Below are 71,710 nucleotides of genomic sequence, written 5' to 3'. Positions count from 1 at the left end.
ATACAATGGAAAAAAAATTATCTTTAAAATTCTGATTGTCTATCTATTTATAGAAAACGTGAGTTTACGATTCAAAAGGCACATATTCGTGTTGGGAACTCGGTTCCCTCAAGCTTGGCTAAGCAGCCTTTGTGCGGAAGTCAATCAAAAAGATCCTGATCTCGGATCGCGGCAATACCTCGGCCTAAACTTCACCAGGTCGGGCAGCGCAGCGGAAAAATCAAAACGAAAAATAGGAGAAAGAGGAGAAGAAGAGAGAGAGAACACAAGCAATTTTTAACGTGGGAAAACCTTCTCCAATGAAGAAGTAAAAACCCACGGGACCTAGTCCATATCAAAAATCCACTATGAAAATAATGGTTACAAAATAATCAGAATACACCAATGTGGTGGTTAACTCAACCTCTCCAATAATGGTGATAATCAAACTATCCTATAGATGTTTCACTCAAACTCTCTCTAGAGATCTCTCAAATGCAAAACATTAAGCTTTGCTCAAACAATCAAATAATTATCTCTCAAATTTTTCTCTCTAATCTCTTAACCTAGCCTCCACCCACAACTAATGAATATATAGAGGAGGTGAGATCTAGGGTTAGGGTTTTTAGGAAACCCCTCAATGGGCTTGGGCTTGGGCTTAGCATTGAAGGAGGAAGCCCAACAAATCTCCCCCTCTGACTTCAATGCGTCGGCTTTAGCATCAACCCGGCTCCTTCACAGCAGTCTTCAAATTTCCTTACTGGAACCGGCTTCGTCATCATGTCGGACCAATTTTGGTCAGTGTGCACTTTGACGAGTTCGAGCTCTCCACCTTCCACCACTTCTCGGATCCAGTGATACCTTACATCAATATGCTTAGTGCGGGAGTTATAGGTCCAATTCTTCGCAAGATGGATTGCGCTTTGATTGTCACAACCCAGCTCGTACTTGTCTTTATCATGGCCGAGTTCCATGAGGAACTTCTTCATCCACAACATCTTTTTACTTGCCTCAGTAGCGGTAATATACTCAGCCTCAGTTGTTGATAGTGCAACACATTTCTGAAGTCTTGATTGCCAAGAGACAGCTCCTCCGGCAAATCCCATCAAATATCCTGTAGTCGACTTCCTCGAGTCGACGTCTCCCCCTAAATCAGAATCCGAGTAGCCTTGCAACTCGGCTTTGCCTTCTCCAAATCGGAGACATAAGTCGGTCGTACCTCGGAGGTACTTGAAGATCCACTTCACTGCTTCTCAGTGCTCTTTGCCGGGGTTTGACAAATACCGGCTTACCATTCCAACAACATACACCAAGTCGAGTCTAGTGCAAACCATTGCATACATCAAGCTTCCGACAGCGGATTGGTAAGGGACCTTCATCATCTCATATTTGTCTTCATCAGATCTCGGACATTGCTTCTGGTTCAGCTTTATGTGTCCGGCAAGGGGGGTGCTCACTGTTTTGGCTTTGTCCATGTTGAATATCTTCAAAATCTTCTCAATATATTTCTATTGACTCAGCCACAGTAGCTTCTTTTGTCTATCTCAGATGATATTGATTCCGAGAATCTGCTTTGCAGGGCCGAGGTCCTTCATTGCAAAGGACGAGCTCAACGCCTTTTTCAGGGCGGCTATTCTCGATTTGTCTTTCCCTACAATAAGCATGTCGTCAACATATAACAACAAAATCAAAAAATCTCCGGCCTCATACCTCTTCACAAACACGCAGTAGTCATCTTTTGTCTTTTCACACTTATGATCAGTCATGAATGATTCAAACTTCTTGTACCACTGCCTTGCTTCAAGCAACAGAGACTCTTATTCAACCGACATACCAAGTCTTCTTGGTCTGGAGCTTAGAATCCTTCAGGTTGCTCCATATATATATTTCTTATTCTAAATCACCGTGAAGAAATGCTGTCTTCATATCCATTTGTTCTACCTCGAGGTCCATCGAAGCTGCCATGGCTAACACGGTTCAGATCGAGGTCATTTTCACCACAGGAGAAAAAATCTCCTCAAAGTCTACTCCTTTCTTCTGATTGCAGCCTTTCACTACAATCCGGGCTTTGTATCTCGGCTTCAGCCCGTTCTCTTCATTCTTAATCTTGTAAACCCATTTATTTTTCAAAGCTCGTCTTCCTTTAGGCAACTCGGTCAGCTCATAAGTCTGATTCTCGTGCAGAGACTTCATCTCGTCTTGCATTGCCTTTTTCCATTCTTCTTTCTCTGAGCTCGTCACAGCCTCATCATAACTCTGAGGCTCACCGTCTTCAGCAACAACGGTGTATTGATCAGATGGGTATCTCGTAGAGGGTCTTTTTTCTCGAGTTGGATATCTCGGCTGTTCTTCAGCTTGAGGAACCGGTTCATCATTCTCATCCCGGATCTCATCATCAACTCGGACCTCAGTGTCTTGGTCATCTTCAGCTTGTTGCCGATCATCATTTTCTTCATTTTCTTGATTTTCTCCCCCTGCTTCAGCTCGGACAGGAGGATTGGGTTCTTCACGTCTGACAGTAACCCGGACTTTGGGCTTCGAGATGTCATGAATGCTCTCATCTTCATGAAAGATCACATCTCGGCTTCTCACTATCTTCTTATTGATTGGATCCCATAGTCGGAACCTGAACTCACATCTCGGCGAACCAAGATAGATGCATTCTTTTGTCTTCGCATCAAGTTTTGCCCTTTCATCTTTAGGGATATGCATGGAAGCTCGGCATCCAAACACTTTCAATTGATTATAGGTCGCTTTCCGAACTGTCCAGACTTCTTCTGGAATTTCTCCTTCAAGTGGCTGTGATGGTGAGAGGTTGATCAAGTCATCAACTGTTTTGATGGCTTCTCCCCAAAATGATTTCGGAAATCCGACATTGGATAACATGCTTCAGACCTTCTCTTCAATAGTTCTGTTCATCCGCTCAGCTAGTCCATTCAGTTGAGGTGTCTTGTGGTGCGTCTTCTCAAGTCGAATCCCGGCCGCTCTGCAGTATGCATCAAATGGGCCGCAATACTCACCACCATTATCATATCGGACCACCTTCAATTTCTTTCCAGTCTCCCTTTCAACCATTGCATGGAATTCTTTAAAGGATTGGAGTACCTGGTCTTTAGACTTCAACAAATATACCCACACTTTGCGGGAGTGATCATCAATAAATGAAACAAAGTACTGAGCTTCTCCAAGGGATCTTTCCGACATAGAGAAGACATCATCAGTATGGACGAGGTCAAGAATATACCTGTGTTGTCTGGGTTGATCCGGTCTCAAAAAAGAAACCTGGTGCTGCTTTCTAGCTAGACAATGAGTGCAACTCTCCAACACTTGGCCTTTCAACCCGGACAATAATCCTTTCTTGTTCAGGATTTGGAGCCCTTTCTCGCACATGTGGCCGAGACGCTTGTGGTATAGCTCCAAGCTAGGTTCATCTCGGACAGAATTGGCTTCTCTGCCACTGATCTTTCCTTGCATCACGTACAAGGAGCCTTCCTTCTTACCTCAAGCCACAACCAAGTTTCCCTTGGCCAGCTTCCGTCTAACACTACCAAAGTAGTTCACTAACCCGACATCATCAAGTTTGCCTACCGAGATTAGGTTCAAACGCATGTCAGGAACATGCCTTACATCTTTCAACACAAGTTGGCATTCGACATCCGTGGTCAGAGTTACATCACCGACACCAACAATCTTGCTGGTCACTTGATTTCCCATCTTCACGACTCCAAAATCACCACCTCGGTAAGAGGAGAAAAAACCTTTGTGTGGAGTAGCGTGGAAGGAGGCACCAGAGTCAACAATCCAGGTGCAGTCATCATATGCAACATTCAAATAATTATCCTCACCAAGGAGGAATATCTCGGCATCCGGGTTGGCAGTTACCGCAGTGGTGCTCTTGTCTTCTCTTTTCTTGGGAATAATCTGATCTGACTTGACAGAGTCGTTCTTCTCATCATTCTGCAGGGTCCAGCAGTCTGGCTTCTTATGGCCTGTCTTTTCACAGTAAAAACACTTCAACTCATATTTCGGCTTTAACCGACCTCTGGACTTTTCTCGTCTGTCACGACCTCTACTCCTGCTTTTGCTTCTACCCCGGGAGTCGGATTTCCCTTTGTTCTCAGCAATGTTGGCCTCAGACGTGCTTGAAACACCTCGTTCTCTTCTCCTGACTTCTTCGCTCAGGAGGTTGTCTGTCACGACATCCATCTTCAACTTTCCTTCTGGAGCTGAATTACTCAAAGTCACCACCAGAGTATCCAGCTTTCTGGCAGCGAGCTCAACAGCAGCAAAACCTGCATCTCATCATCAATTTTCATCTCAGCTTTTGACAGCTGATTCACAATACCTTTATAGGTGTTGAGATGTTCAATCATACTCATGTCGTCGTTGTATTCAAGCTTCACAAGTCGGCGAACTAGGTATGCTTTATTCCTGGGAGTCTTCTTCTGAATCATGGTCTCCAGCTTCGTCCACAACTCATACGCATTCGTGAACTCGGACACGTGCTCAAAGAGGCTTTTATCAATATATTTCCTGATCGTGGCTACTGCCTTCCGACTCAGGATCTCCCACTCCTTATCAATTTTGCCTGCCGATCTCTCATCAAGGATAATGGGCTCATGTAAATCTTTGCAGTAGAGATGATCTTCCATCATCGGTCTCCAATAGGTGAAATTGTCAGCGGTCAACTTGAACATGTCTCCATTATTGGTTATGCCACTGGTCTCCATCTCGTCTCCCTCAGAACCTGTCGAACTTGGGCTCTGATACCACTGTTGGGAACTCGGTTCCCTCAAGCTCGGCTAAGCAACCTTTGTGCAGAAGTCAATCAACAAGATCCTGATTTCGGATCTCGGCAATACCTCGGCCTGAACTTCACCAGGTCGAGCAGCGCAGCGGAAAAATCAAAACGAAAAACAGGAGAGAGAGGAGGAGAAGAGAGAGAGAACACAAGCAATTTTTAACGTGGGAAAACCTTCTCCAATGAAGAACTAAAAACCCACGGGACCTAGTCCAGATCAAAAATCCACTATGAAAATAATGGTTACAAAATAATCAAAATACACCAATGTGGTGGTTAACTCAACCTCTCCAACAATAATGATAATCAAACTACCCTATAGATGTTTCACTCAAACTCTCTCTATAAATCTCTCAAATGCAAAGCATTAAGCTTTGCTCAAACAATCAAATAATTATCTCTCAAAATTTTTCTCTGATCTCTTAACCTAGCCTCTATCCATAACTAATGAATATATAGAGGAGGTGAGATTTAGGGTTAGGGGTTTTAGAAAACTCCTCAATGGGCTTGGACTTAGCATTGAAGGAGGAAGCCCAACAATTCGATGAAGAAACAACACGCTCGTTAGAATGAAACAACATATCTGTTTGGCACAAAAAGACACATTTGTTGGTTGAAAAAAAAGACACACCTTTCGAGTCAAACTTCGTATTCATGAAAATAAATAATTTCAAAATTAATTCCCACGTTAATAAGATTTATACAAAGTTGGCAAGTATACAATTAATAAGATTTGTACAAAGTTTAATTGGCTGTTCTGGCCGTATCAATCAAAGTAGGTGAAGTTGCAGCATGGGTTGTTGTAGTGCAGAAATACCTAAGCATGAGATTTGGTTTGGTCACGGATTTTTCAATACACAAAAAAACTGAACTTCATTGGCATGCTGTCACTATCCATAGTAATGTATAAATTCTAAAATATTCTATAATTTTATATTATTTTTCCAATTTTCCAATCCCATTTTTTACATGTATGCCTTATTCTTATAAAAATATTAAAAAAACCAAAATAATTTTGGATATAACTGTTGATGCAATATATGGAGCTATTCAATAAAAATATATAATTGTAAAATAATGTCATGTGTTTTCCTAAATAAATGTATTTAGATTTTACAATTAATTTGCTCTTTGTACATATAAATTTATCAATAAAGTCCTTAAATATTTCAAATATGGAGTGGGCAAGAGGGCAACATCTATGTTAATTGAATTATTGAGTCAAAACCAAAAGACAAATAAGAATGTGGCAAATAATGGTATGCAACCAAGTCAAAATCAAAATTAGCCAAGAGCACGCAACAACTTGTCTGTGTGGTAGGTGTGGCTTTGTATACTTTTTAACATTCATCTCAACTCACCCACTCCTTCCAAATCCAGTGGACGGTAAAGATTCATTTTAACTTCTCAATCTCAGCCGTCGATTAAAATGATATTTGCACATGCAAATGAATGAATCTAACCCAAAACATAGGCCATATTTGAATACAGTTTTTTGGTTCTAAGAAAAAAAAAATATTCGGTTAATCTAATTTTGTAAAAATGATTTTAAAAATTGTAACTGTTTTAATTTTTAACTTTTAAAAAATATATATAAAAAAGCACATGTTTTCATAATTATTTTATAAAATATTTTTAAGAATAATTTTTTTTTTATCATTTTAAAAGATATAATTATATATTATTTTAGATCTCAATTATTAATTTATGCTAATTAATGATTATAATTTATTATATATTATTAATTAATAAATAAATTTAATTCAATAAATTATAATAATTAACGGACAAAAATCACCCGTTAAAATTTAAAATGAAAAAAAATTATATCGAAACTTTTCTTTCAAAAAACAAAACACAATCGAAAGGATCCATAATCTTTCTACTCATGGGCTTTTTCGTCATTGACTCCACCTAACCAGACATTTTTTGTCTATAAATGGCGACTCAGCGTGACGGTTTGGACTCGCACCCACCGCTCGAGTCTTGAGAGCACTGAGCAGGCCTAATAAACCTCCATTCTTCATTCTCTGCTCTTCTACTTCTCAAGGTATACTATGCTTTTTCTATATTGCAGACTTCTCTTGCTTCTATTGTGTTCCATTGGGGGAAAAAAAAACATGTTAACTTTGATCAAGATTATTGTCATATCGTAGATATCATGATTAAATTTGGGATTTTGCACTTTTGGGGTTGTTTGCTTTGGTTTTTCTTCAACTGTTTCCCCAAATGGTTTTAAGCGAATGTGTTTGTGATGATTTTTCCCCCCTTGTCGGCAATCCTAAGTTTGTGCTATGTCTCATTAATTTGTGCGGTCACATGGGAATTCGTGTTAGGATTTTAGATCTAGTGGAATTCATATGCTAATGATTAACGACTTTTCTTTCAGATTGCTTATGAGAAATTTTATAATTTTGAGGGGAATTTTTTATTGTTATAGTCTGTTAAATCTGGCAGAGGGTTAAATTTTGACCATGAACTGAGAGGGGTTTGGTGATTAGAGGATTTTAGCAAATTTTGGAATTGTACTTTGCCGTGTGTACAGTTGGAAAATGAGACTTGTGTTTGATTTTTTTTTTTTTATTCTTTCTTTTTTGCTGAATTTTATGCATGATGGCGCCCTTGTTGTACTAGCTTTTGTGAATTCGTTTCTTGGTACTAATTCTTCATGCTTCATATTTGTTGGCCGTTGTTCTGCAGCAATTAAAGATGGCAGAGACTTTCCTATACACCTCCGAATCAGTGAACGAGGGACACCCTGACAAGCTCTGTGACCAAATCTCTGATGCCGTTCTCGATGCCTGCCTTGAACAGGATCAAGATAGCAAGGTTGCCTGTGAAACTTGCACCAAGACCAACTTGGTCATGGTCTTTGGAGAGATCACAACCAAGGCTAATGTTGACTATGAGAAAATTGTGCGTGACACTTGCAGGAAAATTGGGTTTGTTTCTAATGATGTTGGTCTTGATGCTGACAACTGCAAGGTCCTTGTCTACATTGAGCAGCAAAGCCCTGATATTGCTCAGGGTGTGCATGGCCATCTTACCAAAAGACCTGAGGAAATTGGTGCTGGTGACCAGGGTCACATGTTTGGCTATGCCACTGATGAGACCCCTGAATTCATGCCCTTGAGCCATGTTCTTGCAACCCAGCTCGGTGCTCGTCTCACTGAAGTCCGCAAGAATGGTACCTGCCCTTGGTTGAGGCCTGATGGCAAGACCCAAGTCACTGTTGAGTATTACAATGATAAGGGTGCCATGGTTCCAGTTCGTGTTCACACCGTACTAATCTCTACGCAACACGATGAGACTGTCACTAATGATGAAATTGCTGCTGATCTCAAAGAGCATGTTATCAAGCCTGTGGTTCCTGAGAAATACCTTGATGAGAAGACCATTTTTCATTTGAACCCCTCTGGTCGTTTTGTCATTGGTGGTCCGCATGGTGATGCTGGTCTCACTGGCCGTAAGATCATTATTGACACTTACGGTGGATGGGGTGCTCATGGTGGTGGTGCCTTTTCGGGAAAGGACCCGACTAAGGTTGACAGGAGTGGAGCTTACATTGTGAGGCAGGCTGCTAAGAGCATTGTTGCATGTGGACTTGCCAGGAGGTGCATTGTGCAAGTCTCCTATGCCATTGGTGTGCCTGAGCCTTTGTCTGTCTTTGTTGATTCATATGGTACTGGCAAAATCCCTGATAAGGAGATCCTTAATATTGTGAAGGAGAACTTTGATTTCAGGCCCGGTATGATCTCTATCAACCTCGATCTCAAGAGGGGTGGCAACAACAGGTTCTTGAAAACTGCTGCTTATGGACATTTTGGCAGAGATGACCCTGATTTCACATGGGAAGTGGTGAAGCCCCTCAAGTGGGAGAAGGCCTAAGTGATTCCACCGGGAGTTTTGAAAGTTGCCTTCATACTATCTAATTCTTAAAAGCTCTCTATCGCTCTGTGTGTCTCTCCTCCTTCTCTGTGCTTTTTTGTATTTTTTCACATTATCAACCAAAATATGTACTCTCAGTTTGCATGCCCGATATTTGGCTTAAGTGGTACCGGTCTTGTGAGATAAAGTATTTTTAACTTAGATAAATAATAGTTATGCCTCTTAAATATTGTCTCTATTAGTTAAAATAGTTAAAATAGTTAATCATATTATATGTTTCTTTTGGAAATAGGGCAGGCATCTCCTTAGGAGTATTATAAAATCCTCCACAATGTTTTGTACTATCTTATATTCACTTAAATGTCATTATTGTTTTTACCCTTTGCTACCTCGTCGCTATTGGTGTTTTTGAAAGTCGTGTGAATGTGCACATATCTTAATCTGTATATATTATTAATCTAAATGGATAGGGACAGCAAAATTGATATATGTATATGAGGAAGAATGACCAAAGTGCGATTGTTTTGCAAATTTTTTACCTAAATGACACGCATAATTTTTATCAGACTATTATGTCAAAGTTTGTTAACAATGGTAACGAATTTTGTAGCCAATGATTTCGTGACACGTGGTCATATTGCGTCCCAAATTTGTTTTCACTAGTAACGAACTTAGTCCAGTAAATTTTTTTCTGTGAAACTGTGCCACGTGTCACAAAATCATTGGCGAGTTTGCTACCAGTCGTCTATGAAGCACTGACACTTCAAAATCTCTAACGTATTGTGCCCGACACTTTTCGACACTTACCAATACTCCGACACTTCCTGACACTTCAATACTCATTGCAAAGACTCTAAAAATGTTCAAATGTTACATTGTGTTGCATTTTGAGTTCTAACTACTAGATTCGTTGGATTACGATTACTATTTTGTTGAGTTTAATATAAACATTTGGGATATCTTATGTTTCTTTGCAAAATTGATGGGTATTATAAGTTTAACTTTATTTTTTTGTTAAATTATTGAATATTAAATATAATATACACTACATAAATTAAAAATATTATATAATATCAAAACGTGTCGAAATTTAACATTTTTAAAATTAACATGTCGGAGTGTCGTGTCTTGTTGTATCCTGTGTCAGTGTCGGTGCAATATGCCAGTCGTAGCGAATTACGTCACGTGACAGTCTAATAAAAAGTATTATTCGCGTGGCATTTGAATAAAAAATTTGCCAAAAAATAGCATTTTGATCAATGTTCCTACATATGATATTGTGGCATTTGAGTAAAAAATTTGCCAAAAAATGACATTTTGGTCTATGCTCCTGCATATGATATCGTCCACGATTAATTTATATATATTTATAAGCTGAAAAGATTCTCATCCATAGTCAAAGAAAAGATGGTAAAAAAAAAGTGTTCAATTCATATTTCGAGTACATGAGGAAAGTAAGGCAACAAAAAAGTATATGACGAAAGTGAGCGACATGCGCAAATAACATAACTGGTGATTGCCATTTTTAATGTGAAGATGAAGAGAGGGACAACTTGATTAAAGACTGCCACATTGAGCAACAATTTTCATATCTTTCTGAAATTTACGAATCTACTCAAGCTCAAAAAAAAAAGGGTGTGGTAGTCAATCGTACTGCTATGGCCCCATAAAATGTACCTGCTGAAGTGGTATGACAGTTAGTCGTTCCTTATTCTACAAGACCAGGATCAGGCAGACGCAGATTCTACTCAACTCTTTGCCAAAAGTGAATCTTTAGTGCTCCATGTGAGTAATCCTCCTAATTAGTAGAATCTAGTTACATTACATTATTATATTTCCTGATCCGCGTTGGAAGCTACAAAAAGAAAGAACTGAAGTTTTTTTTATCCCTTTTATATTTAAGAAGCATGGATATTTGAAAATGGTTTTCATTAGATATTTTTGCTGAAAATTCATGTTAGCGGTTACGGGTAAAACTGGGCCGGGCCGGCCTTTAGGGACTTACGACTCGGCTTATGTCAAGTTAGATCTGACCGAGTATATTTTGTAAAATAGGCCGGACTTGGACCTTAAAAAAGTTTATTTAATAAATAGACCGTAGGCTCACTTTCACAAGGCCTGGCCTATAAATTTACAAGCCAGCTTATAATGTACTATTTATTTTAAATAAAATAAAATAAAATAAGTATGTCTTAAAAAAAAAACAAAAGATATAAATTTAATCAATTGCAATTATTTATAACTTAATTATATTCGATTATATTTTAATATAAATCTGACTTTATTTATTATGTAGAAGAAACAACATCTCAGCATACTAGATTGTATATATAAATATATTAAAATAAATTGAGTGAGATTATATTTATTACATTTATTTTTCAATAAATCCATCTCTTTATAACAGTCAAAATCGAGTTTTTTAATTACTGTATCAGGCACCATTATTGGCTTGGACCTCGCTCCACATGCCCATAGTTAATGTCAATATGTTTCTGACTTAGGCACATGCGGTTGCTCTTGATATTAACTTACCAATTTGTCCTCATGTTTAGGAAAAAAAAAAGAAAAACCCTTCGTGGCTTCTTCGTATCATTTTGGACCACAGGATCTGAGTCCGACAACCAACGTTCCCTTTCACCTTTTTCTATCGGCCCATGAGTGAGAAACATCATGGTGTGTTGTAAGAAGAACATAATCTGTGACCCGAATGAAAACAAAAAAGAGAAAACATCAAAAATTTATTTGACATAATGAGGGGAAGCCAACAACGTGTCACCTTAAATAAAAATAAAAAAAAATAAAAAAAAAGTGGAGCTATTGAAAACTGATGTTTAGATTTATGATTACAGAATACCATAATCTCCCGCAGATTGGACTACTATCAACTACATAAAAAAGATTAGCCAGAAGGTACTGTTTTATTTTTCTATGCTATGTGCTTGCGTTGATTTGCGGAACCCACTTTCTCCAAGTAAGGAAGTGGTATACTGGTATTGCATTATGAGGGGTCTCGAGGGAGGGAGAACTTCACTATCACGTGCCGACACAAACTTTCCACTATTTTCCATTCATGGTTTATACTATAGACTAACAAGCCTTAAATTATACAGTAAAGTATTTTTTTGTTCTCAACAAATATTATTGGACACAATTTAATTTCTTAGAGAAAAAATTGGCATGTGGTTCATCTTAAATTTAAAAAAGACCTCTATTAGTCCTTTTGAATGATTAACGTGAGTCTTCTTTAAATTTTAGAAAAATAACGATTTCGACTAATTGAATTTATTTTGAATTTTTGGAGGACCACAAATCGATTTTTTATTCTAAAGGATTAAAATAGGCCCATGATTTTTATTGAAGACCCAAAAAGTATTTTACTCTTAATTATATAATTTCAAGACTTTATATTAAAAATTCAACAATAATAATAATATATTATTTATATTTTAAAAAACCTTTTAGATCACTTAAAGCTTGACATTGGTTTTTTTTTTTAAAAAACTTGATTTATTTTAATTAATTGATGGGTTTTATTTGTATCAAGTGATAGCAAAATCATGTTATTTCCTGCTCTCACATCGGTAAGTGAGCTCTTCTTTATTTTTTTCATTTTTTTTTCATTTCACCTAGTGGGTCCCGTTTTGAATGAGTGAACAGGAACTAAATTTGGTTTTACAGTTACTTGCCACTAATAAACCCCTTAATTGATAGGCTTAATTATAATCAAACCAAGTTAGCTCAAAATATTTATAAAGTTATAAAGTAATATTATATATTTATTTATATTATTTAGATATTTTTACCGGTTATCTTAAATCCATTTTTTTTAATTTACTAAAGTATGCAAATAATATAAAGAGTAAATATCATTTTTGGTCTTTAACAAAAAACACGGTCTCCACTTTAGTCCCTTACAAAAATAAATTATTCAGTTAGTCCCTAACAAATTCAAAATGGACCCATTTAGTTGAAATCGTGGTACCTCACAAATTCCAAAAAGACCCATATTAGTCCCTCAAAAGGACTAAAATGGGTCTACTTTGAATTTGTTAGGACTAACTGACTAATTTATTTTTATAAGAAACTAAAGTGGGGACCGTGTTTTTTGTTAGGGATCCAAAAAGATATTTACTCTGATATGAATTTCAACTAAGTTCAAAATTAATGCCTTCTAGAAAAATTATATAGTTCTCTAATTTGAGGTTTTTAAATATATTTTTGAACAAAGAATTGATGCTATAACTTATTGATTTATCTACAAATTTTGAAGGCCATAATTAATTAATTTATTGTTTATAAATAGTAGTAATTATACATTTGAAAGTTGAAACAGTGGTATTCTGTTAGAGAGTGTTTGGTATAAGTTTTTTTTTTTTAAATTGATGGGGAAGTATGAGTGGGTATTGGAAATACAATGTTTGGTACAAGGTTTACAAAAATAATTTTAGTAAACTATGTTGCCCATCTATTCACATTTGTGTTGAAATTGTAAAGAAAATTACTCTTTCAAAATACCACTTTCAATGTGGTATTTTGGGATAAGTGAGCAAGTGAAAAAATGAGATGGACCAAAATGACCTCCCATCGTGTAAAGTCAGTTTGTACAGATCTCGTGTTGTTTTCGTAATTTAAACCTATTATTCCATTAATATTTTACTTTCAATTAAATATAGACTCAAAAAATTTAACTCAATTTTTTCGGTAATATTTTGATGTATCAAACAACTTTTTTTTAACTTTTCTACCAAAGTCATTTTCCTATCATATTTCTAGTAATTATATTTTTCTTGTTAAACAAAATTTATTATCTACCAAACACCCTTTATAAAAATGGTTTAAAATAGAGAGCCGATGGAAATTGCAAGCAATTGAATCGAGATCACGTGTGACACCATAAACGGGGTAAGGGTGGCGTGTCTTTGTTTGGTCAAACACGGTACTGACTCTGCCATGTTTAAGCTAACGTGATATCAAATATTGCGTGTCTTAATGCGGTAACAGTATTATACATTGGGTTAATAATAAATGGGTAGGAAATTACAATAATCAATTAGTGTTACTATTAATGTTATTATCAATTAATTTCACTGTTAAATTGATTATGTTGATCCAACAGTTATATTTATTGACATCTTTATATAGTCATGATTTCACATATTTAATATTAAAGCATTAAATATAAAAAATCATAACCATACAAAAATAAAAATAAATATAAAATATTAAATACAGAAAATCATAACCATATAAATATGAAAATAAATATAACTGTTAGATTAACATAATTGATCAACGGTAAAATTAATTAATAATAAATGGGGTGCTCATGGTGGTGGTGCCTTCTCAGGAAAGGACCTTAGTACACTTATGGTGGATGGGGTGCTCATGGTGGTGGTGCCTTCTCAGGAAAGGACCCAACTAAGGTTGACAGGAGTGGAGCTTACATTGTGAGGCAGGCTGCTAAGAGCATTGTTGCAAGTGGACTTGCCAGGAGGTGCATTGTGCAAGTCTCCTATGCCATTGGTGTGCCTGAGCCTTTGTCTGTCTTTGTTGATTCATATGGTACTGGCATAATCCCTGACAAGGAGATCCTTAATATTGTGAAGGAGAACTTTGATTTCAGGCCCGGTATGATCTCTATCAACCTCGATCTCAAGAGGGGTGGCAACAACAGGTTCTTGAAGACAGCTGCTTATGGACATTTTGGCAGAGATGACCCTGATTTCACATGGGAAGTGGGGAAGCCCCTCAAGTGGGAGAATTAAGGCCTGAGTGATTCCACCAGGAGTTTCGAAAGTTGTCTTCATACTATCTAATTCTTAAAATCTCTCTATTGCACTATGTGTCTCTCTCCTCCTTCTCTAAGCTTTTTTTGTATTTTTTGACGTTATCTATATTCTATAACATGTCTTGAAATTTTTTAATATTCAAATAATTAGATTTATAATTAAAACTTTGATTTGAATTTTACTAGTATAATCGTTGAAAAGTACTATCCCGATTCACAATAAAGTTGAATTAGGAATGCTTGTGGATTATACTTGTCAAAAATCTAATATACAAAGATGGGCAAGAGGGCAACATCTATGTTAATTGAATTATCGAGTCAAAACCAATAGACAAATAAGGTGGTGGCAAGTAATGGTATCCAACCAAGTCAAAATCAAAATTAGCAAAGAGCACGCAACAACTAGACTCTCTGGTAGGTGTGGCTTTGTATGCTTTTTAACATCCATCTCAACTCAGGGAAAATAATTAATATAATGTATTTTAATTAAAAAATTATGTATTTATTACAGTTTTTTAAAAAATTACGGATCTATTGCACAATGTCACGTCCCTTTTGGGTGTCACATATCACGTCCAAAGAGGGTGTCACGTCTTGGTGGGTCACGTCCAAACCAGGCGTGACATGTGACGCCCAAAAGGAGCATCACCCACCAACCCTATAAAACCCCCTCATTTTCTCATTTTTATCATTTTACTCTCACTCTAACCTCTCTCTAACCAAGTTGTGCTCTCAACCGCACGTGAAATTTTTCGTAGCGAAGCTCTGCCAACTTAGGTAAGTTCCTAATACCTGTTATGTATACGTTTAAATTACAGTGCTACGTTACGAATATATTAGGATTTATCGTATATTAGAGACTTAGAAAATTGGTTAGTGACTTAGGAATTTTGTACCATGCTATGAATACTGTAATGACTTAGTAATTTTTTTGTTTTGTAGCTATTATTATTATAATTTAACTATGCATTGGGGTTTAGCGTATATTAGTGATTTAGAAAATAGTGATAGTGACTTCGTAATTTTTGTAACATGTTATGAATGTTGTAGTATATTAAGAACTTTTTAGTGACTTAGGTGTTATTAATATTATATAATTATGAAATTATTAGTGACTTAGGGTTTAGTATTATGTCATTACGATTTAATTAGTGCATGAGGTTTTATTATTATTTCATTACAAATAAATTAGTGTACTACGTATTAATATTATGTCATTAATTACGATTGTAGTAAATACGTAGGGTTTATGCTTAATAATTTTGATAATAAATTAGGGAATTACGTAATTAATTTGTACATAAAATTTGTTGTTACATGTGATTAATTTCAATGTTGTTTTATATTATATAGTTTTTTTATCATGGGTGATTCACCATCATCTGCGGGTTCTGCATCCGATCCATGCCTACCGATCCTACTATGTACATCATACCTGGGCCGTATAGATGGAAGGTCCTTCGGAAGAGAACGCCGAGTGCCCATATTTCACAGCGAGTGTGGAATATGAAATACATGAATATACTACCCTTAATAGAAAAAAGAAAAACATCATTTCATCACAAACGCAGTTTTAGACGAACTCACTTAAGCAAGACATGAATATAAATCAACGATTGAATCCTCCCTCTACTCTCAAGGACACAGAAAACAACGAAATAGCACATTCGGCATGTTTGCTTGGTAATATCGTACGATTAAGGGAAAAGCAAGGCATATATGAAGCACAGAACGTAAAGCTTTTCAGTTGCTATGCAAGCAAAATAAAGTGCGGCTCTGAATAAATTTATAAAATCAGATTTGTTGCTCATATAATAGCAAAAAAGCTTATAACAGAAAATGGAAGATCTAAAGCTGCTGAGATGATGGCTCTTTAATCATTTTATTTGAACAACAGCACCAACAATTGTGAGTGTGGTGTTTAATAGCAATGAGATTTGCAAGAAATAATTTTAATAATTACTAATTCTAACAAGGCTACCTTAAAGAAAACATTCAGTGAGTTCGTCTAAAATTGCATTTGTGAGAAAATTATGTTTTTCTTTTTTCTATTAAGGGTAATTTCAGTATTTTAAAAAAAAAAATAACTCTGTTAACAAAATTTTGGATGAAAAATCAAATTATGGGGGTAAGTGATAAAGAAATTTTAAATAAGGGGATAAATAATTAAAAATTTTGGGGAGGAGATAAGTGATTTTGAGGAAATTTGTAGGGAGATTTTTGAAGTTTTCCCAAAATTTTAATATGTTAATTATATATAAATATGTTACTAAATAAAAGTTAAAAATCTTACGCTAATAAAGTATTAAATCTAAACTCATAAATAAATGGGAAAAATGTGTATCATTTTAAATGATGTAAAGTTGTGTCATTTTAAGTGAGAGAAAGAGATAGATAAAGGGGGAGAGAGAATGGACAAAAATAAATAAAGATGTGGGTCCCATCTTTTTGTGAGAGTGAAATGACATAAGTTATATCATTTAAAAGGACAAACATTTTTTTCTAAATAAATACATCGTCGTTCTTTTTAAAAGAGAGAGAGAGAGAGAGAAAGTTGTCCGATTTCAAAGCCCAACATCTTAAAGTGGTGTGTGGTTCAGGAGTTTGCCATTGTTTTCCATCAAAGTGATTCTTAAATAGTCGGTTGTCCAAATTTGGTTCACTGATTTCATGTTTGTTATCCATCAATGGCAGTTCCCTAGGCAAACCGGTTTGCATGTTAAAAAGCAACAAAATCACTGTTGAAGAAAGCAATTGAGAAGATGGTATTCACTCAAAAACCGGAGAAGTTATTAAAGTGATACAATACAATGACACAATTACCTATCACACAATGCACTATGTATACACAACGGTAACTCACTTTTAAAAACAGTAAAAAAAAGAGTATTTTAGTATTTTCAAACAATTTTTCCATCAATATTCTATCTTCAACCAAATATACACTTAAAAATTTTAACCCAATTTCTCCGGTAAACTTTTAGCGTACCAAACAACTTTTTTTACATTTTCCTACCAAAATTACTTTCCCACTATATTCCTACTAATTCTATTTCCCTAGTAAAAAAATATTTCTCCTGAACCAAACACCCCTAAAAGAAAAGTTTAAGACAGACCACACAAGAGAAAAGTTTATATAGTCCTATCGTCTTTGAAAGAATATGAAAAATAGAAAATTATTCTATTAATAAAATTCACAATTATAAGTGAAAATAAATTATGTAGCATCAATACTGACACGTAATACCATATGGCATGATATTTCGACACGTTAATTTTAAAAAAAATATTAGATTTTTGATGACATGTTTTGATATTAAATAATATTTTTAATTTATGATTTTATGTAATGTATATTATATTTAATATTCAATAATTTAACAAAAAATTAAACTAAACTTATAATATTCATCAATTTTGCAAAGAAACATAAAATATCCTAAATGTTTATATTAAACTCAATAAAATAGTAATCGCAATCTAACGAATCTAATAGTTGGAACTAAAAACTCAACGCAACGCAACCTTTGAACTTTTTTTGAATTTCTATAACGTGTATTGGAGTGTCAGAGAGTGTCAGACACAACACATTAGAATTTTTAAAGTGTCGGTGCTTCATAAAAAATAAATATAAAGATAAAAATATTATATTATATTATATTTAATAAAATGAGTATCGAATACTCCGATCCCTGACCACAACAAATTTTCTAACCACACAGCGTAATATCGATCAAGCAAGAATAGGTTTGTTCATGTCCGGAGGAAAAAAAGAAAGAAAGAAAAAGATAACTTTGTTGACGTGTTTTCTGCTGTTGAGCAAACAGCATAATTGACTCTAGCTATGCTACTATGGTTATTTGAGTCGTAGCGTATGGTGTTATGATTTTACTCAATATAAATAAATATTTGTATTAAAAATTTTGCCACAAATATGCTATATTTATTTTGTGGGTTAATATGTGTTAAGGGTAATGGACCCTAACAGAGAAAAGCTCAGTTATATATATTTTTATAAATCTTTTATTTTACTCTGTAAAAATATAAAGAGATAAATAAAGATAAAAAATAATTTAAGATCATTTTTATTTTCAAAATAACAAATGAATTAAAATGAAATGAAAATTTTCTTTAAAACAATTAAACTTTTTTAGTGATTAATGTTTCTTATTTTATAGGAGATAATTTTATTTCTTACATGTACATAGAACTATAGAAGTGTGTGAAATTCATGTGGGATCATATGAAGAAAAGAGAAAGAAAAAAATATAAATCCTATATATTTATATATATATATATATATATATATAGGGATCTATTAATCTCATGTTGCATGAGATAATTATCTCATGCAACATGAGATAATTATTTTCCATATATATTTATGGGTTCGCTTTTTTTGTAGTTACTGCGGATAACTTATCTGCAGTAAGCCCAATACGACATCGTTTTGTGCAGAAATCATTGTGTTTTTGTGATTTTAATTTATTTCAGGGTTATAATAGTCTTTATATTTATAATTTTTTAAGATTTCAATACCAAAACGACGTCATTTTGGGAATAAATGCAGATAAGTTATCTGCATTAACTGTAGAAAATATTTTTCCCATATATATATATATATATATATATATTTTATCTAATTAATCCCTTATTTTTAAAGCATTTTATCACAAGCAAACATAGAAACTGGATGGGAGAGTGATGGATTCATTATCCCGGTCCACTTAAAATTCTCTTGGGCTTGAAGAGCGCTTCGGTCTCAATTTGTTAATCAAAATTTCCATTCACATTGGAACATGTTTGGGAGGTCTTTTCAATGTCGGGCTTGTGAAAAGACGAATCAAAAGAAGAATAGGAGAAATTAAAATGAACTTCTTTAAAAGTCAATGAGTGTGAATGAGTTGACCCATTAGTGAGTTTTTGGCAGATCTTGCTTTCTTTTAGCTTTAATTATTATTATTACTGTTTTTTTTAATGATCCATTAACATTGTTCGTGCATACGTCATTTATAATAAAAAGAAAAAATCAAAAGGAAAAGGTAATTGTTATATATTATAAAGAGCTTTTAGGTGGTGTTTGGCTAGCGTCTTTATCCAATTTTTCTAGGCAAGTGACACAAGGAATCCAGTTTCGACGTATTTGGTTGAATGAGATTCAGACAAAAAGCCAGTCATCCAAAATGCATAGGTTTTTCAATTGGATAGGAAAAAGATAGATTTCGGCACTGTTAGAAAAGCTTTTTGTTATGTGGTTTTTTTGTAAAACACAGAGCTAAACCACTGTTTGCGAATTTTTGTGAAGTAATTTTGTCTCATTTTTGCGAATTTCCCCAGTCAAGTTTTTTTTCACCAAACAACTTTTTTTTACATTTTCCTATCTATCTCACTTTATCTCACTTTCTTACCATTTTCCTATCAATTCTATTTTCCTAGATTTCAAAAAATTTCTCCTCAACCAAACGCCACCTTAGGGTTGGTATCAGATTCAATCCATCTTTGTTACAAAAATATATAATTTTTTTATATATTGGTAAGAATTAAATATATAATCTAAATTCTTCATCATTAAAGCAATCTTAGTGGCTTTACAAAATGGAAAAAATATTTTCTGCAGTTAATGCAGATAAGTTATCTGCATCTATTCCCAAAACGACGTCGTTTTGGTATTGAAATCTTAAAAAATTATAAATATAAAGACTATCATAACCCTAAAATAAATTAAAATTACAAAAACACCATGATTTTCGTCCCAAAACGACGTCGTATTGGCTTACTGCAGATAAGTTATCTGCAGTAACTGCAGAAAAAATGAACCCTTACAAAATTATATAAATAATTTTGAAGAAGGAGGTATCTCACTCAACATCCTCTTGCCACAAAACCAACAAATAAAAATAAAATAAAGAGCTTTGAACTTGAAGCAAATAAAATTAATGTGAAATGTTGAAAGCCAATTTTATTTCATAATGTTATCCTATGACATGTATTTTGTGGTAATCTTCTAGTTTTTTTTTTTTTTTTTTGGGTAGAAAGTGGTAATCTTCTAGTTAGCTCAATTCATAAACGGATCTGAAGATGCATCAATTTCAGCATTTAATTTATATTTTTTTAATGGAGAACTGAATTACTGGTTACACAGTTTTTGTTAAGGTCACCAAATTTTATTTATGATAAGTTTCTTGTTATAAATGTAAATACAAACAAATTAAGGTAGTATTGTGAGAAGTGAATCAGTGAAAGAAAAAAAGAAATGCTAAAATATTAAGTTACAGTGTAAATCTACAAAAAATTGTTTGCTTCAAAGATATTGATAATTTATCATTTTTAATTATCCTATTTTCACCTTTCTATTTTCTGAATGTATGTTTTGCCTTTGTCTTCGGTGAAAAGGATAATCTAAGTATTATTGCATTTTTAGAAACGCTTAATTATAAAAAAAATATTATTTTCAAAAGCTCTCTGAAAAACCTTTTGAAAAGTTTTTTGACCTCAAAATAAATTAATTTAAGCATGCAAACATACTGCTTTATTTCTATTGTAAAACAAAGAAAATTAGATGGTCTTTATATGAATGCTTATTCCATGAGATTTCATAAAACGAGTCCATAAAACACAAGCATATTGGTCGTATGAACTGAAGTGGTTCGGCCAAAGCAATCTATGTTCAACTTTTTTTTTTTTTTTTTATAATTATTGACACTTTTTTACGAAGTGGGATCATTTCATCTTCTTTAATGATATATGACATGACATGATACTACCTAAAAGAGAAAGACATTATAATCACGCGCGGTGTGTTGTAAGAACATAATCTGTGACCCAAATGAAAACAAAAAAGATAAAACATCAGAATTTTCTTTGGCATAATGAGTGGTGTTAGAAAATATTCAAGTGTGTATACCAAAAAATATATATATTCAAATGTGAGTAGTAATGAAGTTCTACATCGATTAAACATAAATCAAGTGAGGATCATATAAGTACAAAAGACCCATAAACCTACAACTTTAAAGTTTTAGGTTGAGATGTGATGTCGAACCATTTTATGGTTTGTCGCTTGGTCCATTAGTGGAAGAATCTTTGTAAGGATTTTGGGCTCCCACGTACTATTCTTAACAGTGGTATCAAAGCTGAGTATATGGAGATGTTGATGGTGATGCACTTGAAGAGGCCTCTGCAGAAGGCTAATGTGATCCTAATATTTGAAGAGAAAAGACTTTCGCGTAAGTTGTCCTTAGGGAGGAGCATAATGTTAGGCCTCACACTTGAGGAGAGAATGTTAGAAAATATTTAAGTGTGAGTAGTAATGAAGACCCACATTGGTTAAACATGAACCAAGTGAGAACCATATAAGTGCAAAAGAACCATAGACCTACAACCTTAAGGTTTTATGTTGAGATGTGGTGTCGGACCAATTTGTGGTTTGTCACTTGGCCCATAAGTGGAAGAATCCTTGTAAGGATTTTGAGCTCCCTCGTACCATTCGTAACAAGTGGAAGCCAACAACGTGTCACCTCATAATAAAAATTAAAAGGCCTACTATCAATTACATCATGTAAGAAATCAAAAAATATGATTATATGAAATTAGAACTCCAAAAAGTTTAGGCTTATCTATTGAAGACATGATTCTTGATTTCTATCTTGCTTCTTTTTTGCTACGATATATAAGGTTTGAAAGATCAAGATCTTCCTTTGCAGTTCACATCACTCCCTGATCACAACTGTTGATGGGGCAAGTCGTGGAGCAATTGTTTCTCAACGTACCGTGAATGTAGATCGGACTTAGCCAAACTTATTAACCCTAGTCTCCTTCCCATCATGAGCCTATGAGTTAGGTCTACTATTACCCACACTAATCAGTTTATAAATTCCAAGGCAAAACAAAATGATCACTCAATTAAACATGTTTTATACTACACCATCATATGGATCACGACTTAGCCTATTTTTATAAAAATAAGAAAATAAATACAATTGATAACAACCCACAATAATTATAAAAAAAATCTAACATTCTCCCACTTGGGCAAAATCAATTGTATAATTTTAGTTTTAGAAAGAAAACAAGTTATTTGAAAACGATTCTCGGATTAAGGACTAATTTTATAATGTGGCCACATTTTAAGAAAACTCATGATCCAATGTGTGATTCCTGAATATGACTCCATCCAACTAAAGTCAAATAATAGTGAATCATGCATTGATTATATCCTCTATCGATATAAGACTTTTCATGGTCACAAATGTTATTCGACTCCATTGACTAGTCATTAGTGTGGAGTGTAGCAAGAAAGTAGCATGCCAATGTAATCTAAAAACAGCCAAACTGCTATTTTTTCTATCTGTCCTCAAATTTCTCTCAAATGCCTTAAGGCTAGAGAAATTCTATGGTTTATCAAAAAACCATCATGCAATCAAATATGATGTCGACCACAAGCCCAGTGGTTCTAACAACACCCAATTTTATAGTACCATTATGTCTCGAACTCCCATATAGTGTCAACCATAGACATGATCGTCCCAATGACACTAAGTTCTAAAATATTATTTTCATGCCTTAAACTTCAATACAGTGTCAACCACAGGCATGATGATCCCAACGACATTGAGTTCCAAAATCTTATTATCATGCCTCAAACTAGGATATAGTGTCAACCACAGGCATAATGGTCCCAATGACACTGAGTTCCAAAATCTTGCAATTGATATGTAAAAACACATATAATCAAACATATACTAGTAAAAACCAACACATTACCAGTTCCTCATAGTGAAAAGTACATGTGATCAATCAAACAGTAATAGTATCCTAATGAAAAAATTGAGAATTCAAACTCTTAGTAATCAAGTATATCAAAGGAACTCACAATACCTATGTTCTTCACATGCATTTTAAATACCATGGGCCTAAGTCCTTGATTAGAGGGTCAATCAATATACTTAAGAATTAAGTCATCCACAAAATAAATAATGAAATAAAATTCATAGCCAATAACTTAAGGCCATAATGAAGAATTTTTTTGGCAAGTGCATTGAATTCTAGTTTTCTCCAATCTTCATAAGAGTATTCAGCAGTGGGCTTGGGTATAATGTTTCTGTTTTCATCTCTTTTTATGATATGGAAATCTCCATTTTCAATCACGTTCCAAACCTAGTAGTTGTCAGCCTTGATAAAAATCTTCATCCTGTTCTTCTAGTAATTGTAGAACTTTCCTTCGAATAGATGAGATTTTTGTGTGGAGAATCTTTCCTTTATGTTTTCTCATTGAATTCATCTTAGGATCTACTATTTAGGAGTTACTTGCACAGATAAGAGAACACAACTCTGGTACTAGTTGTTGGTCCCAGATGAACTCAAGAGAGGGGGTGAATTTAGTTTAATGATATTTGCAATTTAAAAACACACACAACTGTGAAAAAATAAAGAGTAAATGGAAGAAGTGACAGTTATTTTAATGTGGGAAAAACTTCAATTGGAGGAAAAAATCCACAACCCCAATCTGGATAACTCTATCCAATTGGGAGATAAATTCACTATGTGAGCCATGATCAATTCAAAGTATAAGAGTAGAACCTATTCTACCTTTATACAAGAATTAACCCGAAATATAACCCTAGGTTTCTGGAACACTAACCCTAGGATTCTAACGGAGTCTAATCAAAGACTCTCCGAAGTCAGATAACTCTCATCTCTATTCGCAATGAATAAAGATCGACTCATTTCTAAGCCATGATCTTTTCCAAGGTCAAGAAGAAAATACACAGACTCCTAACCCTAGTATTCTCACGGAGTCTAATCAAAGACCCATCAAATGACTCTCGTCTCTATTCACAATGAATAAAGACCGACTTGTTTCTAAGCCACGACCTTTTCCAAGATCAAGAAGAAAATTTAATTAAAATTGACTACCTTATACGCTTCTAAATAAGCAAATAGGTACAAATCAAACCTAAGTGTGGACTCAATGAGTCTATTCACGCCTTAGTTACCAAATAATTTTAAATGTGCTTTAAGAGGAAATACTCAAAATATGTGCTATGTGCTATTTCTCTTAAATGTTTACCTACACATTGAAGAGAGACTCAAAATATGATTTTTATATACTTTTTCTCAAAATCAATTACTAAGGAAAAATCTCTATATTTTTTTTCACTAAATTGGTTTCCAATATTATCATCATTTTTTTAAAAAAAATTCAAAATACTTTTTGAAAATAAAATCAAAATATTCAAATTAACTTTCCAAAATTAGATAAAAGGAAATTAATCTCAAATTATTTTTTTCTTTTTCAAATAAAAAACCAAATCTTAAAAATCTATTTGGATTAAAAATAAATTTTTAAATATTCTTTCTTTAGTTTCTAAAACTTAACCCAAGTATGATTTAGATTCACCTCATTCAACCATTACATGAAATCTAAGATTTTATTTTGGAACTTTAATCTTCATGATTTCATGATAATTGTGTTGCATTCTTATAATTTATCACAAATTATGTCCTAACTTTTCAAAAACTAAATAAACTATCAGATAATTTTACTTTACTTGTTTATTATCATCAAAACTAAACAAGATGTGAATCCCATCATATAATAAATGTCCCTCTCTACGTAGAACTCCACTTTGTTAAGTGGAAAACGATAACAGAAAGTTATGTGATCAGTCTCTATCTTTAGCTCAGCTTTCCATTTTTAAATCAAAATTTCCGTTCACATTGGAACATATTTAATTTGGAGGTCTTTCAATGTCGGGCTTGTGAATAGACGAATCAAAAGAAGAAGCGGAGAAATTAAAATAAACTTCTTTTAAGGTCAATGAGTGTGAATGGGTTCATCCATCAGTGAGTTTCTGGCAGATCATGCTTTCTTTTAGCTTTAAGTATTATTATTACTATGTTTTTTAGATTGTTTGCATACGTTATTTATCATAAAAAGCAAAATTCAAATGGAAAAGGTAATAGATATATTCGTTTATACTTTAAGAGTTGAGATCTCAAAATAAAAACAAATATTAAATGTTATCCAAAAAAAAAAAAAACAAATATTAAATTGTTATAAAGAGCTTTCAGGGTGGTATCAGATTGAATCCCTCTCTGTTCATAATAAAAAAAATAAAATTTGAAGGAGGTATCTGATTCAATCTCTTCCTGTCACAAAGTCAACAAATAAAAATTAAAATAAAGAGCTTTGAACTTGAAGCAAATAAAATTAATGTGAAATGTTAAAAGATAATTTTTTTTCATTATATTTTCCTAACACATGTATTTTGTGGTAATCTTGTAGTTAGCTCAACTAACAAACGGCTCTAAAGATGCATCTATTTCAGCATTTAATTTGTATTTTTTTATATTTTTAATGGGTAAATACTTACTGGTCCCCCAAATTTTATTTATTATAATTAAGTTTCTTTTTATAAATGTAAATATAAACAAATTAGAGGTGTATTAATGTGAGAAGTAAAAATGTGTGAAAAAGGAATGCTGAAATATTAAGTTACAGTATAAATCTAGAAAAATATGTTTGCTGAAAAGATATTGATAATGTATCATTTTTAATTATCCTATTTTACCTTTCTATTTTTTCAATGTATGTTTTGTCTTTGTCTTCGGTGAAAAGGATAATCTAAGTTTTATTGCATTTTTAGAAATGTTTACTATAAAGAATATTATTTTCAAACGCTCTCTAAAAAACCTTTTTTTCGACCTCAAAATAAATTAATTTAAACACGCACTTAACATGCTGCTTTACTTCTAGAGTAAATACCATTTTCAGTCCTCAGCAAATTTCACGATATCCGCTTTAGTTCCTAGCAAATAAAAAGATTATTCGTGATTCCTAAAAAATTTAAAATGGAACCATTTTAATCCTTTTGAAGGACTAATGTGGGTAATTTTTAAATTTGGGAGGAATCACGATTTCAATTAAATGGGTTCATTTTAAATTTTTTAAGGACCACGAATAGCCTTTTTATTTACTAGGGATTAAAGCGGATATTGTAAAATTTGCTGAGGATCAAAAAAGATATTTACTCTTACTTCTATTATAAAACAAAGAAAATTAATAAATGGTATATTCATATGGATGAATATTGCATGACATTCATAAAGCGAGTGTATAAAACACATGCATAGTTGTCGTATGCACTGAAGTGGTTCGGCCTAAGCAATCTATGTTCACCTTTGTCTTTTTTCTAATTATTGATAATTTTTTTAGAAAGTGGGAAATGATATGATATGATACTGTTGAAAAGCGAAAGACATAATTTTTTTTTGGGGAATATAAATATCATGTTGTAAGAGACTTATTATCTTATATATGTTATATAGACATAAAATATATGAGACTCATTCTTTAAAAATAAATAAATAAATATTAACATAATTTTTTATGTATGAATATAAGAGATATGTTATTTCATGTTATATGAGAAAAATATAATTATTTTTCATACTAAGACCTATCATCATCAATTGTAAGGTTCGTTAGTTACATTAAAAATATAGGTATATTTTTCCCCTTTTTTAACTTGATTAGATCCAATAAAAATATCGCCTTTTATTATTTTAAATTTTAAATGAAATTAAAGTATACAAAAAAAAAAAAAATTGAACCAAAGAAGATCTACCCACTTTTAATTAAGAAGCTTACTTTTTACTTTCATCATTATTATTGTCTTTTACTCACTTTTGCATAAAGATTAAGAAAAAAATCTCAATAATTGTTTTAAAATAAATAAGTAAAATCATATATCATGATCTTATAAACTAAAATTTTAAAATCATATTTATTTTTAAATTTTAGTTTATAAGATCATGATATATGAAATTTTTTATTTACTTTAATTTTTATGTACTAAAAAAATTAATTTTTTTTCTTTTGTGTTTATTATTGGTATTTTTTATTTCTTTTAAATTTTCAATAAAAAAATAAAAAAAATGAATGAAAGAAACCTTAACTGCTTTTATTAAAGAATTTTACTTTTTGCTTTTAACATGTCTTTTAATACTTTTTGCATAAGTAACAAACTTTTCTTTAATGATAAATATATTTGTCCTTTTAAAAGATATATAGTTATGTATTTTAGTTAAAACTACACTGTTTTATGATGAAGTATAGTGAGAGAAATAATTACACAATACAAATTATAGTGGGAGAAAGTAGAAGTTTTTCTTTTAATTTAAATATTAAATAAAAAATAGTAATTTTAACTAAAATGATTATCTTTTAAAAGAATAAATATTTTTCCCGTAATAAATTCTTTGAGAGTTAACTTAGATATATTTATTTGTATATTTTTTTAATTAAAAATTAATATCTTTTTAATAATCAAAAAACTTTCTCGGCCCGAAAGAAGAAGGGACACATTAAGAATGTGAAATGGAGAGAAAGAGAGAAATGGGGTCATTGCAACTTTACTTTGCAAGTATAAAAATAGACGGAGAACAACTTCCATTGTAAGTGAGTGTCACATGCAATTTCAAAATATAAACCCACTCAACTCAACTGAACAACTCCTCCAGATGAAGCTCTCCCCCATTTGAGATTTAATGGCTGAGATGCTCAGCAAAGCTAGCACGTGTCCAACCTGTTGTACAAACCATCTCCGGTGTGTATCGTCTCTCTTATGCCACTTTGCGTTCATTTCTGTCTCTGTTTTTGTTTCAATGACTCTCTTACTTTGTTTTTACGGGACGTTTGGTTCAGAATTTTTTTTTTTTTGAATAGTAGGAAAATAAGATAGATAGAAAAATGATTGAAAAGATAGATAAAGTGAGATAGGTAGAAAAATGTATAAAAAAAGTTGTTTGGTAGGAAAAAACTTTACTGGGAAAATTAGGTAACTTTTATGAAATCAACCGTGCATTAAAAGCCAGATAAGCGGTTTTCTGAAAAATCTCACCTTCAAATTGAGTTTCTAAACAGTGCAGATATCTATGTTTGTTATAAATTCAGACAAATTGGATATATGAGTTTTTGGTGAAAAACGTTGAAACAAACATGATATTTCTAAAAGCCATACTTGAGAAAGATAGATATCTGCTGAAAAACTCCCAACCAAACACCACCTTAGTGTTTTTTTTGGATTGCTATCTCTTATTATATTTAGATAAGTCACTAAGATTGATCTAGTAACGAAGAATTTAAATAATTTGTATTAGATCATGGATTCAATTCCTATCATTGTATTAAAAAAAAAAAAAAAACAACAACGAAGGTTATACTTGCATGTGCAAATGTCCTGAGTACTATGAGCTAGCATAAATAACCCGACCAAAAATTGTGGGCTGGGCTGTGAAAAGGCCTGAATTATTTTCAATTTCTTGCATTCTAATTGATTTTGCAATTGGAAGGAAAAAAAAAACAAAATTGATGACAAGAGAGACTTCTTAAATATACTACTATATGTTTAAAAAGTCCATTAATTAGATATAAAAATAACTAATTTTTTTTGATATCTTATATTTTGATTAAAAATATTCGACGTCTAATTAAATTATGTGCCTGTTTATGTTTCTTTGTTATTTTTAAAGTTCTTTTAACTTAATGAGATGTAACTTTTGTCTTTAATATTATATTATTTTAGTATTATAGAAGTATTATTCATTCAAAATATTTTTGTCTATAAAAAATGGATGTTTTCACATAACATAAGGTCGGGATCTCAATCATTTAAATAGAAATCAATAATTATTATTTTTATCATTTAATTTCATACATTTTTTTCTCATTTTTATGATTGATTTATATTTCAATGGTTGAAATTCTTTTAAATAATGTCATATTATATCAGAAAATCTACTCTCATTTACCATGATATTACAGGTAGTTAAAATTATCAACCATTTTAAATATTGAATTCTGCTGTCTCTTTACGACTTCAAAATAGCAAAACATAAGCTTGAATTTTGATCTATATATACTCACGAATGGTTTAACTCTAATCCTCTTTTAACAACAACCCAAAATGAATTAAACGGAGGTTCTAAAAAATTCTTTACCAACGTCGTCATGTCGTTTCATTGTGAGTTGTAACATGACCATGAATCACTAAGATATCATCTTCATATGTTTTTTAAGTTTTGGATTAAGAAATTGTTTTGTTTCTGTTTATTATAAAAATAAAAAATTCGGAAAGAAAATACAATAGATATACTTTTTTATTCTAAAATTTTAAAATGGAGATATGAAACTTAAAATACGAAATACTCAATTGTTACACTTTAAATGTTGTAAAGAGTTTTGAAGTTATATTTTCCTAACTCATATATTGCGCGTAGGGGTGTTAATGGGAAACTTTGATTTTGTTTAACCATGTCTTTAAATATCTCAGTATGACCTAGTATGTTTACTGTTATGAATATAATTATCGGCTCGTAACCTGACTTATTACAAAAAATAAAAGTCTGGTTTAACCAGTTAAAAAAAAATAAGTCAACAAAAAATTATCCAAACAAAATATACGATCAACAGTGTTAATAATTTCACAAAGATTCATAAATTTAATGCATATCAAAATAGCATAATATAGAATAAAATCATTTAAAAAGTCTGTTTAACCAATAAAATTAAGGGTGTTCGTGTTCTGGATTGGATCGGTTTTGGAAGCAAAAATCATCTGATTGATCATATAATCATCCATTCGGTTTGATTTTTCTTTAAATCCAATCCAGTCCAATCCAATTTTTTTCGATTTGGATTGGCTTGGTTTTCGATTTTTTGAAAAGCCTAAAATTTGTTTGATAATTATTTTGCAGATAACATATCTTTAGTATGTATTGGCTTTGTAATTTTTTTAAATACAGAAGTATCAATAAATGGTAATCTAATTATTTTTGGACAATGAGATATAAAGCTCTACACAAATGAAATTTTGCTGATGGAGTGTGACTAGATTTTTTCTTGGATTTAGCCGAGGGTTAATGGGTCTTTGGTTTAAATTTTTTTGGGATATTATTATGGAAAGAGAATTAATATATTGGATGAGTTTGGATTGGATCGGTTTTCACCAATCAAACCGAAAACCGATCCAATCCAATTAATTTTTTTTTTTTTCGGTTTTCGATTTTTTGATTTTCGGTTAATTCAGTTATCAATTTTTCGGTTCAGTTATCGCGTTTTGAATTGATTGATGAACACTCCTAAATAAATTGGGGTGAAATAGGATGAAGAGAGAGGGCTATTTGAGTATTATAAAAAATATAAAATAAAAATAAAAGTTAGTATACTAGGTCAGCCTTAAAGGCTCTAAGATCATGTTTTTGAATTAAAACCTGAGACTTTTTTATTAAACGAATTTTTATATAAGTCTAAATCTAATTTTAACAATCAATTTTAAACATATAAACTCAGCTCTTCACGAGTCAGGCCAAATGTTCCTAGTTTGTTTATCAGCCCTAATTGCGTGTTTTTTTTTTTTTTTGAGTGAACCCAAGGGTATACCCACTCCACATAGGATGAGACTAATCCCTTTCGCGAATTGAGAGGACAAAATTTTCTTCACTATCCACAAAATGTGTTTACCAAGATTCAAAGTCAAGTTCTCTATACTTACAGCCCGAACCCGTGGGACACAGCACCAAGCCAATTGCGCGTTAATGTTACTATTTCAACTTTTGTTTTGGTTGACGTGAAATTTCCATGACTTCAATTGAAAACTGTGTAACAAGTAGTAATTAAAAAATAAGAAAGAGACAAGAAAGACAGCAAAGCACATGCACTCAGTGCTGGAGGCTGAAAGAAAAAGACACCCAGAGAAATTGTTTTAAATATATTATTGTAGTAATTACATCCCATTAATACAAACATAATATATATATATTTTTAATGAAAAAGATGTGTTTACAATTTTTTTTTATAAATATATTACATTCTCTCAGAAAATATAATGTAACCTAGTATTCTTCCGAAAAAACATAGTGTAGTTTGTAAAAATTTATAAACAATTTTTTTATAAACATAATATTTTCTTATTTTTAATATTATAATTATATTTTTTTAAATATATAATTTATAATTTATAATTTTATTTTAAACCAGAGTCGTAATACATACACAATACTAGATCACGTACAGGAGAATAAATGTTGGAAAAGTCAATAATTAGTTACGGTGGTGGAACCCATATGATAATCCTCTAGGACACGGAATTGAAGTATAATAAATTTTTTAAGGGAGAAATAGTTGAATTAACTAATTATAGACTTTATGGGAGTTTACATAATACCTATAAAAGAATCATATTTTAAGAGGGTTGTTGATTTTTTAATTATTCATATCAATAATTAAAAAATTCAGCTTTGCTACTAATACCTTTTAAAAAATGAATATTAAAGTAATATGTAAACTAAAAAAACTGCCCATTTTATAGAGAAAAATAATGCTTGGCGACACATATAATAAGTATCTAACATTTAGACCGTCTAAAAGATTTATAAATAATTAATTTTTTAAAGTGATTTTTTTGAGTTTAACTAGATTTTCTATACTATTTTAATATGAGATTAATTATCGCGCAAATTATTAAAGTTATCATTTTTTACAAGTTATCTTACCACTTGAGCACCAAGACTTAAGCACACCCATCAGGTAACTTACCACCTGTGTAGTTGAGACCTGAAGCATGGGTAATAATCAAAGTAAATAAATCATATTCTTCTTAATCATCTGAAATTTTAAACTATTGAACGCTTTGGATGACACATTGTAATTGTATATTAATATCTCACATGTGCATAATAATCATATATGAGAAAATAATATAAACCATATCAATTAAAAATACTTTTATTCTTAAATAATCAAATCCTCCTCCAATTTAATTTGTATTTTTACAATCTTAGAATTTTGTACAGGTCATACTGATGGAGCAGAATTTAAAGATTGAATACAACATGTGCTTTGCACATTTCACCTAGTATAAAAAAAAGCAAATTCTTCAATCCCATTTTCTAGATATGTCATAGCATTGAAAAAAATATATATATGAAATCACAGGCTATTTCAGCAGATTTTTATTCAGCTAGCCGCCATTGGACTTTGAAGTCCACATGCATATAAGCATAGTTAGCCATTCAACAAATGTATGCTAGAATTTACAATGAATTTCCATGAAATTCAGGCATGCCGATAAAAAAGAGAGAAAAGAAGGGTAGACAAAGTGATAATGCAAAGCTAAGTATCAGATAATTTTTAATCACATTTTGATCTTCTGTTGAACAAAAACTCTTAACAGTTTTAAAAAATGAAATAAATAACATCACATTATTTTAGTACATAACATCACGTTATTTGTTAATAGAAAAAAGTATAAGATGATTTCCTTCCTCTTTTCTAGTTTGCTTTATGAAAAATCCATGGTTCGATTCTATGAAGTACCGACACTTTAAAAATCCTGACGTATCGTGTTCGACACTTTCTAACACTTTCTGACACTCCAACACGCGTTGTAGAAACTCAAATAATGATTCAGAGGTTGAGTTGCGTTGCATTTTTAGCTTCAACTATTAGATTAATTAGATTACGATTATCATTTTATTGAGCTTAATATAAATATTTGAGATATCTTATGCTTCTTTGCAAAATTGATGGATATTATGAGTTTAACTTCATTTTTTGTTAAATTATTGAATATTAAATATAATATATATTACATAAATAAAAAATATAGTACTACGTAGCCCTCCGTTACAGTAAAAAAGCCAAGATTGCGTTTTATTGATACGAATCCTTGGCGTCTTCCCCGAAAAAATACTTACATTATAGCCACATGATTCATAATCAATCCTTTGGCGTGCAAAAGCTAGGACAACATTACAACAAACGTGGATTAAAGAACTTTTTAGCTAATAGAAAAGTAAAAGATACTAACTATGATTCAAAGACAATGACTTGTCATTATAATATGAATTAAAAAGAAAAAGCTTTTATGCAGAAAAACAATTTCCCACGAGGACTTTCGATGAGTGAAAAAAATAATTAAAGGAAAGGGAGAAGCACCAAAATAAACAAGCTCCAACAACCCTTGTAGTGTTGTAGATGTAACAAAACAACTCTCTTTATGGTTAACGAATGAACCTTTGACTATCATATGACCAGATTGGATTGTTTCCCTATCAAGGGGCCATTCAAGTAGTGGCTGCTTTAGGTGTTTCATAAGTGCTTTCGTTGTTTTTAAGGAGAAAGACACTCCAGTTTTCTGCGTGAAGGCTTTGTTTTTTTTAGCTTTTTTTTTGCTTCCATGTTTCACCCCACAATCTGTAACAATCATTGGCAACTTTTGACATCATATTTGTGAGGAGCTTGGTGTTTAACATCTCAAGTAGGTGCTTCAAGCAAAGCCAAGTTCATCAATTCCAATGGAGTTAACTCCAAGAGGAAGAAATCAAGGCCATGTCTTGAACTTTGATAGAGATGCAGATTCTTTTGTGGAGGAAGATAAGGAGCTTCTGTCAAAGTGGGCTGCTATAGAAAAATTACCCACTTTCAAACGAATTAAAACTTCTTTTGTTGATGTCAGTCAGGAAGAGACTGAAAGCAGTAGCAGCAAGGATGTGAGGTTGATGTTACAAAGCAGTAGCAGAAGGGTGGTTGATGTTACCAAGCTTGGAGCAGTTGAAAAGCGTTTGTTAATTGACAAGCTCATAAAGCACATTGAGAATGATAACCTCCAACTGCTGCAGAAACTAAGAGAAAGGATGGAAAGGTATTTTTACTTGACTCAATCATGCTGCAAAAGAAGTTTTTTGTGTTAGTACAAACACCAAAAAGGGTAACAATTTGTTAGAGGAATTGGTATTGTGGTGTATTGACAGCCCTTCAGGTATTTGTCTTCTTGATGACAGATATTTTTGATATCCAATTCTGAAATAGGATAGCTTTTGACTTGTTTTCTCTAGTTCCTATGTTGGTCACTTTATATTTGTCTTTCAACATTGAAAAAACTTCCTTTTTGTTTTGCCCCCATTCTATTTTTTCGATGGTTTTCCTTTTATTTAGTTTCCCACTCTAATCGTGTAGAGAGACATACACTCCTTGTTGCTAGAGAGTCACTCTATGTCACTCAGTTTCAAGAATTGACAAATTGGTTGTTTTCAGAGTTAATGTGAAGTTACCTAATGTGGAGGTCAAGTACAAGAACCTGAATGTAGAAGCAGAATGTGATGTTGTTCAAGGGAAGCCACTACCTACTCTATGGAACTCTCTTTTTAGCTTATTTTCAGTAAGTATGCTTTCTCCCAAATAGGCCAATATCAAGCAAAACTAAGTAATAGAAAGCAACATATGAGATACTGAATTTTTTTTTTTTTAAAGCAAAGAGATATTTGCTTCTGTTTATGCAAATATGGGCTAAATTTATCACTTGAACAGGGTCTTATGAAGACTATATCCTGTAATTCTCAAGGAGCCAATATAAGCATTCTGAATGATGTCAGTGGCATCATAAAACCATCAAGGTAAGTGAAAATGCTAAATGTGTATGTCACTTTAGAACATTAGGAAGTGTTCATGTTCACATGAATGTGTGCTCAATCACATGCATTTGCAGAGCCTTTCAGAATTCAATCCCTTAAAATTCACAAGTAGTAAAAGCTCCTTTAAGACACGGATATGGTAGTGTGATAAAAAATAAAAATAAAAATGATAAAGCTTACAATAGAAGGGACCGAATTTCTAAGTCATCAAATATGGTTCTGAGTGCAGGCTCACTCTTCTTCTTGGTCCACCAGGCTGTGGGAAAACGACCTTGTTAATGGCACTGGCCGGAAAACTAGACCAATCTCTCAAGGTCAGTATTTTAAACACACAGTAATATAGAGTGAAATTATTGGACAAAGTCATTGAGTTCAAGTTACCTTTTCTATCTGAGTTGTCATAATCATATAGAAATTATGTTTGAGCATAACTTAAACCAATCAAGAATATTCTTAGCAGCACAATTGTTGCTTATTCATTCTTAAAAGTCTTTCAAAAACTAATGTAGGGCATTGAGCCAACTGTATTGCCCTACACTACAATCCCTGTGATATCCTACCGCTTTTACTTATCTTTAGGTCACTGGAGAAATCTCTTACAATGGTTGCAAGCTAGACGAATTTGTTCCTCAAAAAACATCAGCTTACATAAGCCAGTATGACCTGCACATTCCTGAGATGACAGTCAGAGAAACAATTGACTTTTCGGCACGCTGTCAGGGGGTTGGAAGCAGAGCTGGTAATGTTTCTTACTTATTCAAACCTAGATTATCCACTAAATGGTAACTAGTAAAATACTAGTAGGCATTCACATATATCCTTTGTATTGCAGATATAATGGCTGAAATCACTAGGAGAGAAATAGAAGAAGGAATCATCCCTGACCCAGATATTGACACCTATATGAAGGTAATTGTCCTAAGGACAACTTATATGTCATAACGAGAAAGCAACAAGTTGACAAAGAAAATAACAAGACTTTTGCAGGCAATTTCAGTTGAAGGACAAAGTGAAAATCTTCAAACAGAATATGTTTTAAAGGTACATCTGCTTCAAGCATGACTGAGTTATAGAGTACATGGTTATTAAGTGGCTCACTTACGATGTTTCTGTTCTTTATTGACATGTTAATACAAACTTATGATATAATAGATTCTCGGACTGGATATCTGTGCTGACACACTGGTTGGTGATGCACTAGATAGAGGCATTTCAGGTGGACAGAAGAAAAGGCTAACTACAGGTATCTGGAAAGATAAATAATGTTTTCTTTGTCATTTTGTTAAAAGGGAAAAAAAAAAAAGGCAAAGAGGCTGTTTGCTAGACTCGAATCCATTACCTTCCGGTCATAAGGATCAACCTTACCGTTTCTCTATAGCTCACCCACTAAAATCACTCTCCATTAAACCTCAACTAACTAGAGTAGGGGTGAGGGCAATCCTTGTATGAAACCTTACCCTTGCATATTTACAAAGAGACTGTTTTCCGGATTTGAACCCGTGACTTTTTCAGTCACAAAGGAACAACTTTACTACTCCTCTAGGCTCGCCCTCTTTTCTTTTTCATTTGGTTGCAATTAAAAAAACTCAGAACTCAATATTCTCCTTGTAAGAACTTCTCTTGATTGAAAATATATGAGAAGCCTCACCTTTTTACTAGCCCAGCATCCAGTGATAAATCAAAGGCTAGTGAGATTTCTGCCTAGGCTGCAAATAAAACTATTTATTCTTCATAAATATTTTTTCCTTAATGTATCCATTTAATTTTTTTTTCCAAATCATATGGCAGGAGAGATGATTGTGGGTCCAATAAAAGCTCTTTTTATGGATGAAATATCAACTGGTTTGGACAGCTCCACAACCTTTCAAATAGTTACATGTCTCCAGCAATTGGTGCACATCACAGATGCAACTGCAGTGCTTTCACTTCTTCAACCAGCACCAGAAACCTTTGAGTTATTTGATGATCTTATATTGATGGCAGAGGGGAAGATAGTATACCATGGCCCCTGCAGTCAAGCACTCCAATTTTTCAAGGATTGTGGTTTCTGGTGTCCAGAAAGAAAAGGAGTGGCAGACTTTCTTCAAGAGGTGAGATAACAAACGATTCCCCCTCCTTTGTTGGGAACTTAGGCCACCATTCAGTTTGAGTCTGTTGAGATATATAGTCTCACATTGGTTGTATGAGCAACTAATGTGGAGTTTATAAGGTCTTGGACACTCCCACCCTTTGAGCTAGCTATTGGGGTGGTGTATCCCAGCCTCGCCGCCCCCCACTTTCTCTTGTGGAGTTTCTTAGCATAGGTAGGCTGGGCCTGTTGCATCATCCACTCTTCAAGCCCAATGGGCTCTTGTGTGAGGGGGCGTGTTGAGATATATAGTCCCACATTGGTTGTATGAGCAACTAATGTGGAGTTTATAAGGCCTTTATCAGGCCTTGGACACTCCCACTCTTTGAGCTAGCTTTTGGGGTGGTGTATCCCAAGGTTCTTTACAGTCAAAGCTCAAGTTAATTTCTGCACTTGTTTAATCCAGTCTCATAGCCTCACAAGTTACAAATTGCAACTATGTATTGTACAGGTAATCTCTAAGAAGGATCAAAGGCAATACTGGTACCGCACAGATGTTCCTTACAATTATGTTTCAGTAGATGAGTTCTGTCAAATCTTCAAAACAAGTTATTGGGGACGGATGTTAGATGATGAGCTCTCACAGCCATATGATAAATCACAATCCCATATAAATCCTTTATCATTTAGCAAGTACTCCTTGGGAAAATGGGAATTGTTTAAAGCTTGTATGAGGAGAGAACTTCTCCTCATGAGACGAAACTCATTTATCTATATATTTAAAACTGTACAGGTTAGTATCAAGTTCAATTCAACTAAGTTGCACCTCAACACGTTAATCAATTACTTCAATCTTACTTGTTTCTTTTTCTTATTTTGCAGCTTACAATCACTGCAATCATAACAATGACAGTGTTCTTACGTACTCAGTCGGCTGTGGACTTGATAGGTGCAAACTATTTATTGGGATCATTGTACTACACACTTGTTCGCCTCATGACTAATGGAGTTGCTGAGTTAATCATGACTATTACTAGACTCCCTGTTGTTTATAAGCAGAAGGCATTTTATCTTTATCCAGCTTGGGCTTACTGTCTTCCAGCTTCCATTCTAAAGATTCCATTTTCAGTTCTTGATTCTATTGTTTGGACATCAGTGACATATTATGTTATAGGCTACAGCCCTGAAATAACAAGGCAAGGGCTTTGTTTAACTCCATACACAAAATATCCCACTTGTCTTTTTATTTTCCAGTGTTTTTTTAAAGTGTTTCTTATGTTTTTCATTGGATTAGGTTCTTGCGCCAGTTTCTTTTGCTTGTCACTTTGCATATGTCATCAACCTCCATGTGTCGTTGCCTTGCCTCAGTTTTCAAAACTGATGTTGCAGCTACAACTGTTGGTTCCTTGGTATTAGTACTGATGTTCTTGTTTGGAGGCTTTATTCTTCCTCGACGTAAGCTGCTCTATAGTCTTTTTGTTATTATTGAGATATATAGTCCCACATTGGTTGTATGAGCCAACTAATTTGGAGTTTATAAGGTCTTGGACACTCCCACCCTTTGAGTTAGCTTTTGGAGTGGTGTATCCAAAGTTCTTTACAGTTATAATATGTAGTACTAATTACAAAGTTACTCATGGAGTTTACTCACTGCAGCATCATTGCCATGGTGGTTGAGGTGGGGTTTTTGGCTTTCTCCCATGACATATGGGGAAATAGGAATAACACTGAATGAATTTCTTGCTCCTCGCTGGCAGAAGGTATCTTTTAAGATAATTTATTTGGCTTCATGATAGGACACAGTTAAATGTGTATATTCTAAATTTTTTTTCCCCTCATTGGCAGATCCAAGAGGGAAACATCACCATAGGAAGGGAGGTTCTTAGTAGTCGTGGTTTAGACTTTGATAGCAACTTCTACTGGCTATCAGTTGGAGTCTTACTTGGTTTCACAGTTCTATTTGATTTTGGATTTATCTTGGCATTAACATACTTAAAAGGTAAGTCTTATCTAAGTTATTACAAGGAAAAAAAAATCAAAGAATTTTTTTATTTTGCTCAATCCATTGATTTGATGGGAAATGTATTTCAGAGCCCAAGACATCTAGAGCTTTAGTTTCAAAAAAGAGGCTCTCTCAACTAAAGGGAGGAGAAAGAAGCGAAAGCGTGGAACTAAAAAATAAGTCAATCACAGTTGATATTAGCCGCACATCAAAGGAAACTCAAAGCACAGGTTAATAAAGTTACTTCATGATAAATTATCTCAAAGATGAGTTCTTAGTTTCAAACAAATAGTAAGAAAAATTGGTATCTTTTGCATGGTTGTTCATACAGGGAAAATGGTCCTGCCCTTTGAGCCACTGACAATAACATTTAAGGATGTCCAGTATTTTGTTGACACCCCTCCGGTAATAAGCACAACTATATTGTTCTCATGACTCTTGATTGTGTATATTGTTTACAAGGTTGTCAATTGAGTTTTAACTTCTGAACAGGAGATGAAAAAACATGGTTCCAATGAGAAAAAACTACAATTGCTCCGTGATATCACAGGAGCCTTCAGGCCAGGAATACTTAGTGCACTGATGGGAGTCAGTGGAGCAGGGAAAACAACTCTCATGGATGTCCTTTCAGGAAGAAAAACTGGAGGTATCATTGAAGGAGATATAAGAATTGGTGGATACCCCAAAGTGCAGAAGACATTTGCAAGAGTTTCAGGTTACTGTGAACAGAACGACATACATTCTCCATATATAACAGTTGAAGAATCTGTCACGTACTCAGCTTGGTTGCGGTTGCCTACAGAGATTGATTCAGTCACAAAAGGGGTATGACATGCTTAACACTTGCACACTGGTTTGTCTTTGTCAGATAACAGATGTATATTGTAACTTTCTGTGTATATATTTTGAGCAGAAATTTGTTGAAGAAGTCCTTGAAACAATTGAACTTGATGATATAAAGGATTGTTTAGTTGGCATCCCAGGCCAAAGTGGCTTATCTACCGAACAACGTAAAAGACTAACCATTGCCGTGGAGCTTGTTTCCAATCCATCAATAATCTTTATGGATGAACCTACATCAGGTTTGGATGCCCGAGCAGCTGCAGTTGTTATGCGTGCAGTGAAGAATGTTGTTGCCACTGGTAGGACCACGGTTTGCACTATACATCAACCAAGCATTGACATATTTGAGACTTTTGATGAGGTATTCCAAAGTGCCTTTTGTTGATAATATTTGAGAAATTACATCTTTTAATATATAAATAATAAATCTCTATCTTAATGTACAGAATAACATTACTTCACTCCTGATAAGGCTCTTTTAAAGTGAGCAAGCAAGGGTGTATCTATCTTTGATTTAAGTTAAACTGCATTGTGATTTTAACCCACTAAAATTAAAGAGTGGATATACTTCTTCACTTTACATGCAAGCTCACTTTATTATAGGAGCTTTTTCCACTCCTACTATAATATTATAAAGAGTAAACACCCTTTCTGGTCCCTGACAATATCTACGAAATTCTTTTTAGTCCCTGGCAATAAAAAAGGACCAAATTGGTCCCTAACAGTATGCAAAAAGGGCCACGTTAGTGACGGAGGAGTTGACATAAAGACTAATGTGGCCCTTTTTTCATAATTTTAGGGACCATTTTGGTCCTTTTTTATTGCCAGGGACTAAAAAGGATTTCGTAGATATTGTCAGGGACCAAAAATAGTGTTTACTCTATTATAAATGACCTCAGGGATATTATATCTATTCAACATTTCATTTCATTTATATATTTCCCTTCTTTGCAAATCTTCAAATAAACTGCATCATATTATCTTCTCAGTCATATTGATTGGGATAACATACAGGTCAGCAACTAAAAATGAGATATTTTTCATGCAGTTGATTCTCATGAAATCTGGAGGACAGATTATTTACAGTGGAATGCTAGGTCATCATTCAAGTAGACTAATTGAATATTTTCAGGTATGCTCAAACCAGCTCGAAAGTACATAGTAGCAATTTGGATTCTGGAAAGATCAATGATCATCTTATTTTCTAATGTCCTTTTCTTGCAATAGTCTTAAGGAGGTGAGTGACTGATAACAAACTGGTTAAGACTTAGATAATTAAAACTGCTCATTGTCCATCAGAATATACCTGGAGTGCCAAAGATCAAGGACAATTATAATCCTGCAACTTGGATGTTGGAAGCTACCTCTGCATCTGTAGAACAAGAACTTAAAATAGATTTTGCAGAAATCTATAAAGAGTCACACCTTCACCGGTGAGTGTCCAGTTGGCTGTCATTTCTTTTCACAAAAATATAGAAACTTTTGTTTTTTGGTTTTATGTGCCCTAACTGGTTTCAGTTGTAATGATATTCATCATACATTTGAAAGAGCATTGATCCTAAGTTTTGAATTGCTATTTCTGTTTCTAGGGATACCCTTGAATTGGTGAGAGAGCTAAGTGAACCACAGCCAGATTCAAGAGACTTACACTTCTCAACTCGCTTCCCTCAAAGTACCTTGGGGCAGTTTATGGCATGCCTATGGAAGCAACACTTGTCCTATTGGAGAAGTCCTGAGTACAACTTAATACGTTTCGTGTTCATGGTTGTTGCAGCAATAATATTTGGGGCAGTATTTTGGCAGAAAGGGAAAGAAATGTACGTTTGCTTTCACTACTAACATGTAATATGCATAGAAATCAAACTCATGCATTCAATCTGGAAAATAAATATGTATGTTAATAGAATCTGCACAATCTCAAATCCCAGACAGTTTAGCTGTAGTGTTTTAACCAAATGCTTCTACAGTTTCACTGGCTGTCTTCTTCAACAAATGGACTCAGGTGGGAAAAAATAACATATAGGTTCTTCTATTTTTGAGAAATTTATTCAACAGAAAGAAGCTGAAATCCTAACATAGTACTTTTAACACCTTTATTGTGATAACCACCAAGTTTAACATGCCTTATTAGTACATTTTCAGAGCAGAAGACGACTGATATTTTATATAAAGAACATATATAATCAGGATAAAACATTCTTAATTATAACTGCCATGTCTCTTGCATTTTATGATCAGACAACATTTCTTAGTGTTGGCATGGTTCTAGTATAGTGTTAAATTCGAAGTTGTACCGATAAAGGTCTCACTTATACTTTTTCTATCGTTAAAGAAACAATCAGCAGGATTTGTTCAACGTACTTGGATCAATGTATATTGCTGTAATATTCTTGGGCATAAATTACTGTTCAACAATTCTACCATACGTGGCAACTGAGCGCAGTGTTTTGTATCGAGAAAAGTTTGCGGGAATGTATTCTTCCATGGCTTATTCATTTGCACAGGTTTGAATTTACTTCAAACAAATTCAAGTGGTATTTATTTGATAGGAAAACCAGTAATGTTTTTTAATAGACATTCTTTTTTGATGTAGGTGGCCATTGAAATACCATATATCTTAGTGCAAGCAATTTTATATGTGGCTATCACATATCCAATGATAGGTTTCCATTGGTCAGTTCAGAAAGTCTTTTGGTATTTCTACACCACATTCTGTACATTTTTATACTTCACATATCTGGGAATGCTGATAATGTCATTGAGCTCAAATCTGGACATAGCTTCGGTATTGTCAACTGCAGTCTACACCATATTCAATCTCTTTTCTGGATTCCTCATGCCAGGACCGGTAAGTCTTCTGGATCTCCCCTAAATTTCTTTCAGATAGTGTAGTCTTTATAGCACCATAAGGGCCTGAATTTGTAGCTGAGTTATATTTGGATCTAAATATAACATGTGGAAAAAAGCATGACTTGATGCAAAGACAAATGAGTTGATATAGCCATTTTGTTACTACTGAAGTGATTTCCCACAACATTCCTCATTGTGTGAAAAGGAAGCAGGACACAAACAAAAAGCTTTTAGAGTAATCCAGTCTCTTTCAAATGTTTCCTTTCAAAATAAATTACAGCCTTCCCCAAAATGTTATTGTCATTCTTTTAGGTTCCATTCTATCTTTAAAGGATCATACTAACTATCAACATTAGCTCCATCCTGAGTAATATCAGTAACTTAATTCATATATTTGATGGGGGGGTGTGATTGGTGAATGTCTATAGTCCATACCAAATTGGACTAGATGTTTTAAGCCTGAGATAGTAACTAAGTTTTTTTATATGCAGAAAATTCCTAAATGGTGGGTTTGGTGCTACTGGATTTGCCCTACAGCTTGGTCCCTGAATGGCCTCCTAACTTCACAATATGGAGACATGGACAAGGAGATACTCATATTTGGGGAGCAAAAACCAGTTGGTTCCTTTCTAAAAGATTACTACGGATTTCGGCATGACAGATTAAGCATTGTGGCCGTGGTGCTCATTGCTTTTCCAATCATTTATGCCTCTCTCTTTGCCTATTGCATTGGGAAAATGAATTTCCAAAAGAGATAAGACACACATACAGATTGCTTCTTCTGCAGTATGGTGGCTACAATTTTCACGTATACAAGTATACAAGTATAGAAGTACAAGGCTACAGCAGTTAGCATTTAGCATTTAGCAAGACATATCTTGCAAGATGTTTATACATATACATATATACTTACATGTATTCAAGAATTTATAGCACTGATGAGTGGACAATAAAATAAGTTTTTGTCCATATCCATGTGTATATTTTTATCCTGTTTATTTTTTAAGAACAAGCTAATGATTAAGATCCAAGTTGTACAAGTTTAAAGAACACTTATTCCCTCTGAGAAGGGGTATATTAAGATCCATGTGTATGACTACTATTCTACGAAGAAAAGTTAATAGCATCCGTGATCCGTAGAGAAACCATAAGCTATGATATGAATTTATTTCACTGAAGGGGTACATAACAGGATAAGTTTGTCTATGTCCATGTGTATCTCATGGTTACGTGCATGTCCTTATTATCAATGGTGCGAGAACTACACAAAAAAAAGAAGCCCAGTAAGGTTGGGCCTAGAATGACCCATTTTTAAGCTAATAAGTACTCTCGGGCCATACGTGACCCATTTTACTTTTATTTGTAGGATGAAGATCCACTTAAATAATAAAATTTACGAGAAATTGTTTATTATCATCAAATGATAGGAAAAGCAAAGCTCATGTTACATGAAATGTTTTTTCCCTCCAACTCTCTCAGATCGTTTTTCAGTACTATGCTTTTTTCTTTATTTCTTTTTCTAATATTTGGCGGACCCCACCAAAGCATGTCTCTGTAACATGATACACCAATTTTCCTGTTATAGGACATTTACAAAATCCTAATTTTAGTGATACATAAATGAATAGATACTCTTGCATGATTTTACCTCCTCTGGAAGTTGAGGTTTCCAATGCAGTATGCAAATAGAACGGCAAATACAATGGGGAAGACAATGAGAACAAGACCAGTTACACCCAGAAAATCATGGTGAAACCCATAATAATCTTTTAAAAATACAGCAACTGGTTTGGTTTCTTCAAAGGTGGATATATTTCTGGTTATATCTCCATATTGTGAAGTAAGCATCCCGTTCAGTACCCAAGACACGGGGCATAAATAATACATCCAAATCCACCACTTAGGAATTTGCTGCAATGAGGAAACAAGCATATTTTAGTGTTACATTTCAAGAATAGCCATAATATACATTATTGTGAACTTATCATATATGATGCATTATTACACCAGCTATTTATGCGTTAGAAAGAAGATGAAAATGCAATGCTTATTATATAAAAAGAAAGAAAAGAATGCAAACCCTCATAGTTAGTACAAGTTTTGAAAAAATTCCCTGTACATCAAATATACCGAGCACTTGGTACATCTTTTATCAAATATCTAAAAAAAGTAACACATTTATACTACTCCTACCTTTATAATTATTTCCTTCCATATTCTTTTTTTTTTTCCATTTCGGAAAAGGGAGTACCTACTCACTGAGTACCGAAAATATGCTCTAGTTTTTGAGGTTTTACCATATAGTCACATCAACATATAGTAGTGATACTTATGTAAAAAATTATATATATATATATATATATATATAGAGAGAGGCAGGATCCTTTGACACCGGTGTCAAAGAAAAAGTTTGACACCTCATCTGAGAACCGTTAGATTAAAAAAAATCAACGATTCTGATTTGTAAACATGTGACACCATTGATTTTTTTTAATCTAATGGTTCTCAAATGAGGTGTCAAACTTTTTCTTTGACACCGGTGTCAAAGGATCCTGCCTCATATATATATATATATATATGGGAAAACATTTTCTCCTTTTAAAGGAGAAAATTTTTCTCATGTTAATGACCCATAGCATAAGTGGGTCCCACAAAATAGTGGAAAGAGAAAAAAATTCAAAGTAGGACTCACTTATGCTTTGAGTCACTAACATGAGAAACATTTTCTCCTTTAAAAGGAGAAAATGTTTTCCCTATATATATATATATATATATATATATATATATATATATATATATATATATATATATATATAACATTTCTGCAGCCGCCGTAGACAATGTTATCTGCAGCGGACACAAAAAAGTGGGCCCTACAGCTTTTAAAAAAAAAAAGGATCCGGACGCGGATCATGCCTTGCTGTAGGTGCAGCGGCTGCAGAAATCATTTTGCCTACAGCAAGGCAGGATTCGCGTCCGGATCCTGTTTTTTTTTTTTTTTTTTTAAAAAAAGCTGTGGGCTCACTTTTCTGTGTCAGCTGCAGATAACACTGTCTACGGCGGCTTCAGAAATGTTAAGCCCATATATATATATATATATTGCATGAAGAAATTATTTGCAAATATAGCCATTGTTGTTAAAATCTCGATTTATCACTACGATTTTACGTTTTTACGATTTTTTTTCCATCAAAACTATTTTACTAATATTCCAAACGCTTTTACGTTTTTATGATTTTTTACAATTTTTTTACATTACGATTTTTTAATCTCTTTCCGATTTTACTTAAGATCTCGATTTTAACAACATTAAATATAGCATAACAAAATGGGCAATTATGAAACTTACAAGTCGTGGCACAAAGTACCCAGAAAATAAATTCATCATTGTGTAGAAAGATGAAGCCGCGATAGAAGCCACTTGAACATTTGGTGTCAATGAAATAATGAGCATCCCAAGGTAATTAAAGCATAGCATGTTGCAGAACATGCTGAAGAATAACCAAAATATTTTATAAGCGGACCAGTAGTAACCCATCATAGGATATGTGATTATCACGTATAGAGCAGCTTGAGTGAATAAATAGGGAACCTCAATTAGCACCTACAAAAAAAAAAAAAAAAAAAAATCCAAGTTACCCTATAATTATTGGAAGAGTCACATGAAAACAAAATAGAATCCTTGAGTAAATTATTGCAATATTTAATGGATTCTTGCTCAATCTTTGAGCTTATCAACAACATTTTTTCATGTTTCAATTAAAGCAAATCATATAAGACCAACAACCTCATCCAGAACTTACAATAATGGAATTACACACCATCTATTAATAAAAAAAAATTAAAATAAAAAACAGCCCCTGAAAATATAAACTATTTAGCTAGTATTAGCAAGAATAAAAAATGGTTTCTCCAGTTTCTTATTGAATTAAAAAAATTGAAAATAAATGGTGAATCCATAATTTGAAGAGAACTAAACCTGTGCAAAAGAATAGGCCCAGGGAGAGTACATTCCAGCAAATCTCTCACGGTACAGAACATTACGCTCGGTTGCCACATATGGTAAAACTGTTGAGCAGTTATTTATCCCAAAGAAGATTGTAGCAGCAAACATTGAACCAAATACATTGAACACATCTTGTTGACTATTTCTGTGAAATAAGTAAAAGATTTTTTAATGTCAGTTCATTTTTCACAAGACTTTTTTTTTTGGACAAGAAAAAGTTTAAGTGGAGTTAGATACCGATATCCACTACGGTCAGGGAAAGACCTCTCAATTTCTTTGAGGATTTTCGGGAAGAATTACATATCACTCACCAACAAAATCCTCACATCAGTCAGCCAGCAGGATTTGAACTCACGTCACAGTTGACTTTTAGAATAAATAAATAAATACAATCCGAAGTTTCTAAAGCATGTTAAAGAGTAGAAATCTATTTTCTTTTTTTTAAAATGATTACCAAATGAGGAGACACGGTAAAATAAAGCTTTAGTTTTACAATCTGAAGGTCATTTGATATATTAGGAAAAATAATTTTCAATTTTCCATTTTCTTAATGGAGGGAGACATGAGTAGAATTATACTCACTAACATTTTCTTTCCTTGCTTCCAGAACAGTATCCCAAACAGAAAAGATGAGGCAACCACAAACATGATGCGCATCAAGTTGTATGAAGGACTTCTCCAATAGGACAAATGCTGTTTCCACAAGCATGCTTTAAACTGTTCCCAACCATTTTGTGGAAAATGAGACGGAAAATACAAATCTCTTGAGTCAGGAGGTGGTGAACTTAATTGCTCAACTAACTCTTTGTTCTGTCTGCATTCGCAAGAGTAAATATCACGTTGAGATCATATGCATTAATATTAAAGAAGTGTTTTTGTAAATTCCTAGTGTCATCATTTGTCTGCATTTACAAAATATCCAATATACATGCATTCTTCTGTGCAATAATACATTCTACTAGCACTATAAATGTATACTATTGCTTGCATTATTTGTGCATTCATGAAATAAAAAAGATTTGAATTGATATTGGGCTTAGAGAGATATTATATAGGACCAAAAACACGAGAAATAAAGAGTCTCCAGGAATTTATGTTTCAAATTTTTGTATAAACCATCAAATTAATCACTAATCTATTTATGCTTGTTATACTACATACTAGTAAGATTTAATTTGAACTAGAAAATAAAAAGGGCAAACCCTGGTGCACAAGCTCCTCCGAATTGTGAGGGTGTCGGTGTGTGTCGATTGTATGCAGTTTTACCCTTGTATTTTTTTGCATAAAGGTGGTTTCCCATACTTGAACCCGTGACCTTTCGATAACAAGGAACAACCTTTATGCCACTCCAAGGCTCGCCATCTTAATTTGAACTAGAAATTATAATCTAATAATTCTCAAGCAGGGGTACATAAACAAAATTCTCTGAGATTACTTACTCATATAAGGTTGATTCCCTATAAATTTGGGAAAAATCTACTCCCAGTTCAGTTTCTGCAGACCTTGAAGTTACTTCTAACATCCACGTTGATGGATTATAGTTGTCTTTAATCTTTGGCACTCCTGGTATACTCTATAGAACACAAGTTGCAAGAATGTAAACCAAGATTATGCAATCACTCTCTTGTTTCCAAGAGAATAGTACCAACACTACATTTTTGGTAACAAAATAATTTATGTATGATATACTTCTAGGAAAACTGACCTCAAAGTATTCAATGACCCTACTTGAGTGCTCTCCAAGTGTGCCAGAGTAGATTATGCGTCCTCCAGCTTTCATAAGAATCAGCTTAAGGGATTACAAGACAAGGAACATAATTAGTATAATTTTGAATTAGCAACATACCATCCCTTGAAGAGACCAAACAATAAGATAATCATTTTGCATGCTAATGTGTAGAGCCATTTCTCTTCAAGGATAATACATTTTCTGCTTTTATAGTATGATCAATATATGTTGAGGATGAATATAGAAAGCCATAGCTTCATGGGCATTAGAAGTGTCTCCCCCAAATTCCATTTTTTCTTGCTATATGAGCATTTTATAGGGTATTGAGATACATCATCAAGGCAGACAGAAAAACTTAAGTGCCACAAAATTATGATTTAAGTCTCCCATATGGATGCAAAGTTCTTTATCTAATTATGAATAGAGATAATATTAAATAAGTACTAATGGTTCTTTTTAAGATGTCACGGTACAGTAACCTGATTTTGTAACTCTATCAAACATTGTTCTGGTTAAGAAGTATATTTTGTTTGACCTCAGAAGTGAAAGTGGTGAGCTTTGGTAATTTGATAAATAGGTTTCTGTGTTCATTATGCATGCAAAATATACGTAAGGGATTGTAGTTTACCTCATCAAATGCCTCAAATATATCAATACTTGGCTGGTGAATGGTGCATGTAACAGTCCTTCCTGTTCCAACAACATTCTTCACTGCTCTCATAACAACTGCAGCTGCTCTTGCATCTAGACCTGAAGTTGGTTCATCCATAAATATGATTGAAGGATTAGCAACAAGCTCAACGGCTATGGTCAACCGTTTTCTTTGCTCAGTTGATAAACCACTAATATTCGGCAATCCTACTAAAGAATCTTTGATCCCATAGAGCTCAATAGTATGAAGGACTTCATTTACAAATTCCTGATAAATGATGGAAGCTGTAAGAGGAAATGAATCCCAGTAAACAAGCTCAGAATTTTAAAAAAATAATTATGCTCCATTAAGAAGAGAATCATACAGCTTTAGTTTTTGCATCAGTCTGAGGAGGAAGCCGAAGCCAAGCGGAAAACATTACAGATTCTTCTACTGTTATATTTGGAGAATGTATGTCATTTTGTTCACAGTAACCTGATACCCTAGCAAATGTTTCCTGAACCTTTGGATAGCCACCAATTCTAATATCTCCTTCTATGGTACCACCAGTTTTTCTTCCAGACAAAACATCCATTAAAGTTGTTTTCCCTGCTCCACTGACTCCCATCAATGCTGTTAGTATGCCTGGTCTGAATGAACCTGTAATGTCAGAAAGTAGCTGAAGCTTTTTCTCAGTAAAACCCCGGTTTCTCATTTCCTGCATTCAATATGATATAATTACCCAACATGTCCATGGATGTAACAACTCTTCATACTTAACAACTAGCGAAATTTAAAACCATGAAAGTTACCAAAGGGGTATCAACGTAGTACTGCACATCACAAAATGCTACTGTAAGTGGCTGGAAAGGTAGAACCAATCCTCCTGGAAAATATAGAAAAAAAAGAAAGAAAGAAAGAATTGAAGGAGAAAATTAGTTTCAACAAATAAAAAAGGTGCTCATGTATATATTTTTTATATTCAAGGTTTAAGTTTAGTAGTAAATGTCATTGGCAGATCATATGTCCAGCAGAATTAAAAAGGAAAGAAACAATTTCACATGAACTAGACAACTGCTCACCTTTTTTGGGTTCTGCATTACTTTCAATCAGGGAACCAGCATGTTTCTTGTCTGCACCAAAGCCACCATTGCTTTCTTGCTGTCCTTGTAACTCTGAATGCTTCTCGGAAGATATAAGAGCACGAGACCTTGCAGGAGCTGATGGAAAAATGTCAAAGTGAAGATTAACTTACAGGTCTGAAAGTGTTGTTACTCAACATGCTCAAGTAATCAATGGTAGATGAAGTTACCTTTCAAGAAAGTCAACATCAAGGTAAAACCTGCATTAAACAACACTGTGAACCCAACTAAGGCACCGATTGATATCCAATAAAAGTAACCATCAAAGTTTAGCCCCCGGCTTTCAAGTACTTGCCGACCCAGTGTTGTGTTTGCAGACATCTTCATTAAGAACAAAGAAACCAAAATGATTAGATGAGTTACAATTTGTAGAAGGCTAAGGCTTAAGGTTGAGTCACACACAATTTTAAGATGAAAGGCTGAAGACAACAAATATTTTCATTGACTTCTTGTTGTAGCTTCTTCACAAATTTATGAGTACTTATCTCAACAAAATGAAAAAAACTTGTGATAGCAAAGAGGTAGAGGCATTCTTATTTGAGGCTTGAATTACCCCAGGACCAAATGAAGCTAACTGGTCACCTTATTAATCAAAAAGGAAAGAGAGGCAAAGCCAACTCTTTTAGTTGCATGCAATGTGTGTTCTTTGAAACACAAAAATTAAGAGTTAGACACGATTGATTACCTTTTCCCACCTAGGAGCAAGAAATTCATTCACAGCTATGCCTATCTCTCCGTATGTCACTGGAGAAACCCAAAATCCCCACTGCAACCAAGATGGCATATGTGCTGCAATGGAAAAACAGCTAAACATAATCATCTGAACAAAATTCACCGCTACAAATAAAGCAGTTGTGGATTCTTACGTTTTGGTATGAGGAAGCCACCAAATAATAAAACAAATATCATGGTCACAGTACCAGCAGTCACAGAAGCAACCACGGATTGGAAAATTGAGGCAATGAATCGAAACATGGATACTGAAGTCAGGTGTACGGTAAATAGGAGAAGGAACTGGCGAAAGAACCTGAAGAAAATTGAGGTGAAAACTTAGTTAAGATGCCAGAAATTATAGAGTTTTTATAGTGAAGAAACGGCATGCATCAACTAGATAGGCCTCCAGCATCATTGTAAATAAAGCATATCATGTGCCATATTCTAGAGACAAAGAGGCATCTTGAAATGTAGAACCTTCTTGTATTTTCTGAGTATCAAGAGTGTCTTATGTAACTCTACTCACCATATCTAACATAATACTAGTGAAAATTTTAGGAACAATGTTAGCTTTCCACTGAAGACTAACCTGCCAATCTCAGGGCTGTAACCAATGACATAATAAGAAAGTGTTGTCCAAATGAAAGATTCCAACAATGAAAGTGGAATCTTTAGAACAGCAGATGGGATTGTATAAGCCCAAGCAGGAAAAAAGTATAACTCTTTTTGTTTGTAAAAAACTGCAAGTCTTGATACAGTCATAGCCAGTTCTGGCATTCCATCAACCATAAGTATGATGAGTGAATAGAACAATGAACCCATAAAATAATTCCCATGGAGCACATCAACAGCCATTCGTGTTCGAATGAAAACAGTCATTGCCACACATGCAACAATGACAAGCTGCATGGACAATGAATAAAAAGATACTTAGAAGATTGAGAGGTTGGGTATAGGAATTGAGACATAAAGGTAAAGAAGTGAAAAACACACACACTCACAAAAAAAAAAAGAAAAAAAAGAAAAGAAAAAAAAGAATACTACCTGTGTTGACTTGAACACATAGACAAAAGAGTTTCTTTTCATTAGAAGAAATTCCCTCATCATACAAGCCTTAAATAATTCCCATTTTGTTAATGAGTATTTTCTAAATGTGAGAGCATCCTTGTGGTTCTTAGACTTATCAAATGGCTTCAGGAGCTCGTCCTCCAGCTTTTGACCAAAAGGACAATCCTTAAATTTCCCAATGAACTGGTCAACAGCAACATAGCTGTAAGGTTCTTCAGTTCTGGTCCAATACTGTGCTTGATCTTTTCTAGAGATAACCTGGATTTAACAATCATTTAATAATAATCAAACTCCAAAAATTATCATGTCAGCAATGGAGATACATGATTGGGTGGGCTTAACATACTTCCTGAAGAAAGTCAGCAGTGCCTTTTCTTTGTGGGCATTTGAATCCACAGTCCTCAAAGAATTGAAGTATATAATCACGTGGGCCATGGTAGACAATTTTCCCTTCTGCCATTAAGACAATGTCATCAAAGAGATCAAAGGTCTCTGGTGCAGGCTGAAGGAGTGAAATTAACGCAGTGGCATCTGTTATATGCACCAGATGCTGAAGACAGGAGATTATCTGGAAAGTAGTGGAGCTATCTAAACCATTGGATATTTCATCCATAAATAGAGCTGTCATCGGTCCAACCATCATCTCTCCTATATAATGCACCAGAGTCAGGAGCACGGTCACTTCATATATCAACTAATGCACTAGAAGTCTATAAGTTTGATAAGCTCATACTATATTGCATAACAACAATACCTGTAGTTAACCTTTTCTTTTGACCACCAGATATACCTCTTCTTATATGATCTCCAACTAATGTATCAGCACATACGTCAAGACCAAGGATCTGTAAGTCATTGTAATAGTCAATAACTGAACAATATTTAGTGAAGAAAATGATAGACAAGCCAAGCCACTGAAACTCTAGTTTCATAAAGAAAATGAGTAGACTACCTTCAAAATATAGTCTGTTTGAAGGGTGCTCTTCAGTCCTTTAACTGATGTTGCCTGTAACCAAAAAAATTCAGTTGAAGTAATAGTCATTAAGACACGGGACAAAATTTTTCATAAAGGCTTTCAAAGGACTGTAATGAATTACAAAGTCATGCTCCGGTTATCCTATTGGCATTAAAAAATAATAATTATTGCTAATTTTTCTGATGTCACTTGATATGCAAATAATAGACACTTAACACACTGAAGTTCGGGTTTGAAACATGTTGGAATTGGGTTAAGTAAACAATCATAACTTTCTGTAAACTAAAGCTTGATATGTTTCTAATTTTGATTAATTTTTATTATAGAATTTGGTAGGCCGTGTCTTGCCTGCTTTTTGTCATAGCCTACATGGAAAATGTAGGATTAGAAGAAAGAAAAGGGCTAAAGATGTTTTCCGAAGAGAAATATCATCAAAATCAAAACCAAAGAACTTGACCAGGCCATGGTGAATTTTCAGGAAGATGCCTATTGGTTGATGCAAACTCAATACAGAGGGATATAACTGGATTAGAAAGTTTACATTTTGAAATTTTGACTTCAAATTTTCCTCAATTGTTAGAAGATGATGTGAGCAACATACTAAGGAAAAACTAAAAAAGCTATGGAAGCAGATGTACATGCTGACTTTCCTAAGGAGTCCATCCTTGCCGTCGTGTTTGCGTTACTAACTGTTGAGATATATAAAATCATTAATGTAGCCTCACCCAACAGCTTAAGCTTTTGAGTTAAATTGGTTCTTTACATGGTATCAGAGCCTCGGTGTACCGGGTTCGATCTTCACCGCCCCCCACTTTCTCTAGTGGAATTTCTTTCTTCGCACAGGTAGGTGGGCCTGTGCATCGTCCACCCTTCAAGCTCAATGAGCTCTTGTGTGAGGGGGCGTGTTGAGATATATAAAATCATTGATGTAGTCTCACCCAACAGCTTAAGCTTTTGGGTTGAATTGGTTCTTTACACTAACAAACATTCTTATGCTAAAGATAGCAGAATAATTGATTACTTTGTAAATTATTTTCTGACAATTATTATTTTATCAAGTGAGGAAACAGGATAAACTGTGTTTATAACATGCGAGGAACAGTTAAAATCAAACATATTTTTGTTTTTGGGATCTGCATAACTTATTTTTGTTAAAGCTTAGGGAAAACTGAACAAAACTTGGAGGTGGACAAAACAAAGATGTATAGTACAGTACCTTCATATATGCATCTATATCAAGGTCTGGCACTATCCCTGCTTCTTTCTCCCTCCTACTGACTTCCATCAGAAGTTCTTTCATAAATGGAACACAAGTCATCACTAAAGCCAATTTATTTGTGTACTTAGTTTAGTAACTTTAGTTATACCTACCAGCTCGGGTTCCTACACCTTGACAACGTGCTGAGAAATCAAGTGTCTCCCTCACAGTCATCTCGGGAATATGCAGATCAGATTGACTTACATATGCTGAGGATTTCTGAGGAATGAATTCTTGTAGCATGTGTCCATTGTATGAGATGTCCCCTTGAACCTGTTATAATGCATGCATGAGAACAATCATGAAAAGATCCATTTTAACTTTAGCATCTAATTTTTGATTTTATGAATCTATATAAATATAATTTTTATATCTATTTGATAATTTTTATATCTATTTAAATTGATTCATAATCAAATTTAATAATCCATTTTTTTTTGAAAAAATGGATTATTAAATGAATATTTGAGTTATCAAATTTTGAAATGTGAAATATATTAAATACAATTATTGAGTTCATTCTGCCTCATGCATAAATAATTTCATTGTTAATGTTAGGAATGGCAATAGGCTTGTTGGGATGGCTTCATCTTTAGTCCATTGGGTATTAATCCAAACAGAAAAGGGCAGTGAGACAGAAGATTAAAACAAGTAGAAATGACTATTGAATCTAAAGCATGTAGCAATTAGAGGTGGCAACATGGGTTGAACCCGACAGATCAACCCGCCAAAACGGGGCTGGTTGGGTTACACTTTTCAACCCGCCCCGTTTAGTAGTGGGTTAAAATGGGTTGGTGGCGGGTTGGCCCGCGGGTCATTTTTTTTTTTTTTTTTTACTATTAGGTAGTATTTTATTTGTCACTAAGCTTTTGTGATATACATTTTTTTATTTATTTTAGTACTCCTCTAGAAAAATAAAGAAAAAAAACTTTACTTATGACAAAGATTATCCATATATAGAGGCAAAATTAAGTTTTTAAAAAATATCTTAATGAATAGTAGCATATATTTAGGCTTAAGATTGAAAAAAATTAAGGAAAATGTGAAATAAAAATAAGTAATATTATAAAATTAATAAAATATAATTTATTATTAATTTTAATTATTTTTTGTTTTTTAGGCGGGTTGACCCGCCAACCCACCTCAAAACGGGATGGGTTGATGTTTCCAACCCACCATCAAACGGCGGGTCAACCCGCCCCGTTCCGCTTTTGGCGAGTTGAAGGCGGGACGGGGCGGGTTGGCCCGTTTTGACACCTCTAGTAGCAATGCTGAAAGGATTTAACATAATGTTACCAAAGATCCGAATCTTTTGTGATTAAGTTACCTAGTAACTAGGACGCCACTTTTGAACGCCAAATATTCAGAGAAGGTTAGTCTATCTTTGATGCTATATTATTAGAAATTACAGTTCCATACTGCACTTATTTAAGAAGGGATTTTATAAATTACAGGAAAAAGCCCTGAGATTGAGAACCTTGAGAGAATGGCTAAGTTTTCCTGCCAATGCCAACAATAATGTTGTTTTACCACTCGCCGGAGGGCCAAGCAATAAGGTCATCCTGCACCAGAATCAAGGCATAGCAAACAAACCAAAACCCCTCATTATGTTCAAATATGCTGTAAATAAATTGGAAAGTAATAATCCAAGAGCTAGCTGTTGGAATGGATCTTATAACATTTTATAACTATTTCTGGATAGAAAATCATGTACAGTCAGCCAAAACAAGAATAATAACTGACAGTGAATGATCACAGGACAACAACACTATTGAGCTTTGAAAAACTTACCTTCCAGGCTTAATAATGCCATTGGCATCTTTGATGATGCTTATCTTGGAATTTTGGGATTTCAGAACTGACAATTTAGTGGTGTCCTTTCAAGAAAAAAGAGGAACAAAAGGAGGGGAAAAACAGTCTTAATAGTGAGCAAAAAAAGAAAAAGAAAGAAAGTGTTATATCCAAATATTGATGTTTTTGGATAAGTCACTTACAAAAATCCACTCTTTTAGCGTGTTCCATAAAGTAGGTACGGCCTTGCCCTGAACTACCTTACACTCTGCTTCTACATGAAGATTTTGATATCTCACTTCCACTGTGGGCAACTCAATACCAACTCTATAAAGCACAAATCAAACAAAATATATCAACCTTTTTTTATAGGGGGAGGCGTTATACTTCTTCTTTTTTTTTATTATCTTTTGTTATCAAATCTTAATCGTTGATTTCCATTAATTTAACAGTTATAATTTATTGAAAATTAATAAATTAATAAGTATGACCCAATAAATTACAATCGTTAGATTGACGAAAATCAACAATTAATATTTAATAGTAAAAGGTAGTAAAAAAAAAAGAATAGTAAGTATAACATCTCCCTTTTCATATTAACATGATAACATATTATGCTACGTGGGTACTTAGAGGTATAGTGAACAACAATACCATATATGATAATGAAAATCACCCAATTAAAACATGAAACTTTCACGGCAAGGGATATTCAGAGTATTAATGACGAATAGTTACTATATATAAGAGGTAGGATTCTTTGACACCAGTGTTAAATTTTAAATTTGATATCTCATCTGAGAGTCGTTAGATCAAAAAATATAAACGACTCTGATTTGTAAGCATGTGACACCATTGATCTTTTTTGATCTAACAGCTCTCAGATGAGATGTCAAATTTAAAATTTGACACTAATGTGAAAAAGATCCTACTACCTCATGTAAGAATGTAGTTTTCAATCCCGTTATATTGAATAACATTTTATTTTATCGTTTTCCATGACACTACCTTTATTATAACCTTTGCTATTAGATGAAGCATAATAATTTAGTTGACTTGTGACATGATTAACAGTTTAATAAATTTAGGGAAACATCTCCAAGCAACTTAAGAGAGAGAGAGAGAGAGAGAGAGATGTGTGTGGACTATCTAAAAGAAAAATGATTACTTGTCAATTCTTTTCCTGAGTTTCTGCAACAAACGAAGATTATCATTTTCAATGTGCTTGATAAGCTTCTCTATGAACATATGGCGTTCTTGAGCTCCAAGCTTGCTGACATCAACCACCTGTTTCCCTTTTGTTTCCATGCCATCATGTACATCAAACAAAGCTGAATTAATCCTCTCAAAAGTGGGAAGCCTCTGGATTTCAGCCCATGGTAACGCATCACCCTCATCATTATCAACATTTGAAATGCTCCGAAAACTGGAGGCATGGCTTCTAAATGAGGATCTTATACTCCTTCCAATCTCTGCCAACTCAAATCTCAGAGACTCTATCTCATCCTCACCTTCCAACATAGCCATCTAAACACAAGACTAAGCAGCTTATGTGTGTAGAATGAATGACATGTTCTACTTCAACATATTATATAGAAAGTGCCGTGTGCGTTTTTAAGCTTGATTGTGAGAGTTGATGATGCAATATGTTTTATCTTGGCGTGCAAATGGCTTCTGAATTCGTTGTCAAGGTATCAAATCAAAATGAATACCGTAACAAACCCTTTTTTTTATTTTTTATTTTATTACAGATGAGCATTCACAGATACATTAATTAATCTCCAAAGTCCAAATTCTAGGACATATTTGAAAATATTTTATTAAGAAAGAGTAAGGCATTCAAAGATATCAAATCGACATGGTCCATCCCTTTCCTACTTCATGGAGTGAAAAATGTGAATTCGCCTCAGTTACAGAATATATGGATCTATTATATATGGTGATAGCCCTTTTACTTTTTCCCTTAGTTCTAGAAGAATATATATGTACGTATTTAAATTGTTTCTTTATGGATTTCAAAGGACACAGAACTTGTAAGTCAAGGTGATAAATTGAACAAAAAAAAAAAAGAATACCTAAAACATGGAACATGTTCCCTGCGTCAACAATATTAGTGAAATCATAATTATTTCGTGCGGTGACGAAACAATGAACTCTATTATCAATTCACTTACCCTATACAACAAAAGGTTCAGATGTTTAAATTCTTCTCTGCGAATAAAATGGATGCCAAAAATTAACTTATAACTTTACAGTAAACACACAGAAGTTAGGCAAGAGTTGCTGTCATTCATCATGAAAAATGAAGCTTGGTTATGCAACTTGGCAACTGATCACTCCTTCCTCCAGAAAAATGGAGGTGGTACAGAACACAGATGTAATAGCAGTCTGAACTATAAACCACAAATCAGCTGAAGATTTCTTCCTCAGGTTGGCTCACTTTTTTATCATCAGTCATCATCGCTTGCTTTTCCTGCTCCAAATAGTATATCTTGTCATTCATACCCTCTTTTCTATATGCCTCCACCATGATCAAGTATGTTGTGTCATCTGGTTGACATTGATTATCTTTCATACGCTTGAAAACTCTCTCCATTTCCATCAAATCCTCCGCCTTTGCACAAGCAGATAAGACTGCATTATAAAAGGTGGTATTCTCAGGTATCTCAAACTTCCCAGCCAAGTGAACACTGCTAATTACTTTATGGAAGAGACCTGCATTTGCATAACCGTTGATAAGGCAGTAGAAAGTCTTGGTATCTGCTTTCATACCCTCAGCACGCATCTGATCAAATGTATACTCCATGTGTTTAGCATCACCTGCATCTGCGAATGCCTCAATCACATTGTTATAAGTAGAGGTCGTCCATGGAAATTGCAACCTACGCATATACTCCATAACAGATGACATTTTGTCATACATTCTTTTCTTTCCATAGGCACCAATCAAAATATTAAAAGTGCGTGTTTCTGGTTCTATCCCGAAATTACGAAATTTTTCATACCATTTCTCCATCATATCAATCTGACCCATATTACCAAAGACACTGATGATTGTGTTCATTGTCCAAACATCAGGCTTGCAAGTAGTGCTCTCCAGCATACTTGACAGCACTTTCTCCATCTGATCAAACTTCCCTGCCTTGCCATAACCACTCAAAACAATGTTCTGTGTGACAGTGTTAGGCATGATAGATCTTTCAGCCATTTCTTCATATAGCAACTCAACCAATTCAAATTTGAAAGCATCCACACAAACTTTTATCAAGGTACTGTAAGTGAAAACATCAGGTTGGCAAAGAGGAAGTTTCTTCATCTCATTAAGAATTGAAAATGCCTCATCAATCAGGTTACTCCTGCAATATGCAGCAAGTAACGAAGTGTATAGTTCAGTAGTAGGGGCACAACCTTCTTCAATCATAGTGGTAAAAAGCTGATGGGCACGGTGGGGTTGACCGGATTTTCCAAGTAACACAATGAGTTTCATGTAAGTCCCTTCTTTGGGTTGGTAAAAGGATTGTTCTTTAAGCATGTCAAATATCTGCACATTTGAATCAGTAAGAGCACAATTGCAATTTAGCATAGTATTCATCCCAGCTATGAACTCATTAGAATTCTTATCAAAGACACAAGCCATGAAATTGAAACAAGCAAATGAACACTATAGAATGAAACCCTCAAATTTATTTAAAAAGAAAAAGGAATACATAACATTCAGACACAAAGTACTGACTTTGATAGCAAAATGGTGAATTTATGAAGAAAGAGAAAAACCTCGAGGGCTTGAAGCCACTGCTTCTTGTCAATGGTTTCAGATAAGGCTTCGGTAACAGTGTTAACCCATGCCTTGGCATTGTTCTTTTTGTCCAACTTCTTCTTTATATTCTTAATGGGCTTCCTCCTCGTACTCCCAGGTAACGATGTTTCCGAAATACCAGGAAACTCACCTTGTTTCCAGTGTCTCCTTTTGACAACCGACGATAAAGCAGCAGCAGAAGAAGAAGAAGTAGTTTTTGACGCTGGAGCTGAAATTGCGTAGCGGGTAACCCGAAAAATTGGATCTTGGGATCTGGGGTTGGGAGTTTTCTTGCATTTGTCATGGGGAATTGGAGAAGGAACGATAGAAGAAGAAAACGAGAGAGATATGGAAGCCATTCTCACAGATAGGTAGAGGGCTTAGTCTAAAGAGTAGACGAGAGTGTGAGGAGAACTCACTACTCAACCTTAACCCCTCCAAATGACCATTTTCTCCTCTCTCTTCTTTGATTCAGAAAAATAAAGAATATTTTGGTTAGCCTCCATTATGTTAGGGTTTATGAAAAATAATTCAGATTCAGAATAAAATTCAGTAGGACCAATTTCAAAAAGATAAAGTAGCATGTATTTTTATTAAAATAAAGAAAATTAGTGTCTCCTTCCCTTGTATATGGAAAGAAGTATATCAGTTCTCATTAATTGATTTTGAAATTAAAGAAAGTTTTCCTTCAAGTATGGAATTTTAGAAGAAAGGTTTATACTTATTATTAAAAAAATTTATAACTCTCGTTATTAAATTAATTATTATTGATTTCTTTCAATCTAATAATTATAATTATTAGAAATTAATAATTAATTAATAAATTATAATTATTAGATTGATAATTAGTTTAGTAATAAAAATTGTAAAAAAATTAGTAATAAATATAATCATTCCCATTTTAAAATATTTTAAAGTAGATGTTTTTTTTGTTGAGTAAATACATTTTTTTATCTCAGCAAATTTCACGATGCCCGCTTTAGTTCTTAGAAAATAAAAAAGTCCATCGTGGTCCTTAAAAATTCAAAATGGACTCATTTTAGTCCTTTCAAGGACTAATATGGGTCTTTTTTGAATTTTTTAAGGGACCACAATTTCAATTAAATGGGTTTATTTTGAATTTCTTAGGGATCATGATGAACCTTTTTATTTGCTAGAGACTAAAACGGGCTTCGTAAAATTTGCTGAAGAGAAAAGGATTTTTACTTTTTTTTTTTTTTTACATTATAAAGTAGATTATATCACTGAACTCATATGATATCATATCAAGTTGGGGATTGTATATTTGTCAAGGGTAGTAGGTGATATGGGTCAGTTGATGGCGGCAACAGAAGATTGACTTTTGCATAAGAATTGGATTCCCAAGATGTTTCATTAATCTTTATTGCTTAAAAATGACTATCAAGACCGGTATCGATTGAAGGTAGCTCAATTAGTATATGAAAATTGAATAGATAGAGATAAAAATTATGTATTTAATCCTTCTTAATATTATTTTTAGAAAAAATTTAAAATTTAAATTCTAAACCTATCCCGAATAAAATTACTTCATGTAAAAGATAGTTGTAATTTATAAAAAAAATATTCATCCATTGAAAAAAAAAAAAAAAACAGAATGCTGAATTCTACACGACACTCGAATAAATTAAGTGAATGAACTGTATTCGCGTTTCATCAGCGGTTACGTGTGCAAGTTTTGAGCTACGTGCTCTGAAGAACAAGTCTTCCTCATGGCTGGGATGGGATATATTGGTCTTTAAAAAACTGGTTTTTCTCATGTTGCACAAATATCTCTTTGTATCATTAATTATCATTACGCTGACCACACCCCTGGCCCGCATCTAATGGCTGCTATCTGTTTTCCATAATCAGATACTATATAAATCATGATAATTAAAAAGAAGGGACATGATCCGTTTACAAATTTTTTTTTACAATTACACTAATGTAGAATCGATCGTACACTGTATGATTAATGTAGGACCGGTCCTACATAGTGTAATTTGTAAACAAAAAAGTTTATAAATATAACCTGTCTCTAAAAGAATACTAAACTAAAATCTGAATATTTTATATTTATTAATAATGGCCTAATAACATTGCATTGACCCAATACTTAATATATTGCATAATCAAGATTCAATGCTGAACAGTTAGTGTGTTAACCTTTGACTTCCCCATATACTTTTGATGGCAGCTACTACTACTACTAATATATACCATGCATATATAAGACGGGGACTTTCAGAGTTTCACAAAACCAAAAAAAGAAAAAAGAAAATGTGCAGGCCTATTTACTGCTAATGACTCCTGATATACAACATAACATTAGATTGCCCCGTACTCCAATGAGTCCCAGTTGAAGGGCTGGAACGCATAGGAAATTCTAGGTGAGCTTTTGAAGAGTAAAGCCACACAGACACAGACTGCTGCTATGGTCACCATTGAGAGCATGACTGGCCTATAAACCAGTGCTGTTCTCATGCCTCCATAAGCCACCTTGTGCTGGCATAGCCTACATTGACGTGGTGGCATTGCTGTGGTTTCAATCTTCTCCGTCTGAAAACTTGAAACTTTAGATGTCCTATGCCCATCTGATTGCTTCTGCTTTGTGTTACTGTCTACAAGGGTACTACCAGGGATATCAAGCACATGTTGTCTTTCACGTTTTTTGCAGGTCTTCCTCTGGACAAGTTGAATGTAGGAGTAATATCCCCTTATGCATGCATAGTCGTTGGGTGTTAAACCTGTACTGTCCCGGGTACTTTTCCATGCTTCAATTCCTATCTGAACATGGCAGACATAAGGGTAAAATGTTAAAACATTGTGTGATATATTCTGCCATCAGTAATTCAATCTGGATCAATACAACGTACTGAAAACCATACAAGTTTTCCTGCATAAGTGCTCCCCCACCAAGGTGGTATTTCGTTTGTTGGGAATGGGAATAGCAAGCACAAGAGAATGGAATCTTTATTTCCCTAAGGATGTTTGGTGTGGATATGACTTGCATTCCTTGCAACACTAGATGCATTAGGAATATGGCAGGACAGAAAAAAATTTTACTGACAACAGTTCCCTTGTATAGTAGCAATGAGGTGGGATGGTAATGGTGATCAAGGTGGTGTGGCAGAAGATAAATTTTGTCATTTCAAGAAATTACTTGATATAAAGATTATTCAATCTATAATTTCAGGATTGTAATTTGGAGAGAGTCATCGTTTAAGCTCACTTTAATCTCATTTCTAACCCCATTTTGTCCACCTCCATTCCACCACACCAAATATCAGGTTAAAAGGGGGAGAGACACTTTGCTCTATGTATTCACAGAAAAACTAATGCAGCCTTCATAGCCACCTTAGGTTTGAACTTGGGCACGGAAGTTTTTCCTTGCAGCCAATACCCCTATACCCCAAGAGTTTGTAAGAATTCAAACATAAAGCCTGAAAATACATAAATCATACAGACAAGAAAGGAATTACCATTCCCGGATCATCAGTTAACGCATCCAACACATTCTCCGAGCCACTCATACTTGCTGCAACATGAAGGGGAGTCAACCCACCGGGGCCAACAGTATCAGGTCTAAATACGAATCCATCAGGGGCCTTGTCAACTTGCTTCACTTTACAATCTGCACCATCTGAAGTTTTAATTGGGGCATATTTTAACAGTAGTTCCACTATAGGCCTACAATTTCTCTTTACAGCTCCATGTAAAAGGCCCGCGTCTAACAATGCAAGCTCAATGGAGGTATGCTCTCCTGCATGAACACCGCCCTCAAATATAATGTCCAAAAGTTTTTTCATCACAGCACACAAACCATGGTCCATGGAGAAGTCAGCAAGCCACATGAACCGATTGAAATGCAAGAGATCATGGATAGGAGCCATGGGACCTAGCCTAACTTTCACATGACTTCTATGCAGGAGCCAACCCATTTCTTGTAAGAAATTCAAAGCTCGAGTCTTTTCTTCCATTAGTTTGTTTTTTATCTGGATGTCATCAGTGGTCTCAGCTGCCTCAATCACATTCTCCAGCTTGCAGATCTCTGAACAAACTTCTTGCTCTGCAACTATAAATGGAAAGGAACAGCTGCTAAAGCCATGATCTTCCACCTGACAGTAAAAAATTATCAAAATATAGCTTCAGAAGCTTGCAAAGTGCAAGAGCGGTCTGTGCAGAAAATGCCATTTCAAATCTACTGCTTTAACTGCATCTTTATGCTTTCTTTCTTGGGATAGCTTGCCTCTTCAGCCACTCTTTTAATCTTTTTTTAAAGGATTTGAAATTTTTTAGTTTGGTGTAATGAACAAAGCATGGAGAACTAGCTTTACATTATTCTCATTTAGAAAGATGGATTTTCAAGAGTTCATCCTAAAACCTAAACTATATAGGACTAATATCAACTAAAAGTTTGCAAAAGCTAAGAGTAGCCCAATGCCAGCAATCAACAACAGCAATATTGAAGCATTGACGAAGGAGTTATTAACAAAGGACATCTCAGAAGCAAGCTCCAGTCTCCAGATACAGAGCTTTGTGTTTTTCTGTTAGTTTCAGGAAGTTTACAGCATACAAAATAAAATTTACGTAATGAACTTAAAGCAAATTTCACTTTGCTGAAAAGAAAACCCCCCCAAAAAAATTCCTAGAAAAAAATTAGGAGTATGAGTGTATGATACCACCTCAATAAATCCCCTCCCAGTTACATTGGGTATATGACAAGAGAAGCTGAGATGCTGAATGGCTGCATCAGCTCCACCAATCAAATCATGACAACTATCATCTACCAGATACTTCCCTTCAAGTGCACAGAGCAACCTGAAAATCGCGACAACAGATTAACATCTGAGCCAATCCCAATAAACAAAATTCAAAACTTAGATTTTTCCCACATTGGAAATCATAGACAGAAAATAATGTACTCAGGCAGCTAGCAAAAATCAAATTTATACCCTGGAGATAAGGCCCAGTTTGAATACTGTTTCTAAAAACAGTTTTTTGAACAAAAAAACCCGTTTGATAAGGCATAAAAAATATTTTAAAAATTGTAACTGTTTTTTTGTTTTTAGAATCAAATTTAGAAAACATGTCCGAGTTATTTTTGTTTTGACTTTTAACTTTCAAAACAAAGAAAGAACACAGAGAACACTTGTTTCCATAACTATTCTACAAAACAGTTTTAAGAACAAAAAGAAGTAGGACACAATCAAAAAACAGACCCTTAGGTTTTGTTTCCAGTCCACCCCCCCCCCCCCCCCCCCTTCTCGTCCCTCTACAAATTCAGTGGCTGGATAAATATATTGCATAATATTTTGCAAATGAGGCTGCCTTTTCTTTCAAAATCCCACCAGATCATGTTTCCAACATTCTACTGTTTTTACCTTTTTCTAATCTCTTCTCATGGAATTGTATACCCACCAGTATGATATATCTCAAACAGAAATAATTACTGTGTAGCTCAGCATAAGCCTCTGCCAATGCGCAAATGATTTAATGTAGCTAGAACCTTTCAACTCAACAAATTTGAATATCATCAAATGTAAAGAGATTTTACCTTGTGCTAGACCGCAAAAGGTTGAATCCTTTCACAATAAATTGAGAACTTGCACTTGCAGGAACAGCAAGTGGTTTAATGCATGAAATCCTAAAATTTTGTGGGCTTTTAAAATGCCAGGGCACATCCAAGATAACCTGACCTGCAGGAAAGATACATGAAATGAAAAACAGTTTCTAGTAACCAAGTTAAAATGATTGAAGTTTTTGCTGAAGCAAAAAAAATACAATCAGATGAGGGGAATGCTCACACAACACACAAATTGAGGGAGAACAAACCATTATACAGAAAAGCTACAGAGTGCCGCACCCTTGCATATACCCATCCTGTTCTCCAAAAAGAATCATTTGATGCAGCAAGAAGCTTTCTCAAGCTGGATCCTAGGTTACAGCAGAGCTGAAATATCAAAATAGTAATAAGCACATTTAGATTATTTTTTCCCCCTTTCAAATGGTTTCATCCAGCAGCAACCTGCATTTGCGGCATTATATCAAACAATACCTCCTCCCATGCAGACTTTTCCAGACGGAGATATATTGTTAACAAGATACAGCCTGGCCTTATATAGCTCTCTATCTCTGTGGGACTGTGGGATAACCAGTTGAGGATCTGGAACACAAAAGAAACTGCAAATTAAACATGGCACAAAGAAATAGTGCAGTAAAATTGTCCATAGTAATTTCATGGCACAGAAAGTACCTGCGATCGGAGAACAAGGGGAAAATCATTTGGATCCTTGCCGAAGAGTTTAAAAACAATTCGATCTGTGCGACTCTGTAACACAGTAAACAAATAACACGCCAATTAATACATTCTTCTGACAGCCATAAAAAATAGATCAACACACTAATGAAAAGGTAAATGAAACTAAAAAATACACCTCAAATATGACCTTGGCAAAAATGGATCATTATCAGTAAAGAGATCTAAACAACAATCTGAAACAATCATTTAGACAAGCCTAGATTTTTCAATACAAAGGCAAATAGCAGCGTTATCAAATTATGCAGAAATAAGGAAGTGAGTTCAAATTACATCAAAAATATACCTGAGCTTCTCCACTGGAACTGTATGGTGATTGGGTAGAGGTTGAATCTGAATTTCTACTAGTCAGTTGTGGACTTGACTTGAGAGAGTCAGATTGCAACCACAAAGGAGGATCAATAGATCCAATCTTTGAAGCCACAGGAGGATAAGACTTCTTAGAATTTTCAACACTATTCTGTATATCATCATATACATTATTCAGGTCAATGTTATTTAAGTTGTCCCTTCCAACTGTAGTCTCTGCCGCAATTAATTGGGATGGAAGGCTATCCCTTGATAGAAGTACATTCGAGGGTTGTGCTCCCGAAGGAGGTTTGCAATTTCCTACTCTACCATCACCTGAAGGTATACATTTTTGTGTCATACCATAAGCAGGCACTGCCTCACATTGTGCCACAGACTTTGGAGGGTCCTGACAGATGAAGCCATTATCTGTCTTGATGGACGAACCGGAAGGCCTGGAGGTTTCTGGATGCACAGCTCCAGGTGTCCCAGCATTTACCACACCTTGAGATCCCTCCGGTAAGGAGGCTACACTTCTTCCATTAATTGTACCAGCCAGACTTGCTAGGTTCCTAAGCAGATGAGAGATAATATCCTGGTTCCTTGTATGATCTGAGTCGTTTGCTGCAATTTATAGAAGGCATAATCTGTGGAGTCAAATAAATGTGCCAATGATGACATCCACAATGAGGGTGGAAAGACACGAAAGTTTCAACAGCAGAGACATTAGTTTAAGCTCAAAACAAAAGCAACTTTCTTCTTTTTCAAGAAATGTTTCAGCAGAAGAAACCTTCAGGGTTACTAGCTTTGCAATAGGAATGCGTCCAAAAGTCAGAAGAGGGCATATATAGATAAAAGGAAGTAAATAATGATAATGATGGTACACTCAGGAAAGACAACAAAACACACTATCATACATTTTCATCAAATACTTCACGCCAATCAAAATTTTGGAGAATCAATTTCAATCTGGTCTGGTTCCTGATAAGATGTCAAAGACCAAGTGGCTAACTCCGCTTGCCTGCATAATTTTCCTATTTATGCAGATGAAAGTCTATGGTAGAGAAGATAAATGGGTCCTCCCACGTTAAAATTTGATATGACATTATCATGTGAAAATTTGTCGCTATCTCTCTCTTTATAGATATTAAATAGGTAGGATCCTATTAAATTTTATGAATAATTACAAAAAAAGAGATAGACAAAAAAAATTCACGTGACAAGGTGACGTGAAATTTTAACATGAGAGGATTCATTCTCGAGTTCAAGCTATACCATTAAAGATAAAACACCTAGGTTCTAAATTCAAAGTGGAGTTAAACATTTTCAATATTGCCTATAGATGAAGCTTATCATAGGAGAAAAATAGACTCCTCAAGTCATCTAGCTACTAAGATTTCTTATTTTAAAAAATAAAATAAAATCAACAGTATCTTTGACATGGTTTGCCATACAAATACAATGGCCATAAAGTACAAGAATACCAGTTGCAGAACTAGGCTACCCAAATAAGCCCCACTCATCTGAACTTCAAGATACCACATGTCCAAACTATCTTTATTAGCATCAAGTATCAACACTGATTAAACGTACCATATTAAGATTTTACCACTAAAATTCTTCTCAAACAGCACGAATAAGTAGCTTGGATTGATGATCATTTCAGTTTCATAGAGCAGCAGCCAAATAAACAAATTATGAAGAATGCCAAGCAGATAACTTCTGATGTCACAAATACTCACAGTGCATATTGGACAGTATTCGTATCAGCGTCGTTAACAGATAGCTACTGCCCCTTTCATCGTTCACAGAATCTCCATTAACTAGAGTAGCATCAGGATGAGTTCTCCTCCTCCTCCTCTTATTGTGGCCTGCCAGACGCCTACGACAACTTCTCTTACCTTCATCAAACTCTTGAAGAACATGAAACCTGCCATAAATTTAACAAGTTGCATTCAACTTGAGTGCCAAAGAAAATGCCCTGAATTTTTTTTTTACTCTTTTAAACAGCTTACACTTGGGACTCAACTACAAAAAATATAGAGGGGGAAATTTCATCTTTATTTTTTGAACATCTACAAAAATATTAATTAATTTGAAACGAGTACCCCAAGAAATGATCATTTGTGTAACCTAACTGACCTGCTACACTGTTGACAGAAACGCTGCATAACATTTCCAACTAGTGCCATAGTAGCCTTAGAATGCATATCACAAACCTTGTGCCTCCTGTGGTAATCCTTGGCATTACAAAGATCAGCACCGCAATCTTGCACCTGACAAACATCACGGTTAGATGTAGAAGTCCCAATTACCTTTGTCTTCTTTCCACTTTTTTCCTCCTCTTCCACCATGACAGGGTAAACTTGACCCCCAAGGTTCAAATTAAGAGAACCACCTTCATCTATAACACCTCTCCTCCTTTTCTCCAATTCTCTCTTTCCTTCCTCTGAGTTGATACATGGATTAGCAATTTTTGCAGGAATTTCAGGATGATTTGGGGGTAACTGGCGACTCCTACAATCTGATGGCACTGAATTGAGTGGTTGAGCAGTGAAAAGATCACCATCCCATTTCCAATCATTCAAATCCCATTCCAAACTTCTCTTCCCATTCTCAACACCCTTCATTTCTGACACCACAGGTCAACACAAACATTCATTCTTCCCTCCAAATTTGACCTCCATGAATCAAAATCCAACAACAACCAGTTGAACAACTTGTTGCAACAAACTACAGTTCCAAATCCACCTGAAAAAAAAAAAACACATCAGCTAATGATAAGAAACAATAAGCAGGTAACCCAGAATCCAAAAATGGAAACTTGCATGAGCATTTTCACAAAAGCGTGAAAATTTAATACATGGGGAAATGGAAGAGAAGAAAAGGTTTTTAGGGAGAAAATAGAAGAGGTAGGTGTGAGTACCACTGCCACTGCCACTGCCGGCCTTAAAAAAAGAGACAAACAGAAAAATTAGGAACAGATTAGGAAAGAATCTGACATGATATCAAAATTCCTGTTTCTGTGCTAACTGTTCACTCAGACACAGACTCAGAAGTCAGAACCACTCACTCTCTTGTTTTTATTTTCTTTGTGACCAGATTGCCATCATAGTATGGTGAAGTAAAGAAATCTATGCACTTCAACTTCATGCATTTACATTAGTTTATTTTGGAGAAAAAAAGACTAATTAGTTTTTCTTTAAAGAAATTTTAATTAAAAAAAATTATTTAAAAAAAAAATTGTTGAAAATCAACCGAAAGGGTGTTAAAATTCTGAAATTAAATAAAGACAGTTATTAATCTCATGTTACTTGAGATAATTCTTTTATATGTGTGAGTTAAATATGTGGGGTCCATATTTTAAAACAAAAAGAAAAAGAAATGAAAAAAATTGATACAAATTTGATGAGTGTATAACATGAGAGAGTTATACAGACAAAATGAGAAAAATATTTTACTTAAATAAATGATCAAGTTATGTTGTATATGATGTGATTGTGACCGTTTTGTCTTAAGAGTGTGAATTGAGATAGTCACAAAACCTGACCATTATCTTTTGCCGCTCCATTAGCATTTTCTTTTTATTATTTTAAATGAACGTAAAAGGGAGTGAAAGGTTCTATCAGTAATTGCCATTGGATTGGTTTTCCTTATTCTTTTGTTGATTTTAACATGAAATTAGTCTTTCTTATGTTTTAAGAAATAATTTTACTTTTTGTACATATATAAAAATACATAAAATTCATATATTTTTCTTTTCTTTTTCTTTATATAGCTTTATATAGATCCATGTACTTTTATATGAAAATAAAATTATCTCCTAAAATATATTAGAGGAAGGATATTGTGACAACCAAGTTGTGTTACTACCAAGTGATTACCAATCAATCTTATCGTTAGATCGATTATATTGATCCAACGGTTATATTTATTTCCATCTTTATATGGTCATAATTTTCCAAATTTAATACTTTATATTTATTTTCACCTTTGTATGGTTATAATTTTTCATATTTAATGCTTTCACTTTAAATATGGGGAATCATGACCATACAAAGATGAAAATAAATATAACCGTTGGATCAACGTAATCGATCTAAAAGTGAGATTGATTAGTAGTCACTTGATAGTAACACAACTTAATTGTGACAATATCCTTCCCAAAATATTAATCCCTTTGAACATTTTCCTTAACCAACCAACCGGCAAAGGCTTTATCTCTTTTTTCAGTTTTTTTGTCTGCGTTGTGAATAGTTAGTTGGTTTGAAAATATCAGTAAAATGAACGAAGATTCTCTTTGAAAATATCAAAGTGAAACACTCTTCCTTTCGCTTTTTTGACAAAGGAAAAGCTGATTAGTACCTGTTATCAAAAAAAAAAAAAGCTGATTAGTACCATGTTACTCTTTTCACGCATTTTAACATTTCACAATGAAGCAACAGAGAAAGAACATGCTTATAATTTTTTTTTTTACAACTCCTTACAATTAATTTTATTATTGTTGATTTTCATCAATAAACAATTATTATTTATTGTGAATTAATAATTAATTAATGAGTTTAATTTACTAAAATAATAATCGTTGATTGACAGAAACTAACGGTAATAAAATATGATTATAAGAGGTTGTAAGAAAAAAAGATTGTAACTATAATCTTGGCAATAATAATAAATTTTACACCTTTCTCTTGTATCTAATAATTTATATATTAAATATAAAATTTATTATCGCTGCATCCATGTCAATTGGTTTTTCCTCATTTAAATAACGGATTAGTATTTCTTGTATTAAAGAAATAATTTTATTTTTATATATACATAAAAATATATAAGATTTGTGACTTTTTTCTCTTTTTTATTTACATGAATCTCATATACTTTTATTTATATGATGAAAAATTAATAATTTTAAATAATTATTTTTTTGTACTTTTAAATAATTATTATTATATCCAAGATATAGTTAATTTAATAGTGATTCGGTTTGAACTCGAGGATATAAATAAAAATGGAAGTTATAACTCTTAGGGGTGTTTAGTTAAAGAGAAATTTTTTGAATACTAGGAAAATGTAATTGATAGAAAAATGGTTGGAAAGTATGTTTGGTAAGAAAATGTAAAAAAATGTTGTTTGGTTGAGTACAATTTTACCAGGAAAATTAAGTGAAATTCCTGAAGAGTGTGTTTGGTTGAATATAAAATATTGATGGGAAACTAATTGAAATTACGAAACTATCCTTTTAAAAATTGCCCTTTATACTAACAATTTTCCAAACAGTAATATCCACGCAGC

General features: G+C 33.8%; 6 protein-coding genes across 10 annotated transcripts; 3 read left to right on the top strand and 3 right to left on the bottom strand.

Moving 5' to 3' along the window:
• The first annotated feature begins 1,942 nt into the window (after window positions 1–1,942).
• Window positions 1,943–9,056, top strand: LOC133296502 (S-adenosylmethionine synthase). Its single transcript, XM_061495504.1, has 2 exons — window positions 1,943–1,954; window positions 7,481–9,056. Exons 1-2 carry the CDS (start codon window positions 1,943–1,945, stop codon window positions 8,666–8,668), a joined length of 1,200 nt encoding a protein of 399 aa, XP_061351488.1. The 3' UTR covers window positions 8,669–9,056.
• A 3,997-nt stretch (window positions 9,057–13,053) lies between these two features.
• LOC133296432 (S-adenosylmethionine synthase 2) lies at window positions 13,054–14,451 on the top strand. Its single transcript, XM_061495419.1, has 2 exons — window positions 13,054–13,071; window positions 14,032–14,451. Exons 1-2 carry the CDS (start codon window positions 13,054–13,056, stop codon window positions 14,434–14,436), a joined length of 423 nt encoding a protein of 140 aa, XP_061351403.1. The 3' UTR covers window positions 14,437–14,451.
• A 19,119-nt stretch (window positions 14,452–33,570) lies between these two features.
• LOC133296449 (pleiotropic drug resistance protein 3-like) lies at window positions 33,571–43,774 on the top strand. Of its 4 annotated transcripts, none has more exons than XM_061495442.1 (24): window positions 33,571–34,165; window positions 34,558–34,681; window positions 34,831–34,916; window positions 35,164–35,248; window positions 35,514–35,673; window positions 35,767–35,843; window positions 35,922–35,975; window positions 36,087–36,177; window positions 36,723–37,024; window positions 37,514–37,795; window positions 37,885–38,198; window positions 38,297–38,457; window positions 38,659–38,762; window positions 38,848–39,001; window positions 39,094–39,234; window positions 39,336–39,409; window positions 39,497–39,829; window positions 39,918–40,208; window positions 40,896–40,979; window positions 41,147–41,280; window positions 41,437–41,664; window positions 42,180–42,351; window positions 42,441–42,695; window positions 43,189–43,774. In XM_061495442.1, the coding sequence occupies exons 1-24, from the start codon at window positions 33,819–33,821 to the stop codon at window positions 43,453–43,455; spliced, it is 4,320 nt and encodes a 1,439-aa protein (XP_061351426.1). In that variant the 5' UTR covers window positions 33,571–33,818; the 3' UTR covers window positions 43,456–43,774. The 4 variants fall into 4 exon arrangements, with proteins under 4 accessions (XP_061351426.1, XP_061351433.1, XP_061351438.1 ...); XM_061495449.1 differs by having other exon boundaries at window positions 38,297–38,472; XM_061495454.1 differs by having other exon boundaries at window positions 34,843–34,916; window positions 38,848–39,116; window positions 39,283–39,409.
• Window positions 43,775–44,140: 366 nt separating this feature from the next.
• Window positions 44,141–57,539, bottom strand: LOC133296472 (pleiotropic drug resistance protein 3-like). Of its 2 annotated transcripts, none has more exons than XM_061495466.1 (24): window positions 57,181–57,539; window positions 56,216–56,339; window positions 56,013–56,098; window positions 55,699–55,783; window positions 54,335–54,494; window positions 54,180–54,256; window positions 52,940–52,993; window positions 52,742–52,832; window positions 52,334–52,635; window positions 51,964–52,245; window positions 51,509–51,822; window positions 51,072–51,232; window positions 50,891–50,994; window positions 50,376–50,526; window positions 50,146–50,283; window positions 49,876–49,949; window positions 49,449–49,781; window positions 49,061–49,351; window positions 48,409–48,492; window positions 48,143–48,276; window positions 47,290–47,517; window positions 46,677–46,848; window positions 46,047–46,301; window positions 44,141–44,608 (listed from the first exon to the last, which is right to left on the bottom strand). In XM_061495466.1, exons 1-24 carry the CDS (start codon window positions 57,537–57,539, stop codon window positions 44,342–44,344), a joined length of 4,326 nt encoding a protein of 1,441 aa, XP_061351450.1. In that variant the 3' UTR covers window positions 44,141–44,341. The 2 variants fall into 2 exon arrangements, with proteins under 2 accessions (XP_061351450.1, XP_061351458.1); XM_061495474.1 differs by having other exon boundaries at window positions 49,876–49,946.
• Window positions 57,540–58,114: 575 nt separating this feature from the next.
• Window positions 58,115–60,269, bottom strand: LOC133296522 (pentatricopeptide repeat-containing protein At3g06430, chloroplastic-like). Its single transcript, XM_061495525.1, has 2 exons — window positions 59,787–60,269; window positions 58,115–59,553 (listed from the first exon to the last, which is right to left on the bottom strand). The coding sequence occupies exons 1-2, from the start codon at window positions 60,165–60,167 to the stop codon at window positions 58,420–58,422; spliced, it is 1,515 nt and encodes a 504-aa protein (XP_061351509.1). The 5' UTR covers window positions 60,168–60,269; the 3' UTR covers window positions 58,115–58,419.
• A 1,782-nt stretch (window positions 60,270–62,051) lies between these two features.
• LOC133296483 (squamosa promoter-binding-like protein 1) lies at window positions 62,052–69,479 on the bottom strand. Its single transcript, XM_061495485.1, has 11 exons — window positions 69,342–69,479; window positions 68,558–69,166; window positions 68,158–68,345; window positions 66,414–67,039; window positions 66,065–66,139; window positions 65,867–65,974; window positions 65,644–65,761; window positions 65,366–65,507; window positions 64,494–64,629; window positions 63,291–63,926; window positions 62,052–62,595 (listed from the first exon to the last, which is right to left on the bottom strand). Exons 2-11 carry the CDS (start codon window positions 69,043–69,045, stop codon window positions 62,137–62,139), a joined length of 2,976 nt encoding a protein of 991 aa, XP_061351469.1. The 5' UTR covers window positions 69,046–69,166; window positions 69,342–69,479; the 3' UTR covers window positions 62,052–62,136.
• Window positions 69,480–71,710: the final 2,231 nt, after the last annotated feature.

Source organism: Gastrolobium bilobum, unplaced genomic scaffold (genome assembly GCF_033153095.1).
Source record: "Gastrolobium bilobum isolate Gb01-03AN ecotype WA unplaced genomic scaffold, APGP_CSIRO_Gbil_v1 utg2263, whole genome shotgun sequence".
NCBI lineage: Eukaryota > Viridiplantae > Streptophyta > Magnoliopsida > Fabales > Fabaceae > Gastrolobium > Gastrolobium bilobum.
The sequence above is the reverse complement of the archived record's forward strand: the minus strand, read 5'-3'. Positions and strand labels throughout refer to the sequence as shown.

What these genes read in the sequence shown, in the direction of transcription:
- LOC133296449 (XM_061495454.1), top strand. Translation starts at nt 33,819, where the DNA reads ATGGAGTTAACTCCAAGAGGAAGAAATCAAGGCCATGTCTTGAACTTT. An exon ending in CTAAGAGAAAGGATGGAAAG is followed by an intron (nt 34,166 to 34,557) that starts GTATTTTTACTT and finishes GGTTGTTTTCAG; the next exon opens with AGTTAATGTGAAGTTACCTA. An exon ending in GGGGGTTGGAAGCAGAGCTG is followed by an intron (nt 35,674 to 35,766) that starts GTAATGTTTCTT and finishes TTTGTATTGCAG; the next exon opens with ATATAATGGCTGAAATCACT.
- LOC133296472 (XM_061495466.1), bottom strand. Translation starts at nt 57,539, where the DNA reads ATGGCTATGTTGGAAGGTGAGGATGAGATAGAGTCTCTGAGATTTGAG. An exon ending in AACTTAGCCATTCTCTCAAG is followed by an intron (nt 54,495 to 55,698) that starts GTTCTCAATCTC and finishes GCATTATAACAG; the next exon opens with GTTCAAGGGGACATCTCATA. An exon ending in TTGCTCCTAGGTGGGAAAAG is followed by an intron (nt 50,527 to 50,890) that starts GTAATCAATCGT and finishes TTCTTAATGAAG; the next exon opens with ATGTCTGCAAACACAACACT.
- LOC133296522 (XM_061495525.1), bottom strand. Translation starts at nt 60,167, where the DNA reads ATGGCTTCCATATCTCTCTCGTTTTCTTCTTCTATCGTTCCTTCTCCA. An exon ending in AGTGGCTTCAAGCCCTCGAG is followed by an intron (nt 59,554 to 59,786) that starts GTTTTTCTCTTT and finishes TCAAATGTGCAG; the next exon opens with ATATTTGACATGCTTAAAGA.
- LOC133296483 (XM_061495485.1), bottom strand. Translation starts at nt 69,045, where the DNA reads ATGAAGGGTGTTGAGAATGGGAAGAGAAGTTTGGAATGGGATTTGAAT. An exon ending in TGTAGCTTTTCTGTATAATG is followed by an intron (nt 65,508 to 65,643) that starts GTTTGTTCTCCC and finishes TCTTTCCTGCAG; the next exon opens with GTCAGGTTATCTTGGATGTG. An exon ending in TAACTGATGATCCGGGAATG is followed by an intron (nt 62,596 to 63,290) that starts GTAATTCCTTTC and finishes TGCCATGTTCAG; the next exon opens with ATAGGAATTGAAGCATGGAA.